General features: G+C 57.1%; 5 protein-coding genes across 20 annotated transcripts in view; 1 reads left to right on the top strand and 4 right to left on the bottom strand.

Moving 5' to 3' along the window:
* Positions 1–905, bottom strand: part of UBL4A (ubiquitin like 4A) — a 3,030-nt gene extending 2,125 nt beyond the window's left edge. For all 3 annotated transcript variants that reach the window (XM_060087745.1, XM_060087743.1, XM_060087746.1), the window contains exons 1-3: positions 768–905; positions 488–593; positions 58–272 (exon numbers count right to left, since the gene is read on the bottom strand). In XM_060087745.1, coding sequence (XP_059943728.1) covers positions 58–272; positions 488–593; positions 768–815 — 369 coding nt within the window. In that variant the 5' untranslated portion in view covers positions 816–905. The remainder of the gene's footprint in view (positions 1–57; positions 273–487; positions 594–767) is intronic.
* Positions 906–1,528: 623 nt separating this feature from the next.
* Positions 1,529–5,264, bottom strand: SLC10A3 (solute carrier family 10 member 3). Of its 3 annotated transcripts, none has more exons than XM_060088045.1 (2): positions 5,202–5,264; positions 1,529–3,332 (listed from the first exon to the last, which is right to left on the bottom strand). In XM_060088045.1, the coding sequence occupies exon 2, from the start codon at positions 3,192–3,194 to the stop codon at positions 1,761–1,763; it is 1,434 nt and encodes a 477-aa protein (XP_059944028.1). In that variant the 5' UTR covers positions 3,195–3,332; positions 5,202–5,264; the 3' UTR covers positions 1,529–1,760. The 3 variants fall into 3 exon arrangements, with proteins under 3 accessions (XP_059944028.1, XP_059944026.1, XP_059944027.1); XM_060088043.1 differs by lacking the exon at positions 5,202–5,264 and adding an exon at positions 4,564–4,683 and having other exon boundaries at positions 1,529–3,452; XM_060088044.1 differs by lacking the exon at positions 5,202–5,264 and adding an exon at positions 4,564–4,683.
* Positions 5,265–9,224: 3,960 nt separating this feature from the next.
* On the bottom strand, positions 9,225–17,175 carry FAM3A (FAM3 metabolism regulating signaling molecule A). Its single transcript, XM_060088046.1, is given in 12 exon segments — positions 9,225–9,916; positions 10,648–10,774; positions 10,851–10,935; positions 11,253–11,303; positions 11,648–11,706; positions 11,810–11,933; positions 13,988–14,011; positions 14,608–14,721; positions 16,568–16,640; positions 16,978–16,989; positions 16,991–17,045; positions 17,047–17,175. Coding segments are annotated over 12 exon segments (909 nt in total). The 5' UTR covers positions 17,136–17,175; the 3' UTR covers positions 9,225–9,820.
* A 4,093-nt stretch (positions 17,176–21,268) lies between these two features.
* Positions 21,269–32,854, bottom strand: G6PD (glucose-6-phosphate dehydrogenase). 4 transcript variants are annotated; one of them, XM_060088029.1, is made up of 13 exons: positions 32,717–32,854; positions 31,729–31,859; positions 25,680–25,717; positions 25,491–25,599; positions 24,747–24,964; positions 23,749–23,907; positions 23,536–23,661; positions 23,191–23,284; positions 22,726–22,912; positions 22,403–22,638; positions 22,238–22,314; positions 22,048–22,140; positions 21,269–21,946 (listed from the first exon to the last, which is right to left on the bottom strand). In XM_060088029.1, the coding sequence occupies exons 1-13, from the start codon at positions 32,826–32,828 to the stop codon at positions 21,856–21,858; spliced, it is 1,671 nt and encodes a 556-aa protein (XP_059944012.1). In that variant the 5' UTR covers positions 32,829–32,854; the 3' UTR covers positions 21,269–21,855. The 4 variants fall into 4 exon arrangements, with proteins under 4 accessions (XP_059944012.1, XP_059944013.1, XP_059944015.1 ...); XM_060088030.1 differs by having other exon boundaries at positions 31,729–31,856; XM_060088032.1 differs by lacking the exon at positions 32,717–32,854 and adding an exon at positions 32,425–32,531 and having other exon boundaries at positions 31,729–31,856.
* Positions 28,322–51,724, top strand: IKBKG (inhibitor of nuclear factor kappa B kinase regulatory subunit gamma). 9 transcript variants are annotated; one of them, XM_060088042.1, is made up of 11 exons: positions 28,444–28,508; positions 33,256–33,441; positions 36,646–36,847; positions 40,188–40,399; positions 44,781–44,896; positions 47,390–47,542; positions 48,050–48,125; positions 49,125–49,268; positions 49,554–49,696; positions 49,865–49,926; positions 50,215–51,724. In XM_060088042.1, the coding sequence occupies exons 3-11, from the start codon at positions 36,661–36,663 to the stop codon at positions 50,355–50,357; spliced, it is 1,236 nt and encodes a 411-aa protein (XP_059944025.1). In that variant the 5' UTR covers positions 28,444–28,508; positions 33,256–33,441; positions 36,646–36,660; the 3' UTR covers positions 50,358–51,724. The 9 variants fall into 9 exon arrangements, with proteins under 9 accessions (XP_059944019.1, XP_059944020.1, XP_059944023.1 ...); XM_060088041.1 differs by having other exon boundaries at positions 44,778–44,896; positions 49,850–49,926; XM_060088036.1 differs by lacking the exon at positions 33,256–33,441 and having other exon boundaries at positions 28,322–28,508; positions 49,850–49,926.
* Positions 51,725–66,670: the final 14,946 nt, after the last annotated feature.

The following is a 66,670-nucleotide window of genomic DNA, read 5'->3' as shown; positions in this document are numbered from 1 at the left end:
GGGCAGGGGCTGCGAGCGGCTGGGTGGGACGTGGGAGTTCCGGGCGACGCTGCTCACCCTCTGGAGTTGGTCCAGGACCCTGCTGGCATCTGCGGCGCTGAAATGACGGGCCAGGACTTTGGAGATTAGAGGCCAGGTGGCCGGGGGTGGGGCCGGGGCCTCGGCCACTGTCCGTGCGCTGCTTTCTTCCAGTAACACCTTCTCCAGAGGTTTGACCACTAGGTTGAGCTTGGAATTGGGCCCAATGCTGTAATCCGAGAGTCTTTTCCCATCTGCCCGAGAGAGATTGATGGAGCTGTGGCCCACGGTGGTGGGAAAGGCCTCGGGGAGGCCAGGCGGAGCGCCGCAGCATCCGGCTGAGGATACAGCCTCCCCGGGGGTCAAGTGGCCAGAGCCCCCTCCAGTCCACTGCTGCCCGGGCTCGGCCCGGACTCCCCGTCCCCTGACTTCCCGCGGGGCTCCCCGGGCGTCTCCTCTCCCCGGTTACCTGCCAGGGCCTTGCCCTTGAACAGCAGCCGCTGCTGGTGGACGGGGACGTTCAGCCTCTCGGAGACCAGATGTTTCAGCGTGGACACCAGCTCGTCCTCCGACACCTGGCCGGGCCGAGGGTGAGAGGCAGGCGGTGAGGCCGCAGCCCCCGCGGAGGGCGGCTCTCCTGGCTTCCCCTGTGCGGCCAGCCCGCCCGGTCCGTCCCCGCCCTCGGCCCGGCCCTGCGCCCAGGGGCCAACCGCGTGAGCCGGCACGGCGGCGGGGCCCGGCGACACTACCTGCAGGTTGCACTCGCGGCCCTGGAGCGCCTTCACTGTTAGCTGCATGGCGACCGCGGCGGCGTCCACTCCAACCGGCGCGAAGCCCTACAGCCCCCCGAGGCGCGCCGCCGCTCCGGGCGCGCGCTACGAGCTGCCGCTGCCGGAAGTCGCGCGAGGGGCGCGCCCGGCGTCGCGGCCCCGCCCCCCGTGTCGCGTTCCCCCGCCCCCCACCCCCCGGAGCACAGGGACCGCCCGGACCCGGGCCCCGCGGCGACTGAGCCGGGAAGCCCGCGGGGATGAGAAGGGGTGGAGGAACTAGTCGGGCCCGGTCGGCGGAGTCGGGGAACTGGGACTCGGGGGAGAAGGCGGGCCAGGGGTTCGCTCGCCCCCGCTCACCGCCCGCGGGCGGAACAGGTCAGCGCCGAGGCCAATTCCCTGCCTCTCAGGAGTGCGCTGATGACCCGGCCCTGCAGAGCTCGCCCCGCGGCCCGCGGGCCTCCTGCTGCCTCCTTCCTAGTCGGCCTGCGGAAAATCAGCTGAGCTTGGGAGAGGGCGGGGGAGCCAGTCCTCCGCTCTCATCTTCCCACCGCTCCTTCTAGAACAGAGAGACCCAACTCTCAGAGGGGATGCATGGGGAAGGAAGGCTGAGACAGAAAGTCTGGGCAGAGGTCACCGTGTCACCCAAGCCAGCCCTCCACCCTGGCCCCCACTTACCCAGCCACACCCTTCCTTCCCCCCACCCGCAGGCCTCAGAGGGCAAAGACTGGAAGGGACCCAAGCTTGCTTCTCTCTTTTATTGAAATATATTTTCTAGGCAGTGCCCACCTACTGAACTCAGCATGGCCTCTTTGGCACTGAAAGCTGGAGAATAAAAAACGAGTAAAAAAAATAAGCCTGGATTTTTCTGAGTGCATAGTGCATGAGAACTAAAGGCCTTTGGTACACAAGAACTGTGGGGACCGTGGGTGGAGGCTGGGGGCTAGGGGTGGCGAAAGCTTGACCCGGGGGGCCTCAGGGAACTGCACACACACTGCTATAGATGAAGTGGCCAGTAACTAAGGCCAGCATCTCTGAGGTGCCACTCAGTGCCACAAGGAAGGGGGCCTGGGAGGCATAGTCAGCCTGAAGGCGGCGGAGGGACAGCTGCAGCATGGCCAAGGCCAGCAGGCTGTTCTGCACCCCGACCTCGATGCTGACAGTCCGACGCTGGGCCACTGGCAGCTTCAGGCACGTGGCCAGGCAGTAACCCACCAGGAGGCCAACTGGGGGCACTGTGAGGCCCACCAGCACAATGGGCAGCCTGACGCCCGCCAGGATGAAGACCCCCATGTGGTAGGCCAGGAAGAGGCCACCCAGGAGCAGCACGAAGCTGAAGGGCTTGATGACCTGCAGCAGCAGCTGCGAGAACTTGGGGAGCTTGGACTTGATCACCACACCTGCTGCTATGGGGATGGCGATGAACAGCAGGGTCCCCAGGATCTTGGAAATGGGCACGTGGAGTGTTTCGTGGATGCTGAGCAGGCGGCTGTAGATGGCCGAGGACAGCGGCAGGAAACCGGTGGCAGCCACTGTTGAGATGAAAGTCATGGAGATGGCCAGGGTGACGTCCCCCCCAAGGAGGAGGCTGAAGAGGTAGCTCCCCCCGCCGCCGGGCGACGAGCAAGTGATGATGAGGCCCAGAGCCAGGGCCTTGGGCAGCATGAAGACCTTAGCCATCAGAAAAGCATAGAAGGGCATAACCAGAAACTGGCCCAGGAGGCCCAGCAGCATGGGCTGGGGGCTCTGCAGGAGCCCCTTCAGAACCTCGAGCTCTACTTTGCACCCAAACGAACACTTGTTGACAAAGATAAGAGGCAGAAGCAAGTAGAGTACTGGGCTCTCCGAGAAGTGGGCCAAGTCGGTGCCAAGGGGGGCAGGCGTGTCTTCAGCAGCTGAGACCCTGATGCAGAAATCTCTCCGCTCCTCAACCAGCGTGGATGGGGCCTCACGGGGGTCCAGGAGCTGGAGGTGGAGTGGCGCTAGCCCAGGCAGGCCCGAGTGGATGCTCACCACGAAGCCGCCCCCACCAGCCCAGGCTATGGCACTCACGTTCTTGATGGTCAGCACCTCTGTGTCCAGGGAGGTGACCCTCAGCACAGGGCTAGGCCCTGTCCCGTTGCCCTGGCCCGGGTACTGGCTTGAGACCACGATGATGCCCTCGCTCTCCTCTGGGAACTCAAACTCTGTCACGGAGCCATCCCCAATGCTCAAGTAGCAGCGCCCTGTCAGGGGCATGGTACGGCCCACAGCCGTGCTAAGACTGGCGCTGGCTGTGCCCCGTGCCCCCCAGAGCAGGCTGACAAGCAGCAGGCTGGCCCTGAGCATGCCTAGGGGGCCTGTGCAGACACTGCCCCCTCCCGGGCCCGGCCACCTCAGGGAGCTGCACCCGCCCCTCCTAAACACCATGGCTCCTCCCAAAAGATGGGGAGCCCGGGCCCCCTGCAGCTTAGGAGAGCGGCTCTGCGGGTGCCGTTGGGTTGTCCTGAGAAGGGTCCATGGGCAAGGCCTGGCCCTGTGCTGCCTTTCTTGATGGCAGAGGTCTTCCTGAGGAGTGAAGGGACACAGAGTGGTAGGTGGCTGGTGAGGGTGAGCGGCTGTGAGCCCAGGAGCGCAGGATCTGGAAGCCCACTGTTCAGAGACTCGGCAGGGCCCCTTGCCGCAAGCCTGGGGATGGAAACGCGAGGCCTAGTGCTGGCCCTTGACTGCCATTCGGCTGCCCCCTCCGCAGTCACAACTGCCTCAAGCTTCCCATCCCTCACCCAGAGGGGCCACCTAGAGGTCGGAGTTCGCCTTCAGCCCGCTGATAAGCACTGATTCCCCTGGGTTTGCCCACCACAGTGACCATCTGGAGATGTCCCGATACCAGAGGATCTGGGAGAGCCACCCTCAATCCTGTCACCACTAGCCTGTGCCCCACCTGCTTTGAGACGCAGCTGCAGCAGTACCACAACTGGGACGAAATCTCTGAAGGACTGCCCAGGGATGCCAAGGAAGCAGGCCCGCTGAGAGCAGGTTAGGCCATTTGAGTGTCATCTGCCAGGCAGAGAGCAGCCAGCAAAGGGTGGGGCAGTGTGTGACCACCAGGCCAAAGGCCCCAGGGGCTGATGTTCACCATTGACACGTGAACGGCGTTGCCGTGCATGGCCACCTGGCCTACCCTTCCTGCTGACAGGGGTGAGATGGGGGTTCTGGGAGGGAACAGGTCCCCTCTCCCCAGGGGAGTTGCCGGAAGGGGCAGCAGGAAGGGATCAGTTAGGGCCACGGGTCCACTGGGGGTTCTCCTCCTTCTGTCAGAGCTCCCACTCCCCTGGCAGTCCCAGAATTTGAGCTCCTAGAGCCACTGTGCCACATCTGAGGGGCTCTGCTCAAAGTCCAGGGATTCCTCCCCTGCCCACATGTGCCCCTAGCAGAGCCTGGAACTACCAGTGAGAGGAGGAGTGTTTCTAGGAGGGCAGGGCGCCTCAGGGGGAAAGGAGGACGTTTGTCTCCTTCCACTTCTCAATTTGGGCAGCCAGCAGCCTATTGCCACATCACCTGCAGGAACTGGAGCAACCGGGATGAGGACACAGTGATTTTTCATCATAACTGTTGATTGACTCACATCCTGCGCTGTCCCAGTCTTGGAAGAGGCCCCTGCTTCTCTAGATCCTATCAGGGTTGGGTCCTGGCCGCCCCCCTCACCGATGCCGGGGGAGCAGGGGAAGTAGGTGGTGAAGTTCCGCTGTGCCACCCTGGGATGCTATGGCCTCTCCTGCCTGGGGTTTGCGTCACTTACCCTGGAGGCCTTGGTCCAGCCTTGAGTCCCACCACCGAAGAGGGAGGCAGGAAAACCAGAGGGAGTCACAGGGAAAAGATGAAGGCACCCGGTACTGAAGCCACCGGGGTGCTGTGAACCAGTTCAGAAGGGAGCGGAGGCGATGGGCCATCCACCCCGTCCTTCCAGTACCGCTGGCGGCTTTGAGTCACTGAGTCACTGCGTGAGGGGTCTGGCCCGGATCCCCACTATTTCTGCTTGAGGTACCGCTACAGTTTGGGCAGATGCGCCCCTAGGCAGGCGAGGGAACCCCGGGCCGGCGGCTTTTTCCACACGGGCCAAGCGTTCGGTGTCGGGGCAGTTGGCAGTGCTGACCCGGGTCTCCTCCCTACCTGGGAGTCCAGAAGTTGTCGGATGGGGCACAATCAGAGCTCGGGCAGGAATCGGGGAGGGAGGGGAGGAGGAGCGCGCCGCCGCCGAGTTCGCGCTGCAGCCCCGCAGCCGGCAGGCCGGCGACCCGCCCGGGCGGTCCCGGGGTCTCTCACGCCATTCCCGGTCCCCGCGGCCGCGCCAGGCCTCACGAACGCGCGGTGGTGGCCCTTCCCCGGCCGGGGCCAGAAGCCGCCTTCCAACCGCCCTTCCCGGACCGAGGCTCTCACCTGCCTCCGCGGCCCCGAAGCTCGGCGCGGGCGCCAGCGCCTGCCGGGCGGGCGGACGCCTGCGAGCTCGGCCCGCCGGGGCCCCGCCCCGAGCCGACGAGGCCACGCCCCGCCTACCCCGCGGCGGCCTCCTCACCTCTCGCGGCCGGGGCGGGTCCCGACCGGATGTGGCGTGTCTGGGAGCGACGAGGTGGCGCGCGCGCGCCGGCTTGGCAGCCTTCCGGGTGGTGGTTGGTCGGCGCTGGGTGCGGACTCGTGTGGCCACCGAGCCGCGGGTCCCAGCCTCCTGTGGTCGCTGCCGGGGCGACTCGCTCCGGGTAGGCACCCCAGTCGTTCCCAAACACGCTGCGACCTCTGGGGGCACTGGGACACAGGCTTAGACGTTAGCCGAGCTAGGACGCCCGAGGGCTGCTGCTAGTGGCGGGAGACCGGGGTCAGGGTAAAGGCCACGTTCCTGCTCAGGGCGCCCAGCCGTGTAGCTCGAGAGCCAAGTCCGACCGACCCAGATTTCGGGTCCCAGGCTCGGCCTTGTTCCACCTTCGCTTCGTTCAAGCTTCGACCGAGCGCCTATTTCCACACTGTGTAATATCAGTGAACTTTTCAACCTCTCAAAACTATTTGGGGCCACCAGCCAGGTCCGGAGGCTTCACGGAAAAGGCATGCACACACATGGCATAGGAAGGGCAGAAAGGTGGTGAGGATGTAGAATGTGGACATGGGCAGACAGTAAGCAAGCAAGTATAGAATCACGGGGATTTGCACGTTCCCAGAGGCTGCTGGGCAACTGCAGTCAGGCAGCGGGACGATGGCTACCCACTGGTCTGGAAGACCTCTTGGAGGGCTGTGATGGAGGCCAGTGGTGCCCAAACTTGCAGGTTCTTGCCCCCAGGAGGTGCATAAGACACATGGTAGAGAATGTCCAAAAAGACCTGTAGCATCTCTTCTATTTAATTTTTCCAATAAATAATTGTAATCATTTAAATAAAAACCTATTAATTTTCATCTAGCCTTATTTAAAAATTCTACTTGTGTATGTGTGCTATGAAGTTCAGATTAGTACATGCGTGTGACATGTAAGCAGACACAAACATGGTGAGGGTACACACTCAGGGTTTGATTTATGTCAATGATGCAGAAACATTCAGAGGCTATAGCTCTAGGCTGTTCTTTAGCCTCAGTTCATAAGCCATTTGTGCGTGGACTTGGTGTCCCAGAAAGTCTGTGCTGTCCCTCTCAAATGGGTTGAGCTGTCCTGATGGAAGCAGGCTGGCACAGGTGAGAGGGCTGAGCTTGGCACATGCTGTGTTGAAGACTGCAGTTTGCAAAAGAGCAGTGGTGCTGTCGCTGCCCGAGGATGGGGTAAAACTGGCCAGAGGGAGAAGGGGGATGGGTCAGCTGGAAGAACGGGGGATGGAAAACCTAAAAGATGTGTTCGCTCTTGAGGAAACCTGTGTTTTTATATTCCAGCTGGACGGGAATTGGTGCCAGGGGTCAAGGGGAGCAAATGTAGTTAGAAGGCTGCTCCCCACTACCGTCAGTCCTTTCAGTCTCCCCTGAAAAGCCAGAGTGGGCTGCTGGGCTGTCCGACATGAGGGAATTTAGAGGCCTTCCCTGCAGGAAAAAAGGTGTGGCTAAATTAAAGACAAGAGAATGTTTGTAGTTAGTTTAGGGGATTAATAATTTACCCCAGAAGAGAAGGAAGGTCTCTACAAATCAGTCAAGGATATCTAGTTCCAAAAGAGAAGTCATCTGGACCGACAGAATAGATGGCACAAACGACAGTGACAGCTAAAACATCCGTGCACTTCAGATGGGAGACCTGCCACCGTCCTGCTAACAGGGTCACAGTGATGACCCTGAAAAGTGTGCCTACCTCCTGCTCTCCAGGCAGGGGGCTCCAAGTAAACCGTGTGATAAATCAGCACGCATGGAAGGCGTATTCTATGCAAGCACAAGTACGGGATGCATTTGGTATTTACTGGGAAATGTAGTGACAACTGGCGTTTTTGCATGCCCAGCAACAGGTCACGGCCCCCGAGTTTTCTTTCGGGGGCCATCCCTCCTCCATTCTCGGTACACAAGGTTTGCATGAGGATGGCCCCAACACTGGCCTCTGGGGTGGGCACAGGCCCAGGGGTAACCAATCAGAGCCACACAGATTGAGACAAGGATAAACCCATAATCCAATCTGGACCCATGAGAGGTAGTGCCCGGGGACTTGGGCTGGAAGGTGGGAGCTCTTTTCTTGCTGGGGTTGCTAACCTGGGACATCTACTGTCACTCCCCCTGCCTGGGGAAGACAGCATGTTTGAAAAGGATGCAAACACAAAGAAAAGTGGAGCCAAGAGATGGAGAGCCCGTATCCCAAGGACGTTACTGGAGCTGGAATCACCCATGGGCGTTGGGGTCTGTTACAGGAACATTAAGCCTCCCTCCCGTCATTATGTATTTATCTTTGCATATGCCAGTTGCGTTGGGACCCTGTCACTTGTAACTGATGACGTCTTAACTCCTGAGGGTAGGCCTGGGGGACAAAACCCTGGCGGAAGAGGACCATAGGATGTAGAAAGACGTACCTCCGCTTTGGAAGGTCGGGCGGGCTGCATCCCACACCACTGTCAGCATCCTACCTGCGTTGGGCCACATGGGGGATAAAGCTGGCCTGCCATTTCCATCTGTGTGACTCTGGCACACGCAGTGAAGGTCTGGGGCAGGTCAGCTGGCTCAGCAGTTGTATAAGAGGCACCTCCCAGCCTTGCGGTGCGGCCCTTCGCTGAGATGCGTTTCATTTGGGGCAAGCGACTAACCTTGTGGGGCCCTATTCATCTGGCTTCTAACCTCCCAGCTCCAGGGAAACTTTCCTGAGCACACCAGGGACCATTTATCTCCCGTAAACGGGGCTCACCAGCAACCAGCAACACTTGCTCGCTGGGGTGTGTAAATGAAACACTGGCCACACGATGATCACTGTGGCAGCCCCACTGGGTACATCTAGATTCATCAGACTAGTCTCTCTACTTTGGAGGATGTTGAAAATGTCCATAATAGAAGGTTTAAAAAATGAATACATGTATATGATACTATAGTGGTAGGTATTCGTCATTATAAACACTGTCAAACGCACAGACCGTACGACACCAAGAGGGAACCCTGATGTCCACCCTGGGCTTTGGGTGGTGATGACGTGTCAGTAGAGGCTGGGTATGTGGGAACTCTGGACTTTCTGCTCAACTTTGCTGGGAACGTAAAACTGCTCTAAAACAGGGAGTCTATTTAAAAATGAAGACACATAAAGCTCTCGGCACAGGGTCAGGCTGCGTTTCAGCTTCTGTGAACACCGTCTCCCAGGTAAGCAACCCGGGCCGTCCTCACGTCTCCACTTCCTGATGCTTCGCAGCCGTGGCTATGGCCTCACGACCACAGCTTCTCCTCCCGGGCCGTCCCTCGCCTCTCTCTCCTCTTCTGCCACCTCCTTAAATACTTTCATTTCCTGATGCTGTGTTCACTCTCTCGCAGCACCTAACCCCTAGAGGGGGGACTCGCAAGTCCACTGCCCCCGCCATGGCCCCCTTGAGCCTACCTGGCTGGCGCCCCGATTCCTCCATCTGGGAAGTCCCAACCGCCTTCTCTCCTTTTTGTGACCCCAGGCCATTTCTGCACCCTCATGTACTTTTCCAGAAAACTCCTTATAGTTTCTTGCTGGTTCTCACCCCTTGCAGGGAAATATAACTGCAGTCTGTGAGAAATGCCAAATAGCCCATGTGACTCGGCCTCTTGCTGGCCTGATTTCAAAGGCATATAACACTGAGCACTGTGGGGGAGACACACTAGCTCTTGCAGGAGGCTGGGGGAAGGGGGGAAGCTCCTGGGTTGGTTTTAATCCCCATCCCTGTCCCTATAGGCCTGTGCCGTGTCTAAGGGCAAGGCCACAGGGATGCCCACAGGGGAGCCCCTCTGCTCACCACCTGAATCACATCTCAAGGACAAGACCACCCGACTCCCCTCTGAATGCACCTCATTCCATCGGGGGCCACCAGTTTATTAAGACATCATTTAGAAAGCGGGCCCTCTGACAGACAAACCGCAGGAGCTGCCACCCACCGTGCTAGGAACTGCCATCGGGCTGGCGACCTCACTGCCCTGCCGGCCTGGCTCCCAGGCGGTCACCCCTTCCCGTGAGAGCAAGGCAGGAGGCAGCCAGGTGCCGGGAGTGGCCACCACGTTTGGCTCAGCAGAACGAACCACACTGGAAACAGGACTGGCCTGCAGAGCAGTGAGCCACTCTGGGATGGATAGCTTCCGGAAGATGCCCCGACCTGCCAGGCAGCTGCTACCAAACTTGGGGCCGCAGGCGCTTGGGACTTGGGTGGGTGTCGGCCAGCAGAGCAGCTTTAGGAAAAGGAGACGGGTACCTGGGGTCCCCGGACAAAGCGCCATGGGGCCGCAGCGCAGCCCCACCACTGGGCATGATCTGGTCACTGGTCACCGCCTCGGAGCCCTGACGTGCTGGGGCAGGAGTGCTCCTGGCTGGGCGTGGGGTCGGGCCTCAGCGCTGTGCCGGCGCCTCCTCCTGGCTAGGCACAAGCAGCCTCGCTTAGTCTGGTCCTCGAGCTTGGACGCTAGCTGGCTGTGGTCCTCCTGGGGATGCAGCCTTCCATCTCCAGCGCCTCGGGCCAGCCTTCGTACTTATTGGTGTGCTTACTGTTCTTCACGTGCTGCGGGTCGGTGGGGGCAGGAAGGCACGGGTTCAGCCCTCGGGCACCAGGGCCAGACAGAATTGTCTGTCCCCCTGTGCTGGGGTCAACCAAGCGTGCAGCCTCGGGCACCCGCCACCTGTCTGTCCCAGCGCCTCAGCGTTCTCCTCTAAAGATGGCAGCAGCTGCCCTGGCTTGCCCCCTCGCAGGTGGGGGGGGGTCACCTTCTTTGAACTTAGGTGGTCCTGGCACACGCTGGGAAGGGAAGGAGGGGGAGTGTGTCCCTGCCCTCACCCTGCCCTCCCCCAGCCCTCAGGGAGCCGCTGGAAGCTGCAGGAAGAGCGAGGCCAGAGGGGGCGTTTCTTCTCTGGGGGCTGAGCTGCTCTTTTGGCAGCCGGAGCCTTCCAGAAACTGGCGGATCAGCCTGTTTGCCTTGTTCTGCTGTGGGGAGCAGGGTATGCAGTGTGAACTGGGGTGCTGGGTTTTGGGGGGGATGGGACAGGACTGAGCATCCTGGCATGCAGGATCTTAGTTCCCCGACCAGGGATTCAACCTGTGCCCCTTGCAGTGGAAGCGCAAAGTCCCAAACACTGGACTGCCGGGGAAGTCCCAGGAGCATCTTAAAGATGTGTGGGCCGCTGTGTGTGTGGGTGCTGGGCGTGAACAGAGGGGACCTCAGAGGATGCAGGCAGAAGGGGAGGGCAGACTGGCCTGCGCCGTGCAGTGGGGGTCCCAGGGCCTGCGCCCCATACCTGCTCAAAGGGGCTCTTGTCCTGCACACCCTTGGCCCCTACAAATACCCAGCTGTCCCGGAAGGCCAGGTCCTTGACATTCTTGCTGCCCAGATCGCTGAAAAGCTTCCTGGTCTCTTCATTCATCCTGCCCCACAGAAGGAAGAGAGATGAGCCGTGACCACAGAAGGGTGAGGCCTCGGCCAGCCTTGGCCATTACTTACTTGGTGGCTGGGTCATCGTAGGAAGCCACAAACACCAGGGTGCCTTCATGCAGTGGCCGGATAAACTTCAGTAGATCATTGACATCTGGGGGGACAGTTCCCATGGAGCATCAGGCACCACTGAGCACCCCTCCCTCACCAACCCGTTCTCCAGATGAGGAAACTAAAGTAGTGATCAGGCCACGGACACACCCCGGCCAGGGTTGCTGAGTGAATGCAGGGACCAAATGGTATAAGAAACCAGGGCTGAAGCCCTGACCGTACACCTGTCCTTCTCCCTGGCTTTTCTGAACCCAAGGAAGTGCTCAAGATGCCCCAGCGAGCGGACAGAGGGAGCAGCTTTCAGGGGGAAGATGCTGTCATTCCGCCCAGTCAGAAGGCGGAGGCCGCGGCTTGACTCACCTCCCGCCCACATGTCGAAGGCGCGGGCCTCGATGAGCTCTCCGCTTACCCCTGGTCGGAGGGAAGGATGGGTGCTGCTGGAAGCTTTTCACCTCCCCCCATATTCACGCCCACCGTGCCCCTCGTTCAGACCGCTGGGACCCACCCGAGGCTGTGGAGCTTCTGCTCAGCATTGGGGGCTCTCCAGGGACTCCCCGTGAAGCAGCCTCCCACTTCCTGGAAACTTCCAGTTCTTCACTGCTGCCACGCTCTCGTCCATTGGGTCACCTCTTCCGTGGAGCCTTCAGCTCGCACAGACCCTTTCCCAAGCCCCCCTGCGAATCCCTGGTGATGGGGTGGAAGGAGGGCGGCAGGTCACGGCTCAGCTTTGCCTCTCTGCTCCGTGGGCAACTCACCGTTCACCAGGGCGATGTTCAATCCCCGGCCCACGTTGTCCTTGACACTGCTCATGAGCCTAGCAGAGGGACAGAGCCTTCCAGTGGCACGTCTACCCTGCTCGAGCCCAGTCCTCGCAGACCCAGCTCCCCTCCCCACCCCCGCCCGCCTGAGGGGCTCACATCCTGTCCTCCAGGCAGATCTTGGGTCCAATGACGTTGGCAGCCCCGCTGACCATGCGGAAGGCCAGGTGCTCCTCGGGACACGGCTGAGGCAGGCCGCATTTGTACTTCCTGGCCCTCGGCTCTGGGTAGGGACAACAGGGGTGACCCATGGGCCTGGCCCTGGGGGCACCCGAGATCTGAGAGGGGGAGGTCAGGACCAGCCCACAGGGAGGAATGAGTGACCACAGACCAGGGGACTGGCGTGGGGTGGGGATGTGGCTCAGGCCAAGGAAGGGACACTTCCATGGACACTCTGTATCCCACTGGGGCTGGCCTCAGGGCAAGGTGACAGGGACCCCAGGGAGGCTCTTCGGCCACTGGTGGGAGAAGAGAAAGGAGGCAGGAGGGCTGGCCTGGGCTGTGGCCCCACCGGGAACAGAGGATAGGAGGGAAGGAAAGCTGCTGGGAGGGCAGGTGCAAGGACCCCGTGGAGAGGGCACGAGGAGGTTGGTCTCTATTACGAGGTGACCTGTGTCCCCACAAAAGATGTTCTCAAGTCCCAACTCCCAGGACCTCAGAATGTGACCCTCTGTGGAAATAGGGTCATTGAAGTTATAATTCATGAAGATGAGATCATCCTGGAATAGGGTGGGACCTAAATCTAATGACACGTGTTCTTACAAAAGACAGAAGAGAAGACACACACACGGAGAAGTCCTTGTGAAGACGGAGGTGGAGATGGGAGGGAGGCGGCCACAAGTCCAGGGACACCTGAGGCCACCAGAAGCTGGCAGAGGTGAGTAAGGGTCCTCCCTGGAGCCTCTGGAGGGAGTGTAGCCTTCCAACACCTAGATTTCAGACTTCTACCTTCCGGAACTGTGAGAGAATACACTTCTGTTGTTTATGCCACCTGGTTTGTGCTATTTTGTTATGGCAGCCCCAGGAAACTGATACAGATTCTGATACCAAGAAGTGGGGTGCTGCCATAATAAATCCCTAAAAATGTGGAAGTGGCTTTGCAATTGGGTAACGGGTAGAGGCTGTAGAATTTTGAGGTGCATATTAGGAAAGGCCTAGATTGCCTTGAAGAGACTGTTGGTAGAAATATGGACAGTATAGGTGATTCTGGTGAGGGCTCAGAAAGAAGAGAGAAGGGTAGTAGAGAGAGCTCCTACGGTCCGGGGTAACGCACATATCATCATGACCAGACTGTCAATAGAAATGTGAATGCTACAGGTGCTTCTGGTGAGCTCTCAGACAGAAATGAGGAACATGCTATGGGACACTGGAGGAAAGGCCATCCTTGTCATAAAGTGGCAAAGAACTTGGCCAAATTGTTTTCCACTGTTTTGTGGAAGGCAGAACTTGTAAATGCTGAACTTGGAGGTTGATGAATTGAGGATGTAATTGTTAAGTATGAAGGAACCAGAATGTGAAGATCTAGAAGATTCTCAGGCTAATCATATTGCAAACAATGAGAAAGCAGGCTCGGGAGAGAACACCAAGGGTGTGGCTGGACAAGTGTCCATGAAGAGCTGGGCCGCGTGACCTGTGGACCCACTCAAGCATGTCAGCGGAAGCCAGGAACGGAGAGATGCGGTTATCCAGGAAAGATTTGGAGGACTCTCTTGTCTTACAGCTTAAACCCTCATGAATTGCACAGGAGATCAACAAAGTTTTTGAGAATTTTATACCAGTAGAAACACTGCCAGCCTGGACGGAAAGGGACAGAGAAAGGACAGAAGGGAGGAAGGATGATTCCAAGGGCAGAGCAATGGCTGCAGAGGCCAGAGTTGGCTCAGGCCCAGAGGGAGGGTAGGATCGTCCCCTACGTTCCAGATCCCCCCTACCCCCACCAAAGGCCCAGGGATTCTTCTTATGTTTTGAAATCGAATGGATTTGCCCTGCTGGGTTTGGGACTTGCTTGAGACTGATGACCCCTTTATTCCTTCCAATTTCTCCCTTTTGGAATGGGAATGTCTATCCTATGCCTGTCCCCCTAGTGTATTCTGGAAGCATGTAACTTGTTGTCTAGGCTCACAGCATGCAAGCAGCTCCAGTGGGCTGTGACGGCTAGTTTGGGGAGGGATGAATGGAGAAGAGAAACCCTGGAGGGCTGGGGACAGGCACGGGTGTCACTAAAGTGGTAAGAGGGGTGGGCACAGGGCAGGAGCAGGGAGGTGACAGGAGCCTTACCTGCAGTCACTGAGTTCTCTGGGCCTGTGGGTACAGAGAGTTGTTTCTGTTAGTGTGGACCTTTCCCAGGGCCTGCAGCAGGGCAGCCTGCTCCTACACTGTGAAGTCAAGGTGGAGGGGCAGTCAGGTTCAGGGGCCAAGGGCTTAGCCAGGCTGACCTTGGCACGTGCGTTCCTGCTCGAGTCTAAATGATGTTCAGATGCAGAGCTCTCTGCTCCAGGAAAAGGGTAGACGGGAATTGCAAGAAGTACTTAGGTGATGTGTCACCAGTAATGAGGTGTCGAGTCCCCTCCCCATCTCAGAACCCAGCAGAAAGCCTGCAGGGAACAACTCGGGAGTCATCCCCAGTGTTCAGCAGAAGCCCCCCTGCCCCTCACGCAGGCCCCAGTGAACAAAGAATTCTAATTAGCGGGGATTGGCGTTTCCAGCCGAAGCAACTGGGAGGTAGGGGGAAGGCTGTGCCGGATGCCAGGAGGCGGACCGAGGGCAGCTATAGGTGCCCTGCCAGGAAGAGACAGCAAACCCAGGCCACCGCCACCTCCACCGCGAGCCTCAGGCTGCAGGCCCAGGCGGCCGTGCCGGGGACCTCGTAGCGGGGTGAGGGAGAGTCCCATACTCACTGGCAAAGAGTTGCTGGATGCGAGGAAAGCCACCGCCAGGCCCACCGAGGAGGATGCTGGCTACAAGCCAGGTGAGGCCCACGGTGATGACCAGGGCCACGATGCGGAGGGGACCTAGAGGCATGACAGACACGGGCAAGGCCTCCTCAGATGCCAGCGAGCTCCCGAACGACCCCAGGACCTCTCATGATCGGATCTCCCCAGGCACTTGGGAAGAAGCAAGTGGAGAACAGGAAGGTGGGAGCTCCTGGTGGGTGAAGGAGGAAGCTGAGCTCCAAGTTCAAGGCTCAGCTTGGCTCTCTCTGGCGGTGTGGAGGGGCCGCCTAATCTGCTGCTTCTGAGGCTACCAGTGCCTTTGAGTCCCTGCCATCCTGCGCTCCTTTCTCCTGTGATGGTGACGGAGGAAGTTCCTACTCCTTTGGAAGGCCAGGCAGTCCTCCCTTCCCCTGCTGTGAGCTGGGTGCCGAGCTCTCCACCCTGCTCGGCTTTCTTAGCATAGCGGTCACTTTGTCTCCCTCTTTCCCCTCTATTTTCAACACCTCCCGTCCTCAGAAAACGCGGGAGGAAAGGCCTCCTTTGGAATCACCTCCACAGCCAGCGGCGGGGCTCTGCGCCCTCCCTTCCTCTCCCTGCCGGCTCCTCCAAAGTCCTGTGCGCTGGCTTCTTCCACAGACTTCCTTCCCCATCTCGCAACCTGCTCCACTCTGCCCTTGCCTCCATTACCCGTGCAGGACGGCTTGTGGCCAAGGCCGCCTGGGACCTTCTTGATGCCAGCGCCCCAGGTTACCTCTTGGCCCGAATGTCCCTTGACCCCTCGGGTGGCCGCGCAGGCTGAAGCCCTCCCGCGGAAACCCTTCTTGGCTGGCTTCTGGGATGGCACCCTTGAGCCCCACCTGGATGCTCCTCATCCTTCTTGCTTAGATCGTCCTCCTTGACCCTCCCCTGAAAAGCTGGACTTTCCCCAGCTCCTGTCCCACAGAGTCCTCTCTGCCTTTACCCTACTCCCCGTCTCCTCTCCTGCCTCGACTCTACCTGTAGGTGCCCTGCTCTGCTCCCAGCCTTGAACTAACCCTCACGAGCACTGACTGTATTTCACCACTCCAGCCCTGACCACTCTTGAGGCCCCACTCTCCCAGCCAGTTCCTCATGGGTCAGCTTCCCCGGGATACATTCATAATGCTTCAATTTCAGCAGGTATGAAGTCCACCCCCCAACCTATCCATCCCCAAGCCCCCTTCATCGTAGCTGTCCAGGCGACAGCAGGGCTGGCACTAGGTTCACATCCAACCGCAGGGCCACTATGGTCAGCTTCTCATCTAAGACCACTGCCTCTCCCTGTCCACCCAGCCGCCGTGCTCCCTGGAGCTCTCTCCCACAACTTTTTCCAAACAGCGGCCAGTTATGTCATTTGGGAGAAATCTATTATGATCCTCATCTCACAGCTGAAAAGAGAGAGCTAGGAGCTGAAGTCCTCAGAGGTGAAAGGATTTGCTCAAGGTCATAGAATGAGTGTTTCTGCAGAGTCCTCTGTTTCAAAAACCAAACCCAGGGACTTCCCTGGTGGCACCGTGGTTAAGAATCCGCCTGCCAATGCAGGGGACACAGGTTCGAGCCCTGGTCCGGGGAGATCCCACATGCCGCGGAGCGACTAAGCCCATGCAGCACAGCTACTAAGCCTGTGCTCTAGAGCCTGCGAGCCACAACTACTGAGCCCACGTGCCACAACTCCTGAAGCCCGCGCGCCTAGAGCCCGTGCTCTGCAACAAGAGAAGCCACCGCAATGAGAAGCTCGCACACTGCAAGGAAGACCCAACATAGCCAAAAATAAATAATAAAAAAACCAACCCCCAAACCCAGTGGTCCCACCACCCCTGGCCCTTCCAGACAGACCTCTGGACACCTGGGCCTCCAGACAAGTCTCCTTTCCAACTCTCTCTGGTTCACTGTGGAAGCCACCCACCTGCCAACCTCATGGCCACTTCTCCCGCTGGGGTGGGGCAGCCGTCAGGTGCAGCGTTTGTGGACCGTGCGCTCTGGGGGGCAACAAAGCAGAAGAGCAGGTTTAGGTGGGGGTCAGGGATGATGAGCCCGTGCTGGGTCCCAGCTGTGGGGCGGGCGCGATCGGTGCACCGACTTGCTCGTCCAACTGCCTGGCCAGGCTCCTCAGGAAGGCGGAGAGAAGCCCGGCTGGGACCGGAGGGGGCTCGGGAACCTGGAGGCTCACGATCGTGCCCACGGGAGCCTCTGGGCCTGGGAAGTGGAAGTGGTTCTCCCGGACGCGGGAGTGGGAGGCCCCAGCTCAGGCCCCCCCCCCCGCGGCCCCCCGGGCCCGGAGGTCGGCGACGCGGGCCGGGCAGGCCAGAGACTTGCCTGGCGGTGGGGGGGATGTGAGCTCGGTCAGGGGCAGCCCCCTCAGGCTGGCCGCCCCGCTCTGCTCGGCGAGGCGAGGGAGCTCCGCGGCGCGGAGCTGGAGGCCCGACAATGGCGGCCCAGGGCGGTAGCACGGCCCGCAGGCGCCACCCCGCCATCGGTTGGGGCTGGGCGACCGGCCACCGCGTGGGAGGGGCCCGAGCCTGCCCCGCCCCTGACGCACGCTCCGGCGGAGCCGCGGGGCCGGACTGCCAGGCCGCCAAGGGGAGGGGCCCTACTCAGCCCCGCCCCCGAGGTCTCCTCTGAGACTTCATTCAGGAGAGACAGCCCAGCGTCCCCAGGCTCGTGCCCTGCGCTCGGATTTCTGAAGTTTAGGAAGGGGCGGATGGATCTGGGGGCGTAATTAGATATTGTTTCAAAGTTCAAGTGTGTGCCTTTTGTAAGGCTGGCAGTTGTGGTGCCCAGTAGACGAACCTCCTGCCAGGTACAGGGCAGCGGCCAGACGGCTAGTTCTTAGAGGACAGTGTTTACATCTTGCTCAGAGCAGGCATTTTGGAAAGGCTGGTTTAATGAGCGCCCCCTGTGGGCCCAGAGGCACATTCACCAACCCCAGGGGCACCACCCTCGAGAGGGCCAGAGGCCTGGGACTCATCCCAAGCCTTCTGTGCCTCAAGGGGCAGCTTTGTTTCTCCAGAAATGTTTTCCAGTGGGGACTTGGAGAGCATGAGACCCTCTTGTCATGGCCCTACCCCAGTGCAGGCACCCAGTGGGAGATGGCAGAGAATGAAGTTCCCACAGCTGCGGCGCCAGTTCACTGTGCTTCCTTGGCTCTGTGTCCCTGCCTGAGTGTAGGCACCAGAGCCCGCGTGCTCAGCTGACCCCTCGCTCCCCTCTCAGTGTAGACACCGAGCACGGAGTTGTCACTTGACAGTGCTCCCGTGGGCCTGCATGCTCATGCCCCTGTGCCAGCACCTCCCACCTCTACCCCTGAGTAGGCACCCAGAGCTGAGGTGACGGGTGACCGTCTTATCGCAGGACCTCTTGCCTATACCCTAGGTTAGGCAATCGGATCTCCGGTGACAGTTGAATGCCCTCACCTGAGGCCACCTCTGCCACAGTGTAGGAATCCAGAGCCGAGGTGACAGTTAAATGACCTCCATGGTCCCTCACTCTCCGTTCCAATGTAGCTACCAAGATTTGTGCTTATAGTCGACTCACCTCACCTGGGCCCTCACATCTCTGCGGTGTGGAGCTGTACGGAGGTGAAGTGGCATTTGAGTGCCCCCTGCTGGGCCTCATGTCTCTGCCCCAGGGTGGCTGCCATCGCTGAAGTGCTACCTGTCTGCCCTCACCTGCCGCTCATGCCTTTACCTGAGGTTGGGCCTTTAAGCCTCCCCTGGTCCAGGCATCCCACAGTTAAATGTGAGTTGAACGTCGAAACCTGGGCCCAACGCCTCTCACCCAGTGTAGGCACCCAGAGCTGAGGGGACTGTTGGCTGTCCTTGCCCGGGCCCTCCTGCTCTGTCCCACTGTAGAGGTTCAGTGCCAGTTGAAAGCCCTCAGCAGAGCCAATGTTGCCACCCAGAGCTTAGGTGACAGGTGTCTTTCCTCACCAGTCCGTTGTGTCTGTTCCCCATCCTAGGGCCCCAGAGCTGTGACATTTGTCTCAATTCAGCGAGGCCCCAAGGACTATGTCAGAGATGAGGTGACCAGTGACTGTCCTCACGGGGTCCCTCATGCTTGTGGCTCCAGAATGGAGGTGACAGCTGAACGTCCTTACCTGGGACCTCATGCTTCTTCATTTCAGGCTCCTAGAGCTGAGATCACAGCTACTGTCCCTCTCAGGTCTCTCATCTCTGTCACTCACAGGCACCTGGTGTCAGGTGATAGTGGAGCATCCTCACTAGAGCCCTCTCATCACTGCCACAGGGTAGCACCCAGATCGGAGGTGTCCGTTGATTGCCCTGGCCTGGGCCCTCTGTCATGGTGGGGACACTCAGACAGATGGGGAGGGTCCCCCCTCCCTCCCTTCTCACAGGCGGTTATCACATTTTGGGGGCCCAGGAGGAGCTGGGTCCCTCCTCCACTTCAGGCTCCTGCCCCTACATGGATCTTCTGTGCTGCTAAGAGTCCCCCTCGGTGACGCCATGCCAGAAGGTTCCCCAAGGGTCCTGGGTCCTGGGAGGACTATCCCCAGCACACAGCTCTACTGGGTCCCCCAAAAGTCTGTAGGCGTCTGTGGGGCTCTGTGAGGGGGCTCTGAGCACCAAGACCCCAGCGGGGTCAGGAAGGGCCCCCTGCACCTCCGTTCATTTGGTTTTTATCCCGAAGGTTTGAGGTCATCCTCAGTCCCAGATTTTGAGGGTTTGAGGTCCCAGGACTGGGCCAGGGACTCAGCTGTCCCTTCCCTGGGAGCAGCACAGCGCCCCTGGCAGCGAGCAAAAGGCCCGGCTGCGGCTCCGAGGACCCGCTCCATCGAATTCCAGGCCACCATCTCGGGGTCTGGCGCTCTCATGCCATCCTGGGCCTTTTGCAAAGCCTCATTTGCCCCTCACGGGCACGTGGCTGCACCACAGCGAGTCAAGGGCAGGACCCTCTATAGCCACGCTGGAGCCAAAGCGTTACAGGGGGCGCGTGAGTCCCTAGGCCCACACCATCAGCTCCCGGCGAACCTGGGCGACTTCCGGCCCCTTCTCCAGGCCACAGGCATCAGGAGGACCAAGGCCACTGCCCCCCCGCCCCCAGGCTGAAGTCTGGCCTGTAGTCCTGTCCACGTGGGGCCTTCTCAGCTGCTCTGTGTGGACCTGGGCCAGGAGGCACCGCAGGATCCGGATTCCAGCCGCCCCTGTCCCAGAAGGCCCCTCCCTTCCATGTGAACTCTATGGTCTCCCTCCTGCACAAGCTGGAAGCGGCACGTCCTCTGGTTACAGGAGGGGTCGGGGAAAGCGGGGATGGCACCTGAGGATGCAGCCGTGTGCAGGGTGTGACTCACCACCCTAGCTTACGGGACAGGAGGCAGCCAGCCCCCACTCGAGTTCCTTCTCGTCTACTTACCGCTCCTGCAGAGTCCTGGGTGGGAGCCTCAGCTCTGCCCCCAGCCCCGGGGGCCGTGCGGGGTTAAGGAGAGCTGGTTGTCAGCGTCAGGCTGAGGAGAGGCCTCCGTGATGGGAGCGAAAAGCCCTGGACAGTTGCCTTCAACAGTGGGGGTGGGGACAGACGGGCCACAGGCCCAGCTGAAGGGAGGAGCCACTGGCCAGGCTCTTGCCAATGGCCTGAGGGCCTGGCCCCGCTGCCGCCGCCCCTGACCCGGGAGCCCTGAGCCCCGCCAGCTGTGAGGCCCTGGGGCGTGGAGTCTGCCTGCCTGGGGCACGCATCGGGCTGCTGGCTCCTTCCCTCCGTAAGACGTACCAGCAACTGAGTCTTTTGTCTGTTCGTTTGGTTTGGGTCAGCCGCACCTACCAGAACCCAGGTGGAGAGCAGGGACTCCACAGCCTGCCGCTGCGCTCCCCGGAGCTCAGTGAAGAGCTGAGCCGGGGGGAGGGCAGGACAGACGCCCAGGGAGTGCACTCTTATTCAGTAGTGGGGTGTGTGCAGACGTAATCAGGTTAAGGTGAGGTCATCCTGGAGGAGACTGGGCCCCAAATCTAATATGACTTGTGTTCTTGTAAAGGGAAAACAGAGCTAGACAGACACACGGAGGAGAATGTCATATGAAGACACAGAGAGACCGGAGTGATGGGTCTACGTGGCCAGCTGAGCCCATGGAGGGCGCTGGTCCTGGAGCTCAGCCTTCCGGCCTCTGGCACGGGGAGAGGATACCTTTCTGTTGCCTTAAGCTTCCCTGCGTGTGGCACTTTGTTACGGGCGCCCGAGAAAACACACGCGAGGGAGGCTGGTGAGGCCAGCTATGCACCTCTCCGCGGTGCCCAGGGTGCGCCCTGGACTTGCCCTTCCCCCTTGGCATCTGTTCCCAAATCCCTTAGCCACTCCTTCCTAAATACTTGTCGCCTCAGTGGGCCGGCAGTGCCCCGAGTGCCCTGGCTGGGGCAGGGGCACTGCCTGGGGAGGGAAAGGGAAATGAATGTGGCTTGTTCTTGTGCCCAAGGTGGTCTCGTGACAAAGTTCTAGGGTGCGGGGCAGAGAGGAGGGGAAGGCCGGGCTTGGTCAGGACTGAAGGATACCCACGTTCCCGCCCGAGCCAGCGGCAGAGGGGAGTGGGTGGCGGGGAGAGGCGAGGGCTGGGGGCCCATGGTCGCAGGTGGCAGGAAAGAAACAACCAGGGGACAGGCAGGCCTGTCTGCGGATTTAATGGCAGGGGACTGAGCTGGGGCATCCCACCTGCCGCTTCTGCTTTTCCGGTGGCGAGGGCACCACCTGAGGGTGGGGTGAGATGGGGCGGCCGTGGAGTGCTGAGTTAGGGTGGCCGCGGGAGCTGGCGGGGGCAGAGAGCCACTCGGGAGGCCTGACACAGGTGCGCTGCTGGGCCCTTCCAGCACAGAGGTCCCTTCCAGTGGGGAGCCAGGAATGTCAAGTGGCACTGAGACTGGGCCGCGCCTGCCCCCTTCCCCTGCGCTCCGAGGACCTTGCCCCCTGCTGCCCACAACTGCAGCCCTCCTTCTCCTTCCTCCAGCGGGGCTCAGTCTGGGGGACAGAGGCTGGCTCAGGCGGGGACGGTCACAGTGCTGGGTGGCAGAGGAATGAGACTGGGCCCAGGGGCGGGTGGCGTGGCTCGAGCCCGGGCGGGAATGTGAGGCTGAGGGCTGTGGTCCCGAGTCCTCCAGAGGCGGGTCCTCCCGAGGTGGGTCAGGCAGGGGCAGGGGCGGGGGGGGGCAGCGGGGGAGCACGGAGAGGCGGGGCGGGGGTGGGCCCGGCACAGGTTCAGAGCTTGTGCGGGTTCACCCACTTGTAGGTGCCCTCGTACTGGAAGCCCACTCTCTTCATCAGCTCGTCCGCTTCCACAGGGCCGCGGCTGGGAGGGGGACAGGTCGGGGGGAGAGGTGAAGAAACCCTGAGCCCCCGAGTCTCCCTCCCCCATCACCCCCATCACCTCCCCCTGCCCGCCCCCCGCACCTGCCGTAGACGTAGGGGATGGGCGGGGCCTTCTCGCGTTCAATCTGGTGCAGCAGAGGAGTGAAGATACGCCAGGCCTCCCGCAGCTCGTCACTGAGGGGACAGGGGGCGGCGATGGGGCGGGTGGCGGCCCAGAGGGAAGGAGGTGGGGAAGGAGGTGGGGAAGGAGGGAGGGAGGGCCGCCCCTCACCTGCGCACGAAGTGCATCTGGCTCCCACAGAAGACGTCCAGGATGAGGCGCTCGTAGGCGTCGGGGAGCTTCACGTTCTGCCAGCGGACAGGCGGGAGGGAGTCACTGAGGCGCGCGCCCCTTGGAGCCCTGGCCGCCACCCCCTCCCCGCAGGCGGGCACCCACCTTGTATCTGTTGCCGTAGGTCAGGTCCAGCTCCGACTCCTCGGGGTTGAAGAACATGCCAGGCTTCTTGGTCATCATCTTGGTGTACACGGCCTCGTTGGGCTGCACGCGGATCACCAGCTCATTGCGCTTGCACTGCTGTCGGAAGATGTCCCCGGCCACGTCGCAGAACTGCAGGCGCACCTCGGCCTTGCGCTCGTTCAGGGCTTTGCCACAGCGCAGGATGAAGGGCACCCCTGGGGGGACAAGGCCAACCTTGGGGGGCCGTTCGGGTGGATGAGGGGGCCAGGTCCCACCACCTCGGGCCTGGCGGCATCACCTACCGTCCCACCGCTCGTTCTCCACGTAGAGGACGACAGCCGCAAAGGTGGCCGTGGTGGACCCATGGGGCACTGTGGGGTCATCCAGGTACCCTTTGGTGGCCTCTCCCTCTCCGTTGGGGTTCCCCACATACTGACCCAGAACCACGTTGCTCGCCTGCACCTCTGAGATACATTTCAACACCTTGACCTGGAAAAGAGCCAGGGAGAGGGGACCCTTGGGTAACAAGGACAGCAGGCGCCAGGAACCATGTGACTCCGAGGGGTGGCCTTCCTGGACGGGTGAATGGCCCAGATAGTCAGGAGGCTCCATCACGCAAGGGCCCTCTGGGGCCACCTCAGCCCACCCTCACTGTTTCTGAAGGAGAAGCTGAGGCCTAGAAGGTCAGTTTTGGGACAAGACACCTCGGGCTCAGGACTGGTTGCTGCGGAAGGGGGCGGGGCCTGGGAGGGCACAGCTCCACCCACCTTCTCATCTCGGACGTCATCCGAGTGGGTGGAGGCGGGCTTCTCCATGGCCACCAGACACAGCATCTGCAGGAGGTGGTTCTGCATCACATCCCTGGCGGGAGGAAGGAGCAGACAGTGAGCTAAGGCCCCTCCTTGTTGGCCAGCTTCTGGGGGCTCAGGGCCTTAAACTGGGCTTGTTTCCTGATCCCCCGTGTCTGCCAGGTCCCCTTAAGGCAAGGAAGAAGACCGTGACCACTCCTGACTGCTCAGACACTCCTGATGCCAAAACAGGAAGAGGCAACCCTGCAGGGTGGCGGGATGCCCGTCCCCCCGATCTCCCAGGAAGGGGAACCAGGCTCTCACCGGATGATCCCAAATTCATCGAAGTAGCCCCCACGACCCTCAGTGCCAAAGGGCTCTTTGAAGGTGAGAATGACGCAGGCGATGTTGTCCCGGTTCCAGATCGGGCCGAAGATCCTGTTGGCAAACCTGCAGGAGGGGCAGGGTGAAGGCTGGTGGGCGTCCGAGGGGGCAGCAGCAGGGCCCCCCAGCGCCCAGCCCTGGCCCCGCTCGCACCTCAGCACCATAAGGTTCTGGACCATCTCCTTGCCCAGGTAGTGGTCGATGCGGTAGATCTGGTCCTCGCGGAACAGGGAGGCGATGTGGTTGGACAGCCGGTTGGAGCTCTGCAGGTCCCTCCCGAAGGGCTTCTCCACGATGATGCGATTCCAGCCTCTGCGGGAAGCCAGAGCTGCGTCACTCCCACACCCTCCCTGGGGACCAGGGCTGAGACCCTCATCCCCTTCCACAGCCCCTTCCCCAGGGAGTGGGGGCAGAGCCTCCCTGCCGCCACTCTGCGGTGAGATGAGCCAGCAAAGATCTGCCGGGCTGGCCCTCCCCCGGCCTCAGCACGAACACCTGCTCTCCTTCCCAGCCCTCAGCGCCACGCTCAAAGCCTCCTCAGAAGCCTTCCGGGCTGACTGGCTGGTGGCTGGAAGGAGCGCCACTGGTCGGCTCTGCTCCCTTCTGGTCCCCGAGGGTCAGGAGTGGCCGCGAGCTAGTGAGAAAACGGGGAGGGGATGCCAAAAGCAGAGCCACCTCCGTGGGTTTTACTGTGGGGAAAGACCCCTTGTTCCTCACGGAGAGTTAATGTGGGACAAAGTGAAACCGACATGGCCGTGGCTTTGGAAAAACTACAGAGCGCTGAGCTGCTGCGGCACAGGCAGCAGGGTTCCCGTGGACCAACGCCGCCCTCTGGTGCTGGTCGAAGGGACCCTGGGAAACGCCGAAAGCTAGAGTAAGCAACCGGCAGCAAGAGTTTCGTGGAGCAACACTGCCACCTTGTGGTGCTAGCCGGGACTGCTGCCAGGGACAACGGGATTGCATATGGGGGATTTGGACGGTAGACACGCGTGGTAGCATTTTCAGTAAAGGCTGTTAGAGAACTACTCTTGCTCCCATTCCCTTCTTTGGAGACCTAATTCATGGCAAGAACAAACACGGGACATCTATCTTTTTCAGACTCCCTAGGTCGGCCCGGAAGGCAGGAAGGGAGGGTGAAAGAGCAGCCTTACGTCTGGCTCATGCAGGTTTCGTGGATGTTCTTGGTGACAGCCTCATAGACAGTGGGGGGCAAGGCCAGGTAGAAGAGGCGGTTGGCCTGTGGCCCCTGGTGGAGAGCGTTCATGTGGCTGTTGAGGCGCTCGTAGGAGGCTGCATCGTTGTACTGGCCGGCCACGTAGGAGTTGCGGGCAAAGAACTCCTCCAGTTTGGGCTTCTCCTCCGGGGCAGCCTAGAAAATACGGACACAAGGATGTCGGCCCGGCCCCTCCCTCCCTCCCTCCCTGATCCCATAGGCAGGGTGGGCTTCCTGAGAAGTCAGCCATCCTAGCCCTGCACTGGGTTCACTCCCATCTCGTTGGCTTTGCACACCCATGGGGGTGGGGGCCGCGTGACCTAAGACGGAAGCCAGAGTTCAGGAAACTTTGACGTGGGAGAAAGATCTCTCTCCAAAGTCATTCCACCAAAGTACGGTATGTTGAGAAAAGTCAGGCATGCAGCATTTGCATGGTGGAGGGGCCGCACGGTACAGTGGGGAGGACCTGGTGAGCCCAAGTCAGAGGGGGCTGGGAAACAGGGGTCTCAGGCTGGCATCAAGGAAGCGGTGGGAGCAGGTGGGGAGGAGTGCCAGGCTGAGGATCACTAGGGAGGAAGTGGCCCCGGCACAGGGGGGAAAGGCTGGGCCTGGGGGGAGGGAGGAAGGGCATCTGCGATGGGAGGGGGGTATGGCACGTATGGAGACCCCAGAAGCCACTCACTTTGAAGAAGGGCTCGCTCTGCTTGCGGATGTCAGCCACCGTGAGGCGGGAGCGGGCGTAGCCCACGACGTAGGTGTTTTCGGGCAAAAGGCCATCCCGGAACAGCCACCTGAGGGCAGAGCACGGCTGTGGCGAGGGCGAGGGCAAGAGGGCTGCGGGGGGCAGTGAGCAGTGGGGGGACAAGCTTACCAGATGGTGGGGTAGATCTTCTTCTTGGCCAGGTCACCCTGTGGCAGAGAAAACAGGAATGGTTAGGAGCCGAGGACCTGCCCTAGATCATCTCTCCCCAGAACACCCAGGTACCCTTGTCCTGCCCCCGTGTATAGCCTGAGCAGCTTGAACTAGAGCCCAGCCTAGCCCTTGACCCTGACCCGATAGTGCTCGCACACTGCCGGGGGCACTTCAAGGCAAACAGACATCGTGCTAGCCAGGAGGCAACCACCAACCCGCTGGTTGCACGATCCACAGGCCCCAGTCTCTGGCCGAGCAGGCAGAACCAAAGCCAACACAAGATGCCCGCTTCTAAACAGCTCACGGGCTAAAGGAAACCGTAAATTCCCTGGAACCAAATGGCAGTGGAAGTAGCACACATCAAAACTGAGACATGACCTTAAATGCTTAGGTTAGCAAAAAAGAACGGCTGGAAGCTGATGAGCTCTGAATTCAATTGAAGAAGTTAGAAAAAGGAAAGCAGAATTTTTTTTTTTTTTTTTTTTTTTTTGCGGTATGCGGGCCTCTCACTGTTGTGGCCTCTCCCGTCGCAGGGCACAGGCTCCGGATGCGCAGGCTCAGCGGCCATGGCTCATGGGCCCAGCCGCTCCGCGGCATGTGGGATCCTCCCGGACCAGGGCACGAACCCGTATCCCCTGCATCGGCAGGCGGACTCTCAACCACTGCGCCACCAGGGAGGCCCAGGACAGCAGAATTTTAAAGCCAGACAAATTACAAGGTAGGGAACAATGAAAAGTAAAAAATGAATAAAATTAATTACAATTAATGAGATTTTAGCAAGGTTGCTAGATTTAAAAAAATCAACAGATGGGAGTAGAAACAGACTTCTTAGGACACAGAAAGTAGTAACCAGAAAAACGGATAAATGAAGGTTTCAGCAATATTAGAAACTCCTGTTCACCATAATACACTACTAAGAAGGTGAATAGAAAAAAAGAAAAACAAGAAGATGAATCCACCCAAAGGCTCAAATCCATCAACAGGGGATGGACAAGCAACATCAAGGGGTGAGCCGGGGGAATTCCCTGGCGGGCCAGTGGTTAGGGTTAGGGTTCCTGCTTCCACTTCAGGGGCCTGGGTTCGATCCCTGGTCGGGGAACTAAGATCCTGCAAGCTGTGCACGAGGCCAAAACAAAAACAAAAACAAACAGAAAAGGGATGAGCCAGTGACCCACCCAGCACATGTGAATCTCAAAACCATAATGCTAAGCCCCAGACCCAGACACAAGACTAAATACCCTGAGTTCATTTAAGTGAAGCTTTAGAAAAGCCAAAATGGTTGCACCGTGATGGAAGTGACAGCCATCGTGTTCCAGAGCAGGAGGTGGACTGCCGCCCAAGGACTTCCTGGGGAGGTGGGAACATCCTCTTTGCTAATAAAGGTGTGTAACTGATTGTACAGTGAAAATGGGTACCTTTCAACGTGTACACATTTTGCCTAAAAATAAAAAGACTGGGGCCTGGGTAACCTGAGGTGACTGGGGAGCGGGGTGCTGGCTGCTCATAGCACTCGTCTGTTGACTTGTGTCCGCGTGAAACTTTCCAAAGTAAGAGCGAGGGTATGAATACACAGCAACTGTGGGCGACAATATGGTCATCCCACGAAGGTGACAGAAGACTTACTAAAAAGTCCCTTCTCTCCACTCCAGTTCAGTCGCCGTAGCCATGGCAACATGTGTTAATTTGGTGACCTGACAAAGGAATTCTCCTCAGGTGGAAGAGGCTTCCAGTGAGGGCATGGCCTGGGGGGCAGAGGAAGCCTGCGGGGCACAGCAGGCCACCCTTTCATGCGCCCGCCCTGTAATCAGGGAGGGCCGCTAGGCAGAGGTGCTGGACTCACCCTGGGCAGGAAAACCACCTCCAGGGATAAGGACCCAAATCTTCACGGCAAAATGACCTTAGGAGCCACGTAACCATTGGACGGGTTCTATGAACCAGTGCAGAACAGAAGCCGTGTGACCAGAAGTGAAGCAATTCCAACCTGATTAAAATCCCTGCCCCCTAGACAGGAAGTTAGGAAGGCACTTGGGGGGCTCCTGGGTGGCGGTGGAGGTCGGGGCGGGCCACTTATGAGACTCAAACGTTCGCGTTCCTCCTGTCCTTGGCTTCGGCCTCCAACTCCCGGGCTGAGCTGACCTCTGCATGCAGACAAGCCCAGGTGTCTGTTCCACTCCAGGTCACCACATCCAGGCTCCACCGGGACCCCGATGGCCCGAAGTGGGCGGTTCCCAAGCCAGGGTTCCCCGTGCTGCAGCCCCTGCCCATGTCTTACCAACTGCTCAGAACTGATCCCCCACGTGCCTGCCACCTTCCACAGGAGCCACGGAGACAGCAGCGCATCAAGGTCCGGCTCCGACCCCCAGCCGGGGCCTCGAGCTGCCCCCGAGCCCAGCAGCCCCCAACTGCGGCCCCCCTCTTCCTAGGGCCCATCGGCGCCCGCTTCCTGCTTCTCCATCACTGGGACTGGGCCGGTGGGAGACTCCACTCTGGTTCCCAGGGCTCGATGGGCCCCGCCTGCTCCCGGGCTTGTCAGGGACTGGCCAGGAGAAACGACCAGCACCACGGCCCACAGCCACCTCCCGCCTTCCTGGCCAAGTGGAATGTTTGCTTCCGATCAAATTCCAGCAGGCTGCCCGCCGGGCCCAACGTCCTGACTCACGGCGCCCCGCACCCCACTGCTGTCGCTGGCCCCTTTGGGATTAACTAGCGATAGAACCTGCTCGCCTGCTCAGCTCAGCCCTGCGACCAGTGGCCTGTCGGGCTCCGGTCACCCGACGGAAGGACAAGGTAGGACCCAGGACAGTGGGGGGCAGGGGCCTGGGGAGGCCCACCCTCCCCACCAGCCTGGGCTGGACTCCCCTGCCAGAACCACTGTGGGAAGAGAGCATGCTGCGCATAGTGGGGGTGATGGGGCTCCCGAGGACCACAGCGGGGAGGGACGTGCCTGGGGACACATGGTGATGTAGCAGGAGAAGCAGTACCTGATTCACATTTCCAGCTGTCAGCAAAGGGCTGTGGGCCGCCACCTGCCCGTCACCGCCCAGGTCTGACCTCAGTCTCCAGTTTTATAAACCCTCGGTCTCAGTCTCGGAGGCTTTTAGGGTGGAGGGGCGCAGCAGAGAATGCAGAGGCTAGCTGCCAGCTGGAGGCCAGGGAGGGGTGGGCTATCCCTGTCCCACTAGGGCCACCCAGGTCAAGGATCGCCCAGGTCCCGGGGTGGAGCACAGCTCTGCTGGGGCCCAGCTGGATCCCAGCCACTGGGGTGAGACCCTGGGGCTGCTGAGGCAGGTTGGGCTGCAAAACCAACAAAAGGGCCTCCCTCCTACTCCCTGGGGCTCATGAATCATCAGGCCTTTGGGGGAGTGCCAGAGTCATCATGACACAGCAAGAATCTTATCGCCCTGAGAGGGGAGGCAGCCCAGAGACACCCCGAGGAGAGGGAGGGTGAGGCTGCCAGGTCATGCCATGCACGGGCCCATCACTGGTATGGGACTTGAGCACCCATCGAGCCCACGGCCCTCGTGGTCCAGGTGGGGAAACCGAGGCCCAGAGAGGCGAGGGACGTGCTGAGGACCGTGCAGTGAGCCAACCCTGCCCGAGGGGGCTCCCAGTCCTGTTCTCTTTCTCTTGCCCCGATTGCTCTCTCCGTCCACTGTGGGGGGAAAGTGGCTCCAGCCTGGGAGAGGATACATACGACGTGCCAGGCCCCAGGTTCCTCTCCCAATGCTGGTCTATAAGGAGGAACTAAGCTCTTTCATTCCAGAGCTCTCTGGACTGGGACAGTAAGTACCTCCACTCCCTTCCCAGCCGAGGGTGGGAGTCCTGAGAAGGGAGATAGTGGTCTCAGAGCGGGGAGAGGAGAGTGGCTGAACGCCCATCGGTAAGTCCACGAGCCAGCCTCAGGACGCCCCAGGAAGGAAGCTGGGCACGTGGGCGACGGCTGGGTAAGCGGCCCAGGGAGAAGAGGGGGCAGAGGACAGCCCCGCAGCGCAGCCCGCCCCAGGGGCTCTGCGGCCGCTCATCCTTCTGGGAGGAAGGCTCTGTTCCGTGGCCTGGGAACATGAAGGCCTGGCAGTGTCTGCTGTCACATGAACTCACCTTGGGTTCTGGCCCCCAGCACAGTTCCCACGAGGAGGGGAAAGGAGGGGGGAGGGAGGGGGGAGGAAGCCTCCCAGCTGGGCTGGGTGGGAGCTCTTCTAGGTGCTGCCCATGCAGGGACACCCCCCGCACCCGGAACAGGAGGAGGGAGAAATACACAAGGGCACTTTCTCAAGGACCCTTTCTCAAGGACCCTCCTCCTCCCCCACTCCACCCTGCTGGAGCGGCACTTCCCACTTCTGCTCTAGAAGCCTCTGGTTATGGCTCCCACAGCAGAGGAGAGCAAAGGGGAACCCTACTGTTGGCAAAGAAACAAAGTTGCCTAAGCCCAAGGCCATCCCACAGGAAGGCAGTGGAGTCACAGAATCAGCTCAGCAGAGCCGCAGAGCCCCAGGGCCCTACGCACTTGCTTCAAAAGACCTCAGTTGCTAAGTGGAGACAATGAGGTTCAGAGAAGGAAAGATACCTGCCCCAGGCCACAGAGCAAACTTGGATGCTCTGAATGAGGTATCTAAGTGTTGAGGGCCTGGGGTCATATGCCATTTACTGAGGCCTGGGACCCTCTATTGGAGCATCCTGTGACAGGCCGGTATGGGGACGGGGCGGGGGGGAAGGAGGAAAGATAATCCTGAGTTCCTTTCTCCCCCAAACTATTTCTTGGACAAAGTCCCAGGTGTTAAGGTTTCTGGCTCCTCTAAGGGGATAAGGCTGGGGCCAGGGTGGGGGCTAGGCCTGCTCCGTGTGCTCCTCCTGGGCACCCCCCAGTCTTGGGTGACAGGGGGTCAGGGGACAGTGTTTGGGGTGACCTTCCTTCCCTCCCACTGGCAGAGCCCTGCATTCTGGCTCGCTTTTCCAAGTTCTGAACAGAATCACAAAACTGGCAGGAAGCAGGCTCTGCAAAGCATGGTGGCGTGTTACGACACATGAACGAAAAACCGAGTTCCTCCAGAGCTGAGAGGACAGTGGTGTGGAAGTCACAAAGAGACAATGTCTGCCCCGTCAAGAGCTGACTAGTTTGGGTAGAACTCTCGCCTGAGGTTTATATAATAAGTTACCAGCAAAGATGCTCATATCATGGGTAGCAGATTCTTGGTCAAGTCCGCGGTGAAAAGTGAAAAGAGAAAAGGGACCACTTTCACTTTGAGATGAAACCCTGACAGCTCCCCAGCCCCTGCTCACGTCTTACCACTGGGTAGATCTTGTTTCCACACGGCACGTGGGGAGAGTGCTTCAGTCAGGGGTCATGGCTCTCCGAGGACCCCCCCTCCCTCTCCTGTTTCCCCACCCTCATCACGTATGGTCAGTGTGCTTTACTTCTGCCTTTGCTTCTACTCTGTGGCCTTTCTGATCAGAGCAAAGTGGCAGTTCCACTGGTTAGACAATGGGGCTGGTCTCAGTTCCTCAGCAGGCCTTGGAAGCTGGGGCAAAGAGATGGTGTTTCAAGAAAGGTTGAGTGTTTTTCCTCAGGGAACTTGACGGTAGAGATAAGGTAGAGATCTGGCCTCGAATCCTACCTCTGGATCTAACTGTGGGACATCTGTCAAGTCAGAAACAGGTTTGGAAAACATACTGCCAGAATGAATCACTTCCCCTGTTTGCATCTCAGTTTTCCCTGTGGAGGAGGAAGTCCAACCAGACAGTCTCTAAGGACCTCCCAGCTCCAGGACATAGGTCCACAGTCAATGGCTGCACACGGACTTCAGAAATGCCTCGCGGTGTGTGTACACTGGGTGGTGGCAGGAGGAGTGGCACATGAGCAAGGGCAACAGTGAGAGCCCAACCGAGCAGAGCCCGAGGGACCCGACGACAATCAGTTGGGAAAGCCCAGGCACCTAAAGGGAAGGGACCTGAAGCAACGTCATGCTCTAAGTCTGCTGCTTCTACGATGTGGGGCCTGGGGGAGACTCACCGATGCACCCATGATGATAAAGATATGCGTATCAGCCTGATGGAAGGCATCGCCCTGGTACAGCTCTTCCCGCAGGATCCCACACACCTGGGTCCGGCTCAGAGCCACCTGCCCTGCCATGATGCTCTCTGCTGGAAGAAAAACTCGTTAACAACGCAGGAGAACGGAAGAGCATTGAGAAGCTGGCCCCTTTCTGGAGGGGTCCTTTGGGCTCTCACCCAGCTGGTGCCTGATTATTGAAATCACACACTGTGAATGGCTGGGGAGCAGGATGTTTGGGAGGTTAGAAACTGCTGGCCCTGGGCTCTGGCCGTACTCTCTGGGCAACCTTCTTTCATGGTGTATGTTACAAAATTACCCAAAGCATTAGTGAGTTCCTACTAGGGCCTCCGCTCTGGGGGACTGAATAAAACCCTGCTGGAGCATCGTACGACCTGCTTAAGACTATCTCACCCGGGATTCAGGCGGAAACTCCACAATGAGCTGGAGCATGCTAGACTGTGCAGCTGATGGAGTGTAGCTCCAGCCCTCCTCCTGCCACGCTGCGAGACACCGGCAAGTCCCGTGTCCAGTGTGGTGGGGGGGGGCGGGGATGCAGGGGACTGTGAGATCGGCTAAGACCCTCTCGATTTTGCCCCGTTCCCAAGTATGGGAAATCAAAGTGCCTCGCAGCACCGCGACCGCCCACTCAGTTACCTGTGCTTCGACGCTGCCGCCTGTCGCGCTCGCAGCCCCGGAGTTCCCAGCAGTTTCCGGGGGCTACTCCCCGCCGGCCCATTTAACCGGCGGGGGCGGGCACCTGGTCTGAGCTGACCAGCCTCAGGCGAGACGCGCGGGTGGGGCCTCTGCAGGCTCCTCCCTCGAGGGGCGGGGAGGGCCAAGGGGCGGGCAGGTGCGCGCGCATCCCAGGTCGACCCCCCCCCCCCCCGCCCCTCCCCGCAGACCCCGTGCGAGGGCCCAGCCCTGGCCCGCCCTGCCCTTTGAGCACCTGCGCTGGCCGCCGGGCTGCGAGCCGCCTCCTTTACCCGCCGCCGCTGCACCGTGTCCCCGATGCTTCGAGAGTCCGCGTGCTGCTCTCCGCTGCTCGCCCGCGTGCCCATCCCCGGCCCGACCCCGCCCCTATAGTCCAGCTTTCTCGCGGGCCCTGGGAGGTCCCGCGCCCTCGCGAAGGGCTCCACTTCCGCTGGCCGCGTGGTCACGCCCCTCGACCTTGTTTGTGGGCGGGGCCTTCAGCAGCCCCGTCCCCTCGCCGGACCTGTCGCCGGATCAGGTCAAACCGGCCCTATTAGATGATAGCCTCGTCGTGGCTCCTCCCCTAACGGGGGCGGGGCGGCCGAGCGCCCCGTGGCTGGATGCCAACGACGGAGAGACAAGGGGGGATGCGGGTCGCGACGCATATTACTGGGGAACGTCCTGAGGGCCAGCCGAGGCTGCCAGGCTCGGGTTTCGGTCTGAGGCAGCCTCCCTCATACCACTCGCCGGCCGGCCGGGGTCGGGGCCTGAGTGTTTTACTTCCGGATCCCACAGCTACGACACCGGAAGCCGGAAGTGGGAATTTGGCAGCAGGAGAAGGGAAGGGCTACCGCGGAACCCGGGCTTTCTCGGAGCATCGGGGTCCAAGGAGCGCTCGGGGCCCGCCACTCCCGCCTTTCTCACGTCGGACCGACTCTGCTGACAGGTGTGGTCCTCTTCTCCGAAGACAGGGTACCATCGGTGGGTGTTCCGCCGCCTCCGAGACCCCCCCCCCCCAGGACGACCAGGCTTCCCCCTCCTGTTGGGCCCCGGCCGGGTTCTGACGCCAGCTTCCAGACCAGGGGCCGAGGCCGGCCGATTTAGGACTCAGGTTACTTTAGCGGCGAGCGGGACTGTTTCTGCCTCTTCTTCCTCCACCACGGCGGAGTCTGACCACACCCCTAGTTTGTGAATGACTCTTGTAGTTCGGAGACATTTTCTGTTCATCAAACTTGACTGCATTTGAGGTTAAGTTCTTTAAAAAGGCCTCAAATATAACTTGGCAGCTAAGTATCTTAACTCATGTGCCTCATTTTGCTCCTTTTCAAAAGGTGACTGTCTCCCGGACCTCATATCATTTCTGTGACTTGAGGATGCATGGGCCATCCTGGCATGTTCGAGGAACTCATTAAGGAGGCCACTATACCTGGAGTAGAGTGAGCGAGGGGAGAGTACTTAGAGTGGAAGCCATGGGGGACCAGATAGTGCACGGCCTTGTAGGCGGGTTGTAGGGTCTTTGAGTTTTACGCGATGGGCAATGAGGAACCATGGTAGGGATCCGAGTAGAAGAGGAATGTGATCAGGATCACCTTTTAGGCTGATTGTTCTGGCGCAGTGGGGAGAACAGACTGTAGGGGGCAAGGGTAGGAGCAGGGTGACCTGTTAGGAGGTTATTGTAGTAATCCAGGTGAGAGACGATGGTACTCTGATCATTTTATTATGTAAAATTTCAAAGATGTTCAAAAGTAGAAAGAATAGTCTAGTAAATCCAATGTATCCACTTCCCAGCTTCAACAGTTACCAACTTGTGGCTACTTTTGTTTAATTTATACCCCTCACAGTATTCTATTATTTTCAAAAATAGCTTTACTGACATATAATTCACATACCTTAAAATTCACCCATTTAAAGTGTACAATTTGCTGGTATATTCACAGACTTGCACAACCATCACCATTAATTCCAGAACATTTTCATCACTCCAAAAAGAAACCCCATAAACTTTAGCCATCACCCCCATCACCCCATCTACCCCAGCTCTAAGCATCCACTAGTCTCTATGTATTTGCCTATTCTGGACATTTCACATAAATGGAATCATATAATATGTGGTCTTTTGTGACTTGTTTCTTTCTCTTTGCATAATGTTGCAGCGTGGGAACCTACTAGATTTTGTTTATTCGTCAGTTGATGGACATTTGGGTCATTTCCACTCTTTGGCTGTTAGGAGTAATGCTGCTGTGAACATCCCTGTGTAGACATGGGTTTTCATTTCTTTCAGGTAGATACCTAGGAGTTCCCCCATTATTTTGAACCAAATTCCAGATAGTGTAATTTCGTCCATAAATATTTCAGTGTGCATCTCTAAGAAGTGACTTTGAAAGAAACATAACCACGATACCACTATCACACCTAAAATAGTTACCATTATTTGCTTAGCATCATCAAATAAATTCTAAGATACATTTTGACAGGATTTCTTGATGGATCCGATGTGAGCTGTGAGAGGCAGAGAGGACTCAAGAAGGACTCCTAGGTTTTGTCCCTGCTAACTGGAGGATGGATTTGCCATCAACTGCTAATAAGGAAGGCCGTGGGTGAGCTGGCTTCTGGGGACTGTCAGGAGTGCACTTTTAGAGACGTTAGTTTTGAGAGGATGACTAGATACCCAAGTGGAGATGTGGAGTTTGATGTGTTAGTTTGGAGTTCAAGAAAGAGTTGTGATTTGGGGTATCATCAGCATTAAGATGAGGGTTACAGCTTTGAGTCTGGATGGAATTAGTATTGGAGTGACTGGAGTTAGAGAAAAGATCCCAGAACAGAGTCCTGGGCACCACCACGTGAAGGACTGGGCTGATGAGGATGGTCCAGTGAAAGAGCCTGAGCAGGAGCAGCCAGTGAGGTGGGAGGAGAGCCAGGAGAGTGGGCTGTTCTGGAATCAGGAATCAGCGATCCGTCAGATACTGCTGATGGGTCAGGAGGGTGTTCAGGTGAGTGTTAGTGTAATAGTGAAACGTCCAAGCTCACACGGTGTTCAGGTCTCTGGCTGAAGCTCAGGCCCTACTCCTGGAAACTTCTGTTGGGATTGGCCTCCTCCTCCGTGTAGTCAGTCTTCTTGGTCAGGACTTAAAAGGGCTCCAGGCTGCTGCTGTCCGGCATAGCCTCCCTCTCTGTACTCTAGTTCACAAGAGAACGCAAACAGCTCAGCCTGTGTCTGCCACTCTCTCTTCGGCTGTGAGCCCAGCTCCCACTTTCAGATGCTTCAGTACATGTCAGATGCTAGATGTCCACCTCGGCCCCTCAGGTCCAGGGAACACTCATCAGGCTCTGAGTGAAGCCCCTCTTACTTGGTGTATGGATTTCCTAGGGCTGCTGTAGGAGATGTCCACAAGCCAGGGGGCTGAAAACAACAGAAATTTATCCTCTCCCAGCTCTGGAGACCAGAAGCCTGAGATCAAGGTGTTGGCAGGGCCGTGCTTCCTTTGGAGGCTCCAGGGGAGGGTTCTTCCTGCCTCTTCCAGCTTCTGGGGGCTCCAGGTGCCGCTTGGCTTGTGGCCACATCCCTCGCGTCTCTGCCTCCATCTTCATGTGGCTTCTCCTCTGCATCTGTGTCTCTGCTCTTCCGTGTCTTAGAAGGACCCTGCCATTGGATTTAGGGGCACTCTCATCCCGGATGATCTCATCTCCAGATCCTTAACTTTATTACATCTGCAAAGACCCTTTTGCCAAGTCAGGTCACAGTCACAGGTTCTGGGCGTCAGGGCATGGACATACCTTATTGGGGGCCATCATTCCACTCAGTACACTAGGTGAGGGGCCAGCACCCTCCACTCGTGCTTGGAGGTGTATGTGTCGGGGTAGGATTCCCGGCACACTGACACCTCCCTCCAAAAATAATCTCCGTGCTTTCCCCTCTCTGGTGAAGTTCTTCAGGTTACAGCCTGGAGATAGTGCTAGGCACAGTTTACAACCAGTGCTGAACCGTGACCTTTCCAAGTGCCACATAAATGCCTGTACCTCCCTTTGGAATGGGAGTATGTGCCACCTCTTAGCATCCTTTTCCGCTTGGCACAGTGCTCATCATTCTGCTTAAAGTGTGGTGCCCGAACTCCTCCCCAGCCTGCAGGGTAGGAGAATTCTGCATAGGCCTCCTCATGTGACGCCTCTGCTGGCTCTCTGTTTCAGACCCTGACGTGTTGGATGAGCAGGCCCCCCTGGAAGAGTCCACTGTGTGAGATGGTGCAGCCTAGCGGCGGCCCGGCAGGGGACCAGGACGTGCTGGGTGAAGAGTCTTCTCTGGGGAAGCCAGCCATGCTCCACCTGCCTTCAGAGCAGGGTGCTCCTGAGACCTTCCAGCGCTGTCTGGAGGAGAATCAAGAGCTCCGAGGTGAGGGATATGGCGGGTGTGTGGAGTAAAATGTCCGGGGACCCGGCACTGCTGGGGGAAGGATTATCCCACTCACCTGCGCCTCTGCATTGACTGGGACTGGGGTGGGCCACTTAGAGACTCAAGCTCAGCCACCCTTCCTTTTTGTTTCAGGTGGGATTCCCTGGAAGTGGACTTTGAGATACAGAGTGGCATGCAGGACGTTTATTTAGAGTCCTCTTAGGAGTAACACTGGGGAGGGGAAGGGCAGGGCAGGGCAGTGAAGAAGCAGAGGAGGGCGGAGGGAGAAGCTGGGCCGCAGTGCAGGCCAGCCCTACAAGGAGCTCTGGAGCGGGAATGACCCTTCTGCGTTGTCCCACTTGGGCCAACGCAGCCAGGCCCCCTGTGTCTCTGTACTGATCAGTCATTAAGCACTGGCTATCCAGGAGGGGCGTGACTATCCTGGGAAGGGAGCGTGACCTGCTCCAGAAAGGGGCTGTGGTCTGCTCTGGGAATGGGCGTGGCCTCCCTGAGAGGGGCCAGTGGGCTGCTTTGTAAAAGGGGCGTCCAGGCCCTGTGGGCGGGGCATGAGCCCGGCGGGCCACTCCTCGAAGATACCGGAGCTGAGGGCTGTCCTCCAGCAGCACCCACCCCCCAGGTGGCCGGGTTCGAGTACTTTCCGGGCCGCCCCCTCCCCATCTCCATCACAGCCCCCACTCACTCACTCTCCATGTCCTCACCTGCACCGGGGGCAGCTTTTCCAAGCCCCAGGGGCTGTCGCATCGCGCCCCTCAGCTAGTGTGGCTGCCCTGGGGTGTGACCCACTCCTGACCACTTCCAGTGGGACAGCCCTCCCCCCTTGGTGGTCGTGCCCCAGGGGCTCCTCCTCTGGCATGCCTCTCCTTGGGTATGGTAGCCCCAGGTGCCCAGGCGGCATCCCTGCTTCTCACTCAGTGAGACTCTTGTGTTTTGTGCTGTGAGGACCTTCTGCACTGCCGAGCCCAGAGCTGCAGGTGGAGATGGGGGGCACAGACTCCCCGGGTGGGTCACGGGGAGTGATGGGGCACATGGCCACTTTCGCTTCATCCTGGTTCCTGTTGGCAACTCAGGGCTTATAAAGGTCGCAGCCTTTGTGTACACCATATCCGAGAGGACGGGGCCTTGGTTGTTTTCACTCAGCCGTCCACTGTCCAAGCTGGCGGGCAGGTTGGCAGGTTGGCATAAGCAGTGGAGGCCACAGTCATGGGGCCACTCCCCCACCCGTCTGCTGGACAGTGCATCCTCTGGTGTGATGGGATGTCACATGGGGCCCTGTGCTGACAAGTCACATGCCCTGTAGGTCTCAGAGACTGGTGCTGGCTGAGGCCCTGCAGGCAGGGACCAAACTTGTGCCCAGAATTTGTGTCTCTTCTTCTGTGAAGATGAGTCGCCTTCTCTTGCAGGATGGAAAGGGTCCAGCGTGGTCAACGGCCACTTAGGGGCTGCTTGGTCTTTTGGAGCGCTGGCCTGCGTTGGAGACAGCCCTGATTCATGCACAGAGGGCTGGGACCTACCTGCTTTAGGACAGGGTCCTCCCCCTCAGCTCTCAGACATCTAGAGGTTGTTCTGGGCACTGTGGGGTGTTGAGCAGCATCCCTGGCCTCTACCCACGAGGTGCCAATAGCACCCCTTCAGTTAAGACAAGCAGCAATATCCCCAGATGTCATCAAATGTCCTACTGTGTTGGGGCCACATAGAGCTGGCAGCCAGGTTGAGGGGCAGGGAGACAGCTCACCCTCCATAGCTATGTGCGTAGTCTCTGCTCATCCCCAGGACAGCACTCTGGCAAAGGGGACTCGGGGGTGAGAGTGTGGCAGGCTGGCCGGACAGGGACCATGGACCCCCAGCTGCCCCCCAGGGAGCTCGGGCTCTGCATGTTTCTGCTTATACGGCTGCAGTGTATCAGGCCCTGGTCCAAACCCCTGGGGCCCAAGGTGTCTGCCCCTGTGATGCTTGTGATCATGTCCATGGAGGAGGGGGCAGGAGGGAGGACGTAGGATTTGCTTGGAGTATTTGTGGGGAAGCTTCATAGAAGAAGTTGCTTCTACCTGGTATAGGAGTCCATTGATGTGGCGTGTCCAGGAGAGGTGAGTGTAGAGAGAGAAGCATGAGTGGGCGCCAGGGTCCGGGGCCAGAGGGGAAGTGACTGCCAGTGGATATGAGGTTTCTTTTGGAGGATGGAAATGTTCTGGAGCTAGATAGAGGTGATGGGTGCACATCTTGGTGAATATACTATAGCCACTGAATGACTGTATACTTTAAAATAGTTAAAATGGTGAATTTGGTGTTCTGTGAATTGTACCTCAGTTAAAAACAGAAGTTGCGTGTGAGCTGAGCTGAGCCTTGGTGGGGGCTGGTGAGGAATCTGAGGCAGGTGACAGTGGGGCGCAGAAGGTGGCTTTGGAGCCAGGCTCAGGAGCCACTGTGGTTCCAGTGAAAGAATGTTCCATCAGAAGGCACCAGTTAGCTCGTTGGGGGTTTTGACCAGAGGGGGGCCTGAAGCTACTGCCTGCCCCCCTCTTGTCCAGCTCTGTGGTGGCTAGAACCTTTGCATGCCACGGGTCAGTTCTGTCACCCCCAACGGATTTCTGCTGCCAGGGGCGTCCCCAGGTGTGTGGCTGTCCTTTCCTTAAGCCCTGCTGACTGCCTGGGGAAAGGAGGATGGACTGGTTCTTGAGGTTGTCTTGAAAACCAGGCATTTTGGCTGCTTTTTTGTTTACCCTCCTCATCCTGTGAGATGGATATGCTTGTCCCCGTTGAACATGTACATGAGGATGGTGAGGCTCAGAGAGGTGGCTAAGTGGCCTGCTCCAAGGCTTCTCGTCCGCCCCCCCAGGTCTGTGGCCAGCAGTGCCACGGGCAAGTTTGTTCTGGTGGCTGTGCCCCCGAGTCTGATCCCGAAGGCAGTGAGTGATCCAGGGCCCCAGGGCGGCCCGCCTCTGACCCACGCAGAGGGCAGATGAGTTCCAGAGTCACTTGCAAAGAAAGTGGCATTTGACATGTGCTTTTCTCTTTTTTTTTTTGGCTGCCCCATGCGGCTTGTGGGATCTCAGTTCCCTGACCAGGGATTGAACCCACGCCCTGACAGTGAAAGCCTGGAATCCTAACCACTAGGCCACCAGGGAACTCCCGGACACATGCTTTTAAGTGAAGCTGACGTGGTTAATATCTTGGAGACACTGGGGGCACGTCATTTGCGTAGTTGACTTCGAAAGCGCTTGGTGAAGTGAAGGGAGTGTTTGGAAGCTGTCGGGGTGGTGGAGGCCGCGGGGTGGTGGAGGCCGCGGCCACCGGGTGCACCTGCCCCCTGCCACCTCTGCAGACGCCATCCGCCAGAGCAACCAGATGCTGCGGGAACGCTGCGAGGAGCTGCAGCGTTTCCAGGGCAGCCAGAGGGAAGAGAAGGCCTTCCTTATGCAGAAGTTCCAGGAGGCCCGGGACCTGGTGGAGAGGCTGAGCCTGGAGAAGCGGGAGCTGCACCGGCAGAGGGAGCAGGCCCTGCAGGAGGTGGAGCGCCTCAAGACATGCCAGCAGGTAGCGGGCCACCGCCGCACGCCCCGGACCCGCAGGGACTGCGCTCGGGGTCACGGGGTTGGGGGGGGGCTCCCGGAGTTGGGAAAAGCCACTGTCCTCGTGGTCATGGCGTTAGGCTTAGTCACCCAGGAGGGATGCAGGTTGAAATCAGCAAAGATAAAAGGAACAGAGGGCGGATCCAGGAGAGGCTGGGCCACGTGTGATGACACGCACGGGTACCACCACCAGGGAAGCTCCCCTGAGTGGTGCAGTCCGGGGACTTGAGTGGGGGTCGGTCCCGGAGGCCTGGGGCGCCCACGTGACTGACCTTAGTTACCGGGTCTCTGCACCCCGCAGGTCAAGCTGGTACATGTGGCCTGGGGCCCCACCCCAAATCACCCTGATGGTGTAGACTGCCTGGTGGGGGCCCTCGGGGAGGTGTGTTAGGTTCCTGGAGCTGCTGTAACAAAGTACCACAAACCAGGTAGTTTTAAGCCACAGAAACGTATTGTCTCCCAGTTCTGGAGGCCGGAAGTCCAAGATCAAGGTGAGGGCAGGGTTGGTTCCTTCTGAGGACCGTGAGGGCAGGATCTGGTCAAGGCCTCTCTCCCAGCCTCGGGTGCTGGCGGGCAGGACTTGGCGTTCCTTGCTTTGCAAACACACTGTCACGTGGCCTTCTCCCCGTGTGTCTGGGCATCTCTCCTCCTCTTATGAAGACACTGGTGTCAAAGCGCAGCTCAGCCGGCCATTAGGTAAAGGGGTAAAAACGGGTTTTGTTTGGTAACTACCGACAGCAGGGGAAGGCGCTGAGCACCCTTCTGATGGGCACAGAGGTGCTGGCGATTTGAAGGGAGAGTGAGGTGGGGGCAGCGAGCAGGGGCTCAAGTGAAAACCCACGCGGGGTGGGTCAGTGTCAGTGCGGTGAGGTCAGCGGCGTCCACCCCGGGAGTCAGCTCTGGAAGTTAGCATTCCATCCCAGGCAGACACGGGCAGACCGAGGCCCTGTCCTTTCTGAGGATTCCGTTTCCGAGGAATGGCTCTCAGGTCCCCGAGGAAGACTCCTGGGGGACAGAGGAAGGATTCACATGTTGGGAGCCCTCTTAGGAAAGGCTCTGAGGATGCTGGGGGGATGGGTCAGGTGTGGGCTGGAGCAAACAGTACACTCGTTTGCCAGCCCTATTTTCTCAGACAGGAACTCAAAAGGGGGCTGGGTGGCCCAGGGTCGTGACCTTAGGCTGCAAGAAGCCACTCTAGAGTTTGCTCGAGTGTCCGAGTCTTTTGTAGTTCTCAGCAGTCACTGGATCAGGGGCCCACCCTCCTCCAGTACGATCTCATCTTAAGTTGGTCACATCTGGAGAGACCCTGTCTCTAAATCAGGTCCCATTTACAGGTACTGGGGGTTAGGCCGTGGCCATGTCACTTTGGGGCCAGCGGTAAAGCCACTACAATCCTGAACTGGTGTACTCGGCACAGAAATGAAAAGGAGAAGGCTGCTGTTCTCAGGATGCCTTCAGAGCGTCCGCCTGCCCCGTGCTCACATGATGGGATGCTGGCTTCATGGTAGCGATCAGAGCCACTGCCAAAGCCTTATTTCTAGCTGACAAGTCTGACGGTAGCGGGTATTGGAGGGGCCATGGCTTCCTGTTGCTGGTGGCAGCATCAGTTGGTGCCACTGCTTTGAAAAACTATTTGGCATTTTCTCTTCAAGTTGAAAATTTAGGTCACCCCCAACTCATCAGTTGCACCCCAGGTATACGTAGGAGAAACTCTTGCACATGGACAACAGGTGATGGGGATAAGACGGTGACCCCAGCAAAAACCTGGGCATAGCTGAGTGCCCGTCCCTGGAGAAAGTGGTAGAGCCACAGGCTGGAGTTTTTTCCAACAGCTTTTCCAGGATAAAACTCAACATACCATGAAATTCACCCCTTGAAAGTGTAGAATTCAGTAGTTTTTAGTGTAGTCATAGAGTTGTCCAGCCGTCACCTCCATCTGCTCCCAAAGCATTGTCACCATCCCAAGGAGAAACCCCGTCCCCACGAGCAGGCACTCCCCAGTCCCATCTTCCCCACCCGGGCACGTGCCCATCTTCCTGTCTGTGTTTGCCTGTTCTGGGCGTCTCCTGTGAGTAGAATCCACCGTGTGGCTCTCATGTCTGGCTGCTTTCACTCAGCATCACGTTTTTTTACAAAATAAAATTTATTTATTTATTTATTTATTTGGTTGCACCAGGTCGTAGTTGTGGCAGGTGGGCTCCTTAGTCATGGCATGCAAATTCTTTTTTTTTAAACATCTTTATTGAAGTATAATTGCTTTACAGTGGTGTGTTAGTTTCTGCTTTATAACAAAATGAATCAGTTATACATGCACATACGTCCCCATATCTCTTCCCTCTTGCATCTCCCTCCCTCCCACCCTCCCTATTGACATGCGAATTCTTACTTGCAACATGCCTGTGGGATCTAGTTCCCTGACCAGGGATTGAACCTGGGCCCCCTGCATTGGGACTTCAGAGTCCTAACCACTGCGCCACCAGGGAAGTCCCAGCATCATATTTTTGAGGTTCATCCACGCTGCAGTCTGTCCAAGTACCTCATTTCACTTTATGGCTGGATGATATTCCAGTGTATGGAGAGACTACGTTTTGTTTATCCAGTCGTCATTTGATGGACATTTGGGTCGTTTCCACTCTGGCTGTTAGGAGTAATGCTGCTGTGAACATTCCTGTGTGGACATGGGTTTTCATTTCTTTCAGGTAGATACCTAGGAGTTCCCCCATTATTTTGAACCAAATTCCAGACACCGCATAATTTCGTCTGTAAATATTTCAGTGTGCATCTCTAAGAAACATAAGAGCAATACCACCGTCACACCTAAAGTAGTTACCATTACCTGCTTAGTGTCATCAAATAGATTCTAAGATACATTTTGACAGGATTTCCTGATGGATCCGACGTGAGCTGTGAGAGGCAGAGAAGACTCCAGGGTTTTGTGCCGGTAACTGGAGGATGGACTAGATGGGGAAGGCCTCACTGGGGTGCCATCTAGTCAGCACTGGAATACATGTGGGTATCTGGGGGAAGACTGTTGTAGAGGTGGGGAAAGCATGTGCAAAGTTCCTGAGGCAGGAGCATGCCTGTGATGTTCAGGGAAGACCGAAGAGGCGAACATGGCTGGGGCAGAGTGGATAGGGGCTGAGGAGGGCAGAGTCATGGTGGGGCTAATCATGTGGGATCAGTAAGCCAGTGAAGGGTTTGGGCTTTGATCCTGAGTGTGACAGGAACTGTGGGAGGGTGCTGTGCTAGTGTGAGACATTATCTGGATTCCTGTCTAGTGTAGGGGGTGTTATGGGTTGAATTATGTTCCCCCCAAAGAAATGCCCATATCCTAACCCCTGGGACCTCAGAATGTGACCTTATTTAGAAATGGGTTGTTTGCAGATGTAATCAAGTTAAGATGAGGTCACACTGGCTTAGGATGGGCCTAAATCCAATGACTGGTATCTCTAAAAGAAGAGAAACAGACACCCAGGGAAGATGGTCACGTGACAATGGAGGCTGCTACAGCCAAGGGCTCTCAGGAGGAACCAGCCCCGCCGACACCTTACTCTTGGACTCCCGGCCACCAGAAGGCAATCCGTTTCTGTTGTCTTAAGCCCCCTGCTTTGTGGTCCTTTTGGGGAAAGCTTACTGCAGCCTCCGGGCCCCAATGTGGAGAAGCTGGGCAGGCAGTTGGGTAGCTAAGCTGCGGTGCCGGAGGGAAGTCTTTCCTGGAGGGAGGAATCTGGAAGCCCTCAGCCCGTGGAGGGTACTGAAAGCCTTGAGACGGAGCAGGTCATCATCGTGAGCAGGTCATCATCGCGCGCGTGTAGCTGGAGAAGGATGGTGGGCGGGGCCGTGTGTGTGGCCGGGAGCACAGGGGTGCTGGTTCCTACCGAGGGGTTACTGTGGAGGGGCCAGGTATGCAGAGGACCGGGGCTGCACCCTGGGCCTGAGCAGCCTGAGGTCTCAGGGGACCGGCATCTGGACAGTTTGATGACGGAGGCACACAGACTCCTGCTGGGCTCAGCCCTCGTGGCCTGGTTGTCAGCCTTGTGAGACTCGAGGCACCTCTGTGCTTCCATGTCCCTGGGTCTCCCGTTGCCCCATCTGCAGGGATGAGGAGGGGCTTGGAGTGGGGGCTCATGGGACTCGATCCCTTTCCACCGCTTCAGTTGCCTCGCTGGGGGTGAGAAGCTTCCAGAGGTGAGAGGTGAGATGAGTAGGGGTGCTGAGGGCTCGAGGGGAGCCCTCGGGGGACCCGTCTCAGTGCTTTCAGCTGCCCTGGGGCTTGGGGCTGCCAGGGGTGAGCAGCTGGTAAGGAAGCATCGCCAACAGGAAGTGGCTTTTTTTTCATGCAGCAGATGGCCGAGGACAAGGCCTCAGTGAAAGCCCAGGTGACATCCTTGCTGGGGGAGCTGCAGGAGAGCCAGAGTCGCTTGGAGGCTGCCACCAAGGAGCGGCAGGCTTTGGAGGGCAGGTGAGTAGGGAGGGAAAACCAGCCTGGAGGCCGTTGTCACGGTGCCCGAGAAGAATGAGGCCATTCAGGGGCTTCCAGAGAGTTCCTCTGTGACAGGATGGATGGGAGCACACGGGCGTGGGGCAGGTGTGTGGTGGGGCTGTGGACTGGGTGTCCAGGACCTGAGTCCCAGCGGGATTTATGGCCTCTCCGACCTTTTGCTGGAGTTTGGATTATTTCCTGAGGTGGCATTTGCCGGGCAGCGGGGAAGAGCACCCCCGTGATCTGCAGGAAAGCACTCCAGTGCCCTCCCGGCTGAGGTTGATGACAGGGAAAGGGCACACGCCAGCACCCGCAAGGACAGAAGACGCGGGTCGGGGGTGGAGAACCCCACACCTTCGGCTTCCTCTCTCCCTCCCCTGAGGGGCCAGCCGAGCACTCTCCCTTCTCCGGCAGTGACAGATGCCTCCCTGGAGACCCAGGGAGCCCACTCGAGACTCGGCACCCCGGGTTTCATTGAGGGCTGGTCGCTGCCCGGCACGTGCCAAACTTCCCAATTCCCAGAGGAAAGCACGTGCGCCCCCTAAACCACCCTGTGGTGCCAGAGTCCAGGCACAGGGACCACCCTTATCAGTAGGGAAAGTGTCTTGTCAGTGCAGGGCACTCGCACCAGCCCACTGCCCGGGCACCACCCCAGGGCCAGCCTTGCAAGCCGGCCCTTCCAAAGCTGGCAGCCTCAGGTCCGCCAGTCGCTCTCTCCTGCAGAGGGAGGTTCCTGTAAGTGGGGTCATTGGGTCAAAGGGCACGATGTTTCAGTGGTTCTCACGCCGCCGGGCCGCTGCCGTCCAGAAAGACAGGTCCAGGCGACAGAGGTGGCCCCAGCTCTCCCAGCGCGGCAGGTGATCCGGGTGCCCTGGACAGTGTTGGGGGTGCCTTTGTGAAGGAGGCTGGAGGAGCAGGCAGGGGTGACAGCGTGTGAGCGCGCTGCCCTCTAGAAAGAAGACGGCGAAAGGGAGGCCGCGGAAGGCTGAGCCTCCTGGCCCTGGGCTCTTCGCATTCTGCTGTTTCCCGTACACGCTTCTGTCCCTCCGAGTTTCAGAAAGGCACGTGTAATTTTCAGGGCACTTTTGGGTCTTCCCTGCCTATCTTTTTTTTTTTTTTTTTGCGGTACGCGGGCCTCTCACTGTTGTGGCCTCTCCCGTTGCGGAGCACAGGCTCTGTACACGCAGGCCCAGCGGCCATGGCCCACGGGCCCAGCCGCTCCACGGCATGTGGGATCCTCCCAGACCGGGGCACAAACCCGCATCCCCTGCATCGGCAGGCGGACCCCCAACCACTGCACCACCAGGGAAGCCCCCCGCCTATCTTTTTTCTATGCACATGAAAGAAGCAGACTTTGGTCACTTAATGACCCTGCAAGGGTGTTACTCCAGCTATTGTAGGCTCTTGGGCACCCTCCTTTCCTGTCCCCTGCCCCCGTCTCTGTGGCTGAGCATGTACATGCTGAGCTGGACGGCTCGGGGCAGGAAGCCTGCCTGCATCTCACATCATTCGGCGTGGCCATTTAAGTGGCCTCAGACTTAATGCACATGGCTGCCCTTTGAGCCCTGGCCTGTCACCTCGGGCCCCTGGCAGGTAGCACTTCCATCTGCTGATGACAGTGGCAGCCGTTAACTTTTGTTGGCTCACAGATGGGGACCTGCGTTCAGTAGATTTGGATAGGCGTGTGCACACGGTGAGACCAGAGACCATCCCCAGTAGCCTCCCCCACCGAGAAGCAGCCACTGTCGCCCCGCAGGCAGCTGTGTGGACGTAGGGATGTGGAGTCGGGAGATCGCGGGCTGGGGCGGATGTAGCTAAGGAGAGCTGAGCTGTCACTGCGCCACGGGACAGAGCACTGGGGATTCTCTGCTGCCGTCTCCTGGGTGGGCAGGTGCGAGGCTCTTCATGCAGGTGTGGACCCCGGGGCCCAGACGGGCCTGAGCCTCCTCACCACTTCTGGAGCAGTGACTGGTCGGCAAAGAGCCTCTGAGCACTGACCCTGCCTCCCCTCCACCTCCCCCCGCCCTGCCCCATTTCTCACCTTCTCCCTGTCCGGCTTCCAGAAAGGCTGTCTTTGCTGGCTGTCTCCACCTGCTTTCCTCCCAGCCCATCCACTGAGATGGCTCTGGCCAGGGCCCCCAGCACCCACGTGTCAGAACCCAATGGGCAGTTCCCTGGGGCTCCTCTCCCCTGGACCACCTCCTTCACCTTCCAAAGGTCTTCTCTGGGGGCCACCATCAGCCCGAACCTGCCCCCATTCGGCTGCCCTGCAGTTGTCCCTGCTTCCAGTGATAGTGCGTCCACTGTGACGCCTGGAGGACCCCTTTGGTCCCACTGCTCTGTGACTTGTCCGCCCCCCCTTGGTCCCACTGGGCCGTGACTTGTCCCTGCCTCTGCACAGCGTGGCGGGAATGCTGGGAGCACAGGAGGGTCCTGCTATGGGCCCTCTGTGACCTCCCATGCCTTCACCAGGGTCCGGGCCGCCAGTGAGCAGGCCCGGCAGCTGGAGAACGAGCGCGAGGCACTGCAGCAGCAGCACAGCGTGCAGGTGGACCAGCTGCGCCTGCAGAACCAGAGTATGGATGCTGCCCTGCGCATGGAGCGCCAGGCTGCCTCGGAGGAGAAGTGAGTGGCCCGCTGCCTCCTGGGAGCCCTTCCAGGGGCCGGCCGGTGGGGGAGGGCCCAATGCTGTCCCTTACCATTGTCACACCCCAACAATCCGGCTTTCAGAGGGTGACAGTATTCGCTCTCCAGTCCACACGTTAACAGTGTCCCATCTGGGATCCTACCTTCTTGTTGGCGTGTCTTTTGAGTCTTCTTTAATCTAGAACAGTCCTCCTGCTTTTCTCTGTTTTTCTTGAACTTGACTTTTTTGAACAGTACAGGACAGCTCTGTTTTATTATAAACATTTCTTTGTGTACATTTTGAAATGCCAGATTGATGGAAAATGATATGAAATAGGGAGCAAAGCTTGCCTCAGAGCTGACGGCCTTCGAGGCACACAGGCACCCTGAAAGCCACATTCTGATCTGTGGCCGTGACGACAAGGAAGAGGGTGGAGTTGGAAGCAGTAAGACCTGTGGCTGGGTCAGGACAAGGTGGTTTCTCCAGCCTAAGCTCCTTTTCCTTAGGAGGAAGCTGGCCCAGCTGCAGGTGGCCTATCACCAGCTCTTCCAAGAGTATGACAGCCACATCAAGAGCAGCATGGTGAGCGGTGAGCGGAACCGAGTGAATATGGTGGCGGCGTCTCCTGGGCTGTCAGCCTGGGGCTGACTCCCCTCAATTCAGGGATATTGGAACTCAAGGCCCTACCTTAACAGACTCACAGAGTTGGCTTTGGAGAGGGATACTCGATTCGGCCTAGAGCTTTGTCAGGACTGTGGGGTGATGGCTCAGGACAGGCAGTGGGGAGGCGGGGACGCTTGGGCTGTGTTGTTTGCAGCCCATGTTGGATTGGGCAGCGCCTCCAGATGCTCCGCCTGTGGGCAGGCCCACGCTTGTCTCTGCAGCTGGTCCCTCCCTCCAGGCGTCCCCAGATTTCCTTGGGAATGTTTCCATACCAGTGTTGAAGGTGGCTGATACCCCTTTTCTAGTTTGTCCTCGTCAGACTTATACTGAGTGCAGTTTCTAGTGATCACAGTTTAGGAAGGATGTAGTCAAACCTGAACAGACCTGGAAGGGACTTATAAGGGTAAAGCCTGAAAGTGGGTCACATGAGGAAGAGTTAGTTATGAAGGCGTGTCCCCTTGATCTCCAGAGGGAAGGCTTAGTGGTGTGTGCGTCTGTGTGTGGGTGTGTGTGTGGGGGCAGGGCATCCGTGAGGGACCAGCAGACCCTCGACCAGGTGGCAGAGTGGAAGGACCGATGGGCCTCGGCTTAGCGGGCACGTGGTGGAGCATTAGTGCATGAGACTGGCTCAGTGTGGAGCATGTGGCCTCAGGAGGGAGTGTGGCCCCCGTCCTTTGAGGGGTTGGAGGACTGTCCAGCTGGGAAGGGAATGTCGGCCTGGGGGGCAGTTGTGCCAGGTGACCTCGAGGTCCCCTCCAGCCTCTGCCTTTCCTGGGCCCTGCACAGCACGGGCTGGCTGGGCCCGATCTCTTGTTCCTCTTGGTTCTGCTTTCCTGGAGCAGCAGCCGGCCTGGGGGCAGCCTGGCTCCAAGGCTGAGCCAGATCGGGCTCTGTCAGTTCCCTGTCGCCCACATCTAGGGACTGCAGCTGGAAGATCTCAAGCAGCAGCTCAAGCAGGCTGAGGAGGCCCTGGTGGCCAAACAGGAACTGATCGACAAACTGAAGGAAGAGGCCGAGCAGCACAAGACAGTGATGGAGACGGTTCCGGTGCTGAAAGCCCAGGTGAGGGCTCTCCTCTGTGGCCTGTGTGTGGGTGAGCGGACCGGGCCACTGGCGCTGGGACCTGGCATGTCTCCAGCGTCAGTTTGCAGTGGCTTCTCAGAAGCTCTTTGAGTCTCTCGCACTGCTCCTTGAACTCTCAGTGCCTTTGGGGTGACTGTCTTCGTGCCGTGGGCTCTGGGAGAGTAGGAGTGGGCTGTGCCTTCCCCCAGCCCCCCGTGGCTGGCATGGAGTGTCCAACGCGTGGCTGATGGAGAGTGGGTACTGCCCCTGTCTTGGCTTTGCCAGGCGGATATCTACAAGGCGGATTTCCAGGCTGAGAGGCAGGCCCGGGAGAAGCTGGCTGAGAAAAAGGAGTTCCTGCAGGAGCAGCTGGAGCAGCTGCAGAGGGAGTACAGCAGGCTGAAGACCAGCTGTCAGGAGTCGGCCAGGTGGGCCTTGGAGCGCGGGACCCACAGGGAGTGGCACCGGGTACTGGGCCTGTCAAGTTAGGGGGAGCTGGCCTCCCTCTCCCCGCCTCGCGCCTCATCCTTCCATCAGCTTTGTACGTGCTGGAGATTGACTCATACGTATTGATTGGACAGTTTCTTTTCTCAAAGGATCGAAGACATGAGGAAGCGGCATGTAGAGGTCTCCCAGCTCCCCTTAGCCCCTGCCCCAGGTGAGGGAGCTGCAGGGGGAGGGCTGGGGAGGGCAGGGTGCTGGGAGGAGGTGCTGAGGATCCTGGAGCCCAGCGAGGGAGCTCCAGGGAGCTCGCACTGGCCCCTGGCCCCTCCTCCCCAGCGGTACCGCCCCTGGGAGCGGGGCTAAAGGGGAGGCGCTAGCGGTGGGGACCCAGGTCACTGGCACCAAGGTATCTCAGCACTTTGTGCCTTGGCCCTTCCCTGCAGTTTGTGCAAGGGGACACACAAGAAGCCCACCCCCACCCGTGTCTCTTCTCTTTCTCCAGCTCATCACTCCTTTCACCTGGCCCTGCCCAGCCAGAGGAGAAGCCCCCCTGAGGAGCCACCCAACTTCTGCTGCCCCAAATGCCAGTATCAGGCTCCTGACATGGACACCCTGCAGATACACGTCATGGAGTGCATCCAGTAGGACTGCCTACCGACACCCAGCCCAGGACAGTGCAATCTGTTGCTTTCCTCTCCTGTCTGCCTGGTCCTGAATTAGGGGCTGGGTGACAGAGGGTGGGCCCCTTCTCTGAGCCCTGAGAGCTAGCCGCAGGGCCTTACGCTTCTGCGCCCCCATCCGCTGGTTCACCTCTTTTAGGGCACACAGAGCCCCAGATAGGCCCAATGCTCTGCTTTTTTTGTTCGTTCTGTCTGCTTGAACTGCTTGTCTCCGGGGTTCGCTCTTCTTCCACCTGTGCTGGGGAAGTCAAGAGCCAAGGCCAGGGCTCCCAGACAATTGCTTCTCAGGCTGAGACGGGCAGGACCCTTCGTCCCGGCCGCCTGGCCCAGTGCGGCGCTGCTCTCATGGACTGTGTGCTGTTCCACTGGCGGCTGCACCACTGTGGATCGAACTTGTCTGCTGCTAGTGGACGTTTGGGTTGTTACTGGTCTTTTTACTGTCATAAACAACACCACGGTGAAAATCCTTGTGCATCCATCATATGTACCTTATGTACCCGCAGAAGCGGCACCACTGAGCAGGGGGTAGACAGTACCGGCGCTCCCCTACCCTGGGCATGCTTTCCCGCTCCCCACTCACTCCCTGTAGCCCTGCCGCAGATGACGGGTGTCCAACCCGTGGGCTTGTGCCATCCACCAGGCGAGCCGTTCTCTGTTAAGAGAGAGCTTGAGCATCTCTTCAGAGCTTGAAGGGTCCTTTTCAGTTCTGGTGTAGACAGCTTGTTTGTATTTTTTGCCCATTTTTCTATTGGGCTGTTAGTCTTTTGTTCCTTGACTTACAGGAGCTCTTTGGTCATTAGGGGGATCAGCTCTTGTGTGATAGAAATTTTCGGTTATCTTTTCCTCCTGACTTGGTACCGGTGTGTTTGGACTGGAGCTGGTCATCTTTGTAGTCACATTTATCCACTGTTCCTTCACGGCTTTGGGTTTGGAGTTATTGTGACCACCTCTTGGTCTGGCGAGGGGCGCGTCCCACACGTACACTTTCCCTGTCCCTGCCCTGATGCTGCAGTGCGCTCTTGCCCTCCCCAAGTGCGTTGCCACCCAGCGTGAGCAGTGGCGGCTGTATGTCGTCACATTCCAAAAGTTTGTGATGCCGTTCCCCACACCAGCCACAAATGCCCCGGCCTGGCCAGCAGAAGCCACTCAGCAATCTTTGGCAGATTACCAGCACCAGAGGACTCTTCCTTGTTGTTTTGCAAGATTCTGGATATTTCCGAGGATGTCAAAGCTGTGGGCATTACCCCTGCAACTGTGGTTTACTCCTCAGTGCCCAGCCTCTTCCTGCACTCTGTGGGCTGCCCTGGTTGGGAATGGGATGTCACAGATCCGTCCCTGGGTTTTTTTTTTTTTTTTTTTTTTTTTTTTTTTTGCGGTATGCGGGCCTCTCACTGCTGTGGCCTCCCCCGTTGCGGAGCACAGGCTCCGGACGCGCAGGCTCCGGACGCGCAGGCTCAGCGGCCATGGCTCACGGGCCCAGCCGCTCCGCGGCATATGGGATCCTCCCAGACCGGGGCACGAACCCGTATCCCCTGCATCGGCAGGCGGACTCTCAACCACTTGCGCCACCAGGGAGGCCCCCGTCCCTGGGTTTTGTCCAGGCCTCCCTGCTATGTGGCAGTGACAGGGTGGGCTAGGATCGGGGTATAAGTCTGCTGGAAGATGGCCCAGCCAGCATCCTGTTCCAAAAACAAGCCGTGGCTGGGGGCTTTCTTGGCATCTGCAGGGGTGGGAGGGGCTGACCCACTTCCTGAAGCCCAAGTATGTAGTTGCAGATGGTCCTTCGGGAACACGTTAAAGGCACAGATAGGTTCTCCGCTCATGGGTGCTGCGTTTCAGTCCACATCCTGCCATTTTTCTACAAGAGCACTTTCTGTTTTGGGGGGAATGTGTTAGTTTCCTGTTGCTGCTGTAACAAATGGCTGCAAACTTGGTGGCTTAAAACAACAGGAATTCATTCTTTCCCAGTTGTGGAGGCCAAAGTCTGAGGTTCAGGTGCGGGCAGGCTTGCCTCCTTCTGGCACCTCTGAGGGAGCATCGGTTCTGGGCCTGTCTCCCAGCTCCTGGTGGCTGTCCTTGGTGTTCCTTGGCTGGTAGACGCGTCTCTCCAGCATCTGCCTCCGTCTTTACGTGGTCTTCTCCGCTTCTGTCTGTGTCCTCTTTCTTCTCTTCTAAGGATACTTGTCGTTGGATTTGGGGCCCACCTGTGTCATCCAGGAGGACCTCATCCGTGGATCCTTAACTTCCACCACATCCCCAAGGACCCTTTTTCCAAATACGATCACACTTGCAAGTTCTGGGGGTCAGGACACGTATATCTCTCTTGGCCACCATTCAGCCCAGCACAGGGGCATCTTCTGGAGCCCACAGATTAGGACAAACGCAGTCAAAGGCAGGCGTCTCCAGGAGCTGCAGCTTTGTTGGAGGGCTTGTTCCCCAGGGTGATGGTGGTGAGGAAAGCTGGAGTTGGGGGTGGGTGGGCCCTTGCAGGCTTGGGGACTGTCGATCCTTAGGACGTCTTGTCTCCAGCTGGACACCGCTGCTGGGGCCGACGGATGTGGCCGGGAAAAGGGGTCAGTGTCGTTGGACCACCTGCAACCTGTGCCGGCTCCTGGCTGTGGAGGGATTGGCTTCGTGCTTCTAACAGGGTGACAGGGGCGCACAGGAGCCCTTCTCTGATCAGCTCCCTTTTCTGAAAGGGGGATGAAAGAAGGGGAGACCCTGGAGTGGTGCGAGGCGGACGTTCTGCCCCCCAGGAGTGCGCCTGCGGCTCGGCAGTGACCCCCATGCAGGGAGCACGGCGGCAGCGGCGAGAGCTTGACACACGTGCTGCCCACGTCCTGGACCGGCTGAGTCGGGGCTGGGCTGGGACCAGGCGCCGGCCGAGAACCACTGCTCTTCGGGACTTGCTCTTCCCAGAGGCTGTCTGGATTACTGTAACTTTGGAGTATAGTCTGGAGTTAGGGAGCCTGATTCCTCCTGTAGGGCCGACTGCACCCGAGAGAGCGAGGGTTGTAAAACAGGGCTTCCCCTCTCTGGCTTCGGGAACAAGTGGCTGGATTCCTCCCGTGAGGGAAGCAGCCTGCCTGTAGGATTAGCTGTGGCCCCTTGATACTCATGACCCTGGGTTTGGGAGGTAGAGACAGACAGAAGCACATCCCTGTTGTCATTCCCATACACCCCACTTCGTTACCTGCTTAAGAGGAATCCAGATGAGCCATAAAATAAGCACCATATGAAAGGTTTTCTCCCTCACGAAAGACTAAAACAACACAGACTCAGACTACACAGCAAGTGATGTCAAAATAGCAACAAATGAAGACGTCCAGTGCCCTGCTGACAAGGCGCAGGGACCCCCTTCCGTGGGGGCCAGTCAGGCGGGGTGACGACTTGGGCCTGTGCAGCCAGCGCTGTGGACACCTCATCACCTAGAACACACTGTAGCACCTTGGTGTGAAAAAGCCAATAGACACAGTTATGTATAAAGTGCGACCCCCAATAAAAGAGTAAAAGCTGCCGTGCACACCCTGCTACCATTTGGATGGATGTGGTGGTAGGATTACCAGTGATTAAGTTTTCCTGACGTATGTATTTTCTAGATGCCTATCATCTGCATGTATGAGTTTGATACATAGAGGATGTATGTTACTGCCCTGGGGTGGCTGGCAGCAGATGGTGCGAGGGCCGACTTGATGCTTCCATGCTGCGTGCGCACACTGGATGGGGCAAACGACAGAGACGTATCGTCTCCCAGTTGTGCAGGCCGGGAGGCCAAGATCCAGGGGTGTGGGCAGGGGCAGTTCCTTCTGGGGACAGTGAGGGAGGGTCTGTTCCAGGCCTCTCTCCTGGGCTTGTAGTTGCTGTCTGCTCCTTGTGTCTTCACGTCGTCTCTCCTCTGTGTGTGTCTGCATCTCCAAATGTCCCCTTTTTATAAGGACACGAGTCCCATCGGATGAGGACCCACCCCAGTGACCTCACTTTAACTCGATCACCTCTGTAAAGACCCTGTCTCCAAATGCAGTGGCATTCTCATGTCCTGCGGGTGAGGACCCCCATGTATCTTCTTTGGGGGGACACATTTCAACCCATAGCACGTGGGGCACTCAGCCCTGTTTCATAGGAGGCCCGAGACAGCAATGAGTCTGCTATTTTCTGTTAGAAAACGCAGCTCTGCCTGCATCGCGAGCTGGATGCCTTTGGTTGCCAGCCAACCACTGACACGTTAGAAAGGGGACAGGGCTGAGCAGGTTCCCTTGGCCACAGCAGGACGTTGCCCGTCTGAACAGACAGAGCAGACACGTCCCTGTGCGGGCTTTGCTGAGGAGCAGAGAGCAGCAGCGGCTCCTTGGGCAGGAGATGGGCCCGGACGATGTCTCCCTGGGCCCGCCTGCTGTTTGATGGTGGCCTGGTGATTTTACCTTTCTGAGCCTCAGGCTCCTCATGCATAAAATGGGACCATCCAAGTATTGACTTCCATTCGAGCAGGTTGTCCTTCACGCACTGTTCGTACATGGTGGATGGAGAAGAGGAAACGAAATAGCACTGCAGTAGCAACACTTTCTGGGTGGGCAGTGTGGGCTGTGGCTGCTTCATGGTTTCTGTGACCTCCTCCCTTACTTTTTGGAGTGTCTCATGCCTTCGTGGCGGTGAAGCCATGGCAAGGGTGGCTCTTGAACAGCCTTGGCCAAGGCAGAGCTGAACTGTGGCTGAGGTACAAACCACAAGCCTCTGAAGCAGACATCTCAGCCTACAGTCAAACTGCGCACTGCACCATGGGTGGGTGGGTGGGGGAATGTCACCAAATCCAGGTGTGTAAAATGGGGAGCATGTTACTGCCACGTCTGTGAGGTCAGCCAGGTGGGCATGGTCGTGAGCCTTCACTGTGTTTCCTCATTTATTTGCAAAAGACCTCTAGCCCCATCAAGGTAACCAGTGTGTAGATATTCAGAAATGGAATGAGTAAACGTGCTCGGACAGACAGCTGCACCCCGACCCGTGCTTGTACCTTTCCCGCTGACCCTGACATCTGAGAGCAGTTAAGTGGGAAGCAAAACTGATTTCATAAGAACGTAGTGGGACTGTTGGGCTGACACAGATGTTGTAAACACGGTGCTCCACGGCAGAGATTCCAGTGTTCTTGGTTGGATTAGCTGCTCTGCTAACCACAGGGGTGGCCAACCCCATGTTTCACTCAGGCATGAGGAGCTGCTGCTTAGGAAATCAGGAAGAAGTAAACAATGCATCTAAGCCTTATTCTCGAGTGTGGTAACACAGCTTATGAACTTCTGACAGACCCGGGGGTTTGTTACATAAGTGCCTCTGTTACCCAGTTGTTGGCAACCACTGACTTCCTAACAGCTGGGCTTCTCTGAGCACGTCCCCAGCAACTGCATGGTGTTGCTCACAACAAACCAGACACACACACACAAACACACTGACTGCTAACTCTTCGTTGATCCCTGGCCTGCCCAAGTGAGACATCGAGGTGTCTGCACGGCTGTCCACTTGTGCTCCCAAAGCAACTTCAAACATAATGCGACTCATTCTGGAAACCTAAGAGCACATAATTCCAAACTGGTAATTCATTTTTAAAAAGCTGATTTTTTTAAACATCTTTATTGGAGTATAATTGCTTTACATTTGTTGTGTTAGTTTCTGCTCTATAACAAAGTGAATCAGGTATACGTACACAAGTATTCCCATATCCCCTCCCTCATGCATCTCCCTCCCACCCACCCTATCCCACCCCCGCATCCTGACCCCTAGGTGGTCACAAAGCACCGAGCTGGTCTCCCTGTGCTATGCGGCTGCTTCCCACTAGCTGTCTGTTTTACATTTGGTAGTGTGTATATGTCCATGCCACTCTCTCACTTCGTCCCACCTTCCCCTTCCTCAAGTCCATTCTCTAGTCCTGCGTCTTTATTCCTGTCCTGCCCCTAGTTTCTTCAGAACCATTTTTTTTTAGATTCCATATATATGTGTTAGCATACAGTATTTGTTTGTCTCTTTCTGACTTACTTCACTCTGTATGACAGACTCGAGGTGCATCCACCTCACTACAAATAACTCAATTTCGTTTCTTTTTATGGCTGAGTAACATTCCCTTGTATATATGTGTCACATCTTCTTTATCCATTCATCTGTTGATGGACACTTACGTTGCCTCCATGTCCTGGCTATTGTAAATAGAGCTGCAATGAACATTGTGGTACATGACTCTTTTTTTTGAATTATGGTTTTCTCAGGGTATATGCCCAGTAGTGAGATTGCTGGGTCGTATGGTAGTTCTATTTCTAGTTTTTTAAGGAACCTCCATACTGTTCTCCATAGTGGCTGTATCCATTTACATTCCCACCAACAGTGCAAGAGGGTTCCCTTTTCTCCACACCCTCTCCAGCATTTATTGTTTGTAGATATTTTGATGATGGCCATTCTGACTGGTGTGAGGTGATACCTCATTTCAGTTTTGATTTGCATTTCTCTAAGGATTAGTGATGTTGAGCATCCTTTCAGGTGTTTATTGGCAATCTGTATATCTTCTTTGGAGTAATGTCTATTTAGGTCTTCCACCCAGTTTTGGATTGGGTTGTTTGTTTTTTCGATATTGAGCTGCATGAGCTGCTTGTATATTTTGGAGATTAATCCTTTGTCAGTTGCTTCATTTGCAAATATTTTCTCCCATTCTGAGGGTTGTCTTCTCATCTTGTTTATGGTTTCCTTTGTTGTGCAAAAGCTTTTAAGTTCCATTAAGTCCCATTTGTTTATTTTTGTTTTTATTTCCATTTCTCTAAGAGGTGGGTCAGGGGCTTTCCTGGTGGCACAGTGGTTGAGAATCTGCCTGCTAATGCAGGGGACACGGGTTCGAGCCCTGGTCTGGGAGGATCCCACATGCTGTGGAGCGGCTGGGCCTGTGAGCCACAATTACTGAGCCTGCGCATCTGGAGCCTGTGCTCCACAACAAGAGAGGCCGCGATAGTGAGAGGCCTGCTCACTGCGATGAAGAGTGGCCCCTGCTTGCCACAATTAGAGAAAGCCCGCACACAGAAACGAAGACCCAACACAGCAAAAATAAATAAATTAATAAACTCCTACCCCCAACATCCTCTTTAAAAAAAAAAAAAAAAAGGTGGGTCAAAAAGTATCTTCCTGTGATTTATGTCATACAGTGTTCTGCCTATGTTTTCCTCTAAGAGTTTGATAGTGTCTGGCCTTACATTTAGGTCTTTAATCCATTTGGAGCTTATTTTTGTGTATGGTGTTAGGGAGTGTTTTAATTTCATTCTTTTACATGTAGCTGTCCAGTTTTCCCAGCACCACTTATGGAAGAGGTTGTCTTTTCTCCACTGTATGCTCTTGCCTCCTTTATCAAAGAGAAGGTGACCATAAGTGTGTGGGTTTATCTCTGGGCTTTCTATACTGTTCCACTGATCTATATTTCTGTTTTTGTGCCAGTACCATACTGTCTTTTTTTAAAAATTAGTTTCTGCTTTATAACAAAGTGAATCAGTCATACATATACATCTGTTCCCACATCCCTTCCCTCATGCATCTCCCTCCCTCCCACCCTCCCCATCCCACCCCTCCAGGCGGTCACAAAGCACCGAGCTGATCTCCCTGTGCTATGCGGCTGCTTCCCACGAGCTATCTACCTTACGTTTAGTAGTGTATATATGTCCATGCCTCTCTTTCGCTTTGTCACAGCTTACCCTTCCCCCTCCCCATATCCTCAAGTCCATTCTCAAGTAGGTCTGTGTCTTTTTTTTTTTTTTTTTTTTTTTTCTTTTTTCGGTACGCGGGCCTCCCACTGCCGTGGCCTCCCTCGCTGCGGAGCACAGGCTCCGGACGCGCAGGCTCCGGACGCGCAGGCTCAGCGGCCATGGCCCACGGGCCCAGCCGCTCCGCGGCATATGGGATCCTCCCAGACCGGGGCACGAACCCGCATCCCCTGCATCGGCAGGCGGACTCCCAACCACTTGCGCCACCAGGGAGGCCCTGGGTCTGTGTCTTTATTCCCGTTTTACCCCTAGGTTCTTCATGACATTTTTTTTAAAATTCCGTATATATGTGTTAGCATACGGTATTTGTCTTTCTCTTTCTGACTTACTTCACTCTGTATGACAGACTCTAGGTCTATCCACCTCATTACAAATAGCTCAGTTTCGTTTCTTTTTATGGCTGAGTAATATTCCATTGTATATATGTGCCACATCTTCTTTATCCATTCATCCGATGATGGACACTTAGGTTGTTTCTTCTGGAGGGTTTTTATCATAAATGGGTGTTGAATTTTGTGGAAAGCTTAAAAAGCTGATTTTAAAATTTTATTTTCAAAGGTGTTCTCCAAACACTTCGTGATGTGGGTGTTTTTATAAGTTGTAGTAAAATACACGTAAGATTTACCATCTTAACCATTTTTAAGTGCACAGTTCAGTGGCATGAAGCCCCTGCACAGCGTTGTACAACCATCCCCACCATCCATCCCCGGAACTTTTTCATTCTCCCAAACTGCAGCTCTCTCCCCGTTAGACACTAACCCCATCTCCCACCCTCTCAGTCCTCATCTCTCTCCTGTGTCAGCAGCGTAGGACATGCAAAGAGCAGCTCAGCCGGCCATTAGGTAAAGGGGTAAAAACGGGTTTTGTTTGGTAACTACCGACAGCAGGGGAAGGCGCTGAGCACCCTTCTGATGGGCACAGAGGTGCTGGCGATTTGAAGGGAGAGTGAGGTGGGGGCAGCGAGCAGGGGCTCAAGTGAAAACCCACGCAGGGTGGGTCAGTGTCAGTGTGGTGAGGTCAGCGGCGTCCATCCCGGGAGTCAGCTCTGGAAGTTAGCATTCCATCCCAGGCAGACACGGGCAGACCGAGGCCCTGTCCTTTCTGAGGATTCTGTTTCCGAGGAATGGCTCTCAGGTCCCCGAGGAAGACTCCTGGGGGACAGAGGAAGGATTCACATGTTGGGAGCCCTCTTAGGAAAGGCTCTGAGGATGGTGGGGGGCTGGGTCAGGTGTGGGCTGGAGCAAACAGTACACTCGTTTGCCAGCTCTATTTTCTCAGACAGGAACTCAAAAGGGGGCTGGGTGGCCCAGGGTCGTGACCTTAGGCTGCAAGAAGCCAGACAGTGTTTGCCATCCATGAGTGCCAGAGGTTGAATGGAATGTTCCTGCCAAGAGTTCTTGTAGTTCTCAACGTCACCCTCTTCCCCTTCCTCAACTGTGTCTTGAGGCCTTTGTCCCTACTGGCCTCCGCACCCCCTTGTGGGGAATGCCCTTTTCCAAAACTTTGCTTTGCCTGGTTTCTCTTTTGTTGCTCAGCTTGAAGTTGAAACATCACCTTCTCCATCTATAGTCTCCATCCTAAATCCATTGCCCTGTTTGAATTCCCCATAATTTCTGGTTTGTTTTCCATCTCCCTCAACTAGAGGGCAGAATCACCTGGAACAGTGTGCATATAGAAGGCGTGAGCTTGCCTTGAAGCCCCATCAGGATCCCTCTGTCCATATTTTTGCAGACATCACCCCATCCCGATAAATGGTACTTGACAGAAATGGGTATTAATGTGCTAGAGATGATCACACAGAAAACCTCTTTTAGGGAGCATGTGACTTAACTTGGGGAGGGCCTCTTATAAGCATCTGTATTTTTTATTGATATTTCTCTGGAACACGAATGGGTAGATCATGTTGGCCATGTACAGGCAGGAACACAGACCCTGGGGTCACATGGACAAGTCACAGCTCTGCCGCTTATTTAATCTCTCTGAGCTGTAGTTTTCCCATTTGTAAAAAGGGCAGAATGCCATCTGCTTACTTCAGAGGTGCTAATGAGATGAGGCAGCCAACACACCTAGAGTAGTGCCCAACCAAAGGTAGAAGGCAAGGGACTTCCCTGGTGGCGCAGTGGTTAAGGATCCGCCTGCAAAGGCAGGGGACACGGGTTCGATCCCTGGTCCGGGAAGATTCCACATGCCGCCGAGCAGCTAAGCCCGTGCGCCACAACTACTGAGTCTGAGCTCTAGAGCCCGCGAGCCACAGCTACTGAGCCCACGAGCCACAACTACTGAAGCCCTCGCGCCTAGAGCCCGTGCTCCACAACAAGAGAAGCCACCACAATGAGAAGCCCGGGCACCGCAACGAAGAATAACCCCCGCTCACCACCGCAACTAGAGAAAGCCCGCGCACAGCAATGAAGACCCAACGCAGCCAAAAAAACCAAACAAGACAAAACAAGAAAAAACCAAAGGTGGAAGGGAAAACCGTGAAAGCAATTCCATTTCAGGCCATGCCAAAAAACTGGATTTTCCTTTAGATTATAACTATTGTGAATGTAAGTTAAAATTTTAAGGAAAGTCACCTGGCGGCTGCTAGGCTGCAGGAGCTGGGGGAATTGGGAAGTGACTGCTAGTGGGTACAGGGATGATAAGAAGATTGTGAAGTTGGTTGTGGTGATGGTTGCAAAAATCTATGAATATACTAAAACCCGCTTGACTGTGCACTTTAGACGGCTGGATTGTATGGTGTGTGAGTTTATCTCAATAAAGCCTTATAAAAATTGTTGTCCAAGAGCCCTGTGCAGCTTCCTATGAAAATGCAAACGAAGATACAGCAAAACATTTACACCTTTCCCAAAGCTCTGTTTGACAGATGACCACTGGACAGGTGGTGCCATGTGCACTAACCACAGGGCGGAAGAGAACAGGGGACTGTCTGCCTTGGTCTCATGATGCAGGTGACCCCACTCTGTCCTTTCCCTAGAGGCTGCTTTCTCTAGAGTCATTCAGAGGTGAACCCCCCACAGAGAGGAGTGTGCATGTCGGGGGTGGGCAGGCAGCAGCTGACGCTACCACATCCTTGGAGCAGAGTGCAGGGCAAGTGTGGTAGGTCCTGGCGGGTCTGGAAGCAGGGAGACCCAGGGATGGAACCGTTCTGTGAATTCCACTGGTTCCATTGGTTCTGAGCATTGTGGGTCTGGGGGCGAGGTGGGGACTGATTTCTCAGAACCACGTGGATGAACGTCTGCTGCCAACAGACAGGTTGGAAGTCCAAGATCAAGGTACCGGCAGATTTGGTGTCTGGTGAGGGCCCACTTGTGCTTTGTAGACAGCCATCTTCTCACTGTGTCCTCACATGGCAGAAGGGGTGACTGAGCTCTTTGGGGTCTCTTTGGTAAGGGCACTAATCCCATTCATGAGGGCTCCACCCTCATGACCCAGATCATCTCCCAAAGGCCCCACTTTGCAGGTTAGGATTTCAACACATGAATTTTGAGGGGACACAAACATTCAGTCTATGGCATAATTCAACCCATAATAGTACCATTAGATGCCAAGCAAAAGCAATCAGTTCTTTTCTGGAGAATGCCATCCTAGGTTCCAAAGAATCCCCACAAAAATCTTCTTAAGGACAGAGAGCAGTACACAATTCAAAAACAACCAGGCACTCAATAACACAAGGCATCCTGAACAGGACAGGTGCCCTGAGACACCTCAGGAAATTGAAATAAAAGCAAAAATAAACAAATGGGACCTACTCAAACTTAAAAGATTTTCCACAGCAAAGAAAACTATCAAAACAAAAAGGCCACCTACTGAATGGAAGAAAATATTTGCAAATGATATGTCCGATGATGGTTTTTTCAAAAAATTTTTATTGGAGTTGATTTACAATGTTGTGTTAGTTTCAGGTGTACAGCAAAGAGAATTGGTTATACATATACATATATCGACTCATTTTTGATTCTTTTCCCATATAGGTCATTACAGAGTATTGAGTAGAGTTGCCTGTGCTATACAGTATGTCCTTACTAGTTATCTATTTTATATAGAGTAGTGTGTATCTGTCAATCCCAATCTCCAAGTTTATCCCTTCCCCCCGCCCCCGCTTGCCCCCCTGGTAACCATAAGTTTGTTTTCTACATCTGTGAGTCTATTTCTGTTTTGTACATGAGTTCATTTGTACCATTTTTTTAAGAATCCACAAATAAGTGATATGATGATATTTGTCTTTCTGTGTCTGACTTACTACACTTAGTATGACAATATCTAGGTCCATCCATGTTGCTACAAATGGCATTGTTTCATCCTTTTTTATGGCTGAGTAATATTCCATTGTATATATATACCATATCTTCTTTATCCATTAACTGTTGTTTTTTTTTGTGGTATGCGGGCCTCTCACCGTTGTGGCATTTCCCGTTGCGCAGCACAGGTCCAGACGTGCAGGCTCAGCAGCCATGGCCCACGGGCCCAGCCGCTCCACGGCATGTGGGATCCTGCTGGACCGGGGCACAAACCCTCGTCCCCTGCATCAGCAGGTGGACTCTCAACCACTGCACCACCAGGGAAGCCCTATCCATTAACTGTTGATGGACGTTTGGGTTGCTTCCATGTCTTGGCTATTGTAAATAGTGCTGCTATGAACACTGGGGTGCATGTATCTGCTCGAATTAGAGATGGAAGGGACAACCCCCGGAGAAGGGTAAGACTTTGAATCGCTAGTGTTGGGGAGAGAGTGGGTGTGTTTTATCTGTTTGGAGGAGAGTTGCAAAATGGGAGACAGGAGACTGACGTTGGCAATATTGTCTGAAAACCTACATGATGGACTAATACACGGAAAGCACTTGAAACAGCGTATGGAACATAGGAAGTGCCAGCTATTACTACGGAGTCCAGTAGCCAGAGGGTGGACCTTGCTGAGTTCTGTGGCTTGGCCCCTCGCCATCTACTCCAACCTTCATCCGGTGAGCCCTGTTCTACGGCACAACTGTTCTTACATATGTCTCCCCAACCTGACAGGGAGCCCCTGAGGGAGCCATGTGTCCAGGCTCCCCGCTGGGTCCCCGAGGGCAGACAGGCAGGTGAGAGAGACAGGCGTAGACCAGGTGTACCGAGACGTTCAAAAACTGACTCAGAGCCACAATGGAGAGAAACTGGAAGGGAGGGAAGGCGAGCCAGGGATGCCCCTCAACCCAGGGAAGAGGCACCCGCTGCCGGCGCCTCTGCCCCTCCACTCGGGCCTGGAGGCGCAGAGTGGAGAGGACTCTCCAGCCAGGGGGTGGGGATCAAGTGGCCCGGACTGAAGTCCCTGCCCCTCCTCGGGCTCTGGCCCTGGTGCAGTCTCCTTCCGTGGCAGCAGTGGTCACTGGCAGACACCCACACCCTCCCACCCCAGGCAGTGCTTCTCCCAGGCCTGCCGTCACCCCGGCTGTACCTTTCTGGTTGACTTGAATCCCTTCCAGACACAGAAGTAGACCAGCAACCAGCAGGACAGCAGACACAGGGTCACCTCCCAGTTGAGGGCCCCTGGAACCTCCAGCACCCCGAAGAGCCACAGGACTTTGTTCCTGGGGGAGGGAAAGGCCATGAGGGCTGTGCCAGCAAAGGGCCAGGAGACTGGGGGTGGCCCTGCGGTTGCGCCCCCCGCCCCTCCTGCCACAACCCTTGAGTCCAGCCGGTCTCCCCCGTGCACCTGGCCGGCCCGGGCCAAGCCTGCAGCCTGGAGTCGCTGCAGTCTGTGTCCCGGGAGCCTTGGAGCCGCTGGCGGCCCGGCCCCACGCCACCTCAGTGGGGCCAGCAGCAGTTCCCCGCTTCCCTCCCCAGGCGGGCAGGCACCGCCGCTCTGCATCCCTGGCCTCATGCCCCCAGGGCCGGCCCCGACACACGCGCGCGTGCACGTGCCGACTTGAGCTACCTGTGGGAGACCAGAGGGCTGGCCGGGCCTGGCCCAGAAGTGCCCTACTCCCTTCCAGAACTCGATGACAGGGACCTGCGCTCAGCAGGCTGGTCACATGTGAAGTTGGCCAGGCTGGCATTGATACAGACTTCGAAGTGCACGGGGCTCGCCTGGGGTTTTCAGGCTTGGCAGGGAAAGTTACATACACAAAGGCCTTAGGAGGAGGGGCACAGGTCTGTTTGGACATGCGCACTGGGGAGCCCCCGCCACACTAAGGGGAGGAGCGTCATCTGGAGGCCTCATGGCTAAGCCGCTTCCGGAGTGTCTGGGCCTGAGGTAGACCGGTTAGAGGGACCAGACCGTGTGGGTGGGTGTCTGTTTGTGCAGGCTCATTGGGGTTACACAGCGCTCTGAGGTGTGGAGCTTCATACAGGGGCGCCCGTTGGCTGGAGAGCCTGCAGATTCTGTCGGTGGGAACCAATCACGAGTCAGGAGGCGTTACCAGGGGGTCTGTTTGCGCAGGCGCTCTGGGAATCCCGAGTAGCTCGGGGCGCTAGACGGTTGAGTTTCGTAAGGGAGCGTTTTGTTCTTCCCCAGCTCGTAGGGAGGGTGGAAGCGGTTCTAGATGGAGTCTGAGGCAGATGGTGGAGGAGCCATGAGTGCAGCAGACGAAGGCGAAGGCGCCGCGGCCGTTGCAGAGGGAGCAGCACGTGGCGACCAGGGTGACCCTGGTGACCCAGTCAATCCTGGCGACCCTGGAGACGCTAATAATCCTGGCGTCGCAGGAGAGGCAGGTGGCGCAGCCGGTGGCCTTGTGCAGGTCCAGTGGGCACCCCTCGTAGCAGGGCCACGTACAGACGCAGCAGGCGGGGGTGGAGATGCGGGTCAGCAGGCGCTACAGTGGTATCCGTTTTCAGGAGCCCCAGTGTTCCGGGCGGACAGGGGCTGGGCTGGAGGTGGTTTGGGGGGAGGGGCTGCAGGCGGTGGGGCCTGAAGTGTAGAAGGAGGGAAGTCTGGGCAGCTGCAGGGTATGGGCCAAGGGTGGTCTGGGCTGACGGGATGGTGGTGGGGAAAACCAACCTGAGGGAAACCAGAGGGTAGGGGTGGTGATGTCCAGGGTGGCCTCAGTGTATAGGGTGGGAGGTGTGGACGGCCTAAGGGGTGGTCTCGGGGAGAAGCCTGGGGGTGGGGTGTGAAGGCTGGTCTCAGTGAGGAGGAAGCCTGACGCACAGGCGAAATCAGTAGTGTGGATGGCGCCTTAACCATATCTCCACCAGCACCCTTACTGTGCTTTTCCCAACGCACCTGGACGCAGAGATCACCCACGAGTTGCTGACTGTATACTTTCAAGTCCCAGGGTCCATTCAGAAGGAGCTCAACGTGGAGGGCCGCGTCCTGGTCATGTCAGTTCTAGAGGGGGCTGGGGAGGGGGTGGTGGCAAGTGGCCAGAGCCAAGCTCAGGCCCGGTGGAGCTGTAAGGGAGGGTTAAGCCTAAAGAAGAAGTGTGCTGCTCTGGGATTGTCGGCGTGGGGGGACAGGGAGGGACGTGCTCCTCCACACGAACCTGAATTTTATTTTTCCCTCCCTTTTAGCCGATTGAGTGGTGAAGACTTTGAGCAACTCCGAGCTTCCATCATGCTCTGTGTGAACAAGATTTCCTGTGCGGTTCACATCTTGCAGCACTCTGTGCGCCCCTTTTAAGTTCAGTGTCAGCAGTCCACAGGGGCCTAACCCTAACTTATGTGTCCTGTCCTTGGCGTCCTTCCCTAGGGCATTGCTTTCTTTAGTGGTCACCACTTTGTTGTTGCCGTTTCATCGTTTGCCTGTACTGGCCCTTGGGCACTCAGGGTCCACGTATTTTGTTTGGTGATTAAATGTTAACTGCAGAAAATACAACTGAGCTGCTGTTCTGTGCCTGAGTTTAGTTTTAGCTTCTGCGCCTCCTAATATTCTTGCATTTGTCCTCAGGTTGGAGGGGAGGTCTGGGATTCAGCTATTCAAGTAGTACACGTAATTGAAGACAATGGGACAAAAAGAAAATTGTGTCCTGCCATTCAGTGTTAATCTTGGAATATTTTCTTAGTTTTATAGTTACATTTTTATATTAACACATAATGCCAGAATACTAAGTAGGAATTTGTGGCTTACCGACCTTGTTTCAGATCTGCAAAGAAAAGTGCTGGGGCAGTTGGTTAAGTGTTTGGGGTGAGGTGATTAGCTCCCTCTAAAACAGCTTGTATTCTGCAACGTTGCTAAACTCACTGGTTGATAGTAATAGCTCTTTTTATAAATCCCATGGGCCTTTCTACATATACAATCATTTTGTCTGTAAATAAAGGCACATTTACTTCTTCCTCTCCAATCGATGCATTTTAACTGATTTCTTTCATAATGGTTTGGATTTTCCTGCTTCTTTGCATGCCCGGTAATTTTAGATTGGATACAAGGCATTATAAGATTTCCCTTGGGTGCTGGATGTTTTTCTATTCCTAAACTTATTCTTGAGCTTTGTTCTGGGATCCTATTAAGTTACTTGGAAACAGTTTGAACCTCTTGAGTCGTACTTTTTAAAATTTGCTTTGTGGGACCAGAGCAAATCTCAGTGTAGGATTA

This window comes from Mesoplodon densirostris, chromosome X, assembly GCF_025265405.1.
Source record: "Mesoplodon densirostris isolate mMesDen1 chromosome X, mMesDen1 primary haplotype, whole genome shotgun sequence".
In the NCBI taxonomy this organism is placed as follows: domain Eukaryota; kingdom Metazoa; phylum Chordata; class Mammalia; order Artiodactyla; family Ziphiidae; genus Mesoplodon; species Mesoplodon densirostris.
This window is presented reverse-complemented; position numbering and strand designations above follow the sequence as displayed.

Excerpts from the sequence above, each read along its gene's own strand:
- G6PD (XM_060088029.1), bottom strand. The coding sequence starts at position 32,828 with ATGGGCACGCGGGCGAGCAGCGGAGAGCAGCACGCGGACTCTCGAAGC. Across the intron at positions 24,965-25,490 it reads AGAGCGAGCCCTTCTTCAAA|GCTGCCCCGGAGGAGAAGCC; the intron begins GTGAGTGGCTTC and ends CGTATTTTCTAG. Across the intron at positions 23,285-23,535 it reads GATGAATTTGGGATCATCCG|GGATGTGATGCAGAACCACC; the intron begins GTGAGAGCCTGG and ends TCCTCCCGCCAG.
- IKBKG (XM_060088033.1), top strand. The coding sequence starts at position 36,661 with ATGAGCAGGCCCCCCTGGAAGAGTCCACTGTGTGAGATGGTGCAGCCT. Across the intron at positions 36,848-40,187 it reads GGAGAATCAAGAGCTCCGAG|ACGCCATCCGCCAGAGCAAC; the intron begins GTGAGGGATATG and ends CCACCTCTGCAG. Across the intron at positions 49,269-49,553 it reads TTCCGGTGCTGAAAGCCCAG|GCGGATATCTACAAGGCGGA; the intron begins GTGAGGGCTCTC and ends TGGCTTTGCCAG.
- SLC10A3 (XM_060088045.1), bottom strand. The coding sequence starts at position 3,194 with ATGGTGTTTAGGAGGGGCGGGTGCAGCTCCCTGAGGTGGCCGGGCCCG.